Genomic DNA, 60,948 nt, shown 5'->3' on the forward strand with positions numbered 1-60,948 from the left:
CCACCTCACAGGGTGTCTGCCGTGGGGGAGGAAGGTAAAGGAGATTGTGAGCCGCTCTGAGACTCTGATTCAGAGAGAAGGGCGCAGTATAAATCTGCAGTCGTCTTCTTCTTCTAATAACCCTGTGAGGCAGGTCTCGAGGAGAGAGAATGTTGGACTTAGAATCACCCATGTCAGGAAAAAGGTCTCCCTGATCCCAATGTGACACCCCAACTACTAAACAGTTCTTGTCCTAGAGAGCCAGTTTGGTGTAGTGGTGAAGTGTGCAGATTCTTATCTGGGAGACCCAGGTTTGATTCCTCCCTCCTCCACTTGCAGCTGCTGGAATGGCCTTGGGTCAGCCATAGCTCGGGCAGAGCTGTCCTTGAAAGGGCAGCTTCAGGGAGAGCTCTCTCAGCCCCACCCACCTCACAGGGTGTCTATTGTGGGGGAGGAAGATAAAGGAGATTGTGAGCCGCTCTGAGTCTCTGATTCAGAGAGAAGGGAGGGGTATAAATCTGCAGTCTTCTTCTTCCATGGAGAAGGTGGCTTCCTTAGAGGATGAACTCCATGGCACTGAACTCTGCTGATGTCCCTCTCCCCTGCCCAGGTTCCACCCCCCCCCCCCCAAATCTGCAGATATTTCCCAAGCCAGAGATGGCAACCCTGTTTTCTCCAGACTTCCACCTTCCCCGTCCCCTGCCCTGTTCCAAGCAGATACATAAGAACATCCAAAGGCAGCTGAATTCCCTGGTGGAATCTTAGCTTTGAGTGGGAACGGGAGACAGCGCGTAAAGACCCAGGACGATAGCATTATTGGGATTTGGAAATACTGTTCCTCCCACCTCCAAGCAGAAAAGGCCAAAATCTGTGCGCTCGTAAACTCCGATTTACGATGGGGAGGGATGGTGGCTCAGTGGTAGAGCATCTGCTTGGTAAGCAGAAGGTCCCAGGTTCAATCCCCAGCATCTCCAACTAAAAAGGGTCCAGGCAAGTAGGCGTGAAAAACCTCAGCTTGGGTCCCTGGAGAGCCGCTGCCAGTCTGAGTAGACAAGACTGACTTTGATGGACCGAGGGTCTGATTCAGTAGAAGCCAGCTTCATATGTTCATATGTTCACCAGGAATGAAAGCAACTTTAAGGGAGGACCGGTGGCTCAGTGGTAGAGCATCTGCTTGGTAAGCAGAAGGTCCCAGATTCAATCCCCGGCATCTCTGACTAAAAAGGGTCCAGGCAAGTAGGCGTGAAAAACCTTAGCTTGAGACCCTGGAGAGCCACTGCCAGTCTGAGTAGACAAGACTGACTTTGATGGACCCAGGGTCTGATTCAGTATAAGGCAGCTTCATATGTTCATATGATTGTCCTGTGTGTGATGTTGCGTGCTCCTTTGCTGCTGTCATCCCGCCGAGTCTTATGTGTGATGTTGCTTTTGTCGCATTTCGGATTTGGAGCGTGAGCGTGGCTCGAGACAGCCCTTCAGATCTGGAGCGTGGCTTGCGATGCCCCTTCAGTGTGGTCCGGTGGTATCCCTTGCATTGCAGGCTGCAATTGAGGATGTGAATGGGTTTACACCAGCCCTGGTGTGCAGGCCACTGCTAATAGCCCCATTGAGCAGAATGGTGGAGTTTATGGCTATCGTAGGTACGATGGTCTCTGCACATTAGGGGGTGGGGTTAGGGTCTTACAACAACTGGAGTCCTAAGAACTGACATTTATGGACAAAATACTGGCTGCGAGATGCCCACTTGGTTGCGGGGGCTACCGCGCAGGTATTTGGTGATCTGCCTTTCCTTCGTAGCTCAGGGTGTTCAGCGCGCAGGTGTTTATCAAGGTGCAGGTGAAGAACTGCCAAACAGGATATGCAGACACGTTCAGGGAACTCGCTTCGCTCAGCAGGTCGGCGCGCCTACACCTGTAATCACGACCGTCATTTTGAAAACAGGTATAAAAACTGCAGAGAGCACACGGAACACTTCAGGCAAACCCTTTCAAAAGTTTCCAAAAAGAAGCGGAGCGTCTTGTCTCGTACCAGTTCTGCAATTTCATTTATATTTGCAATGATGTTGTCCGTTTGGGTGCATTGGGGCCCATGATGTATATTCTGTTTTATTTATGATATTAACTCCAGTTTGAGGTAGTGGTTAAGTGCGCGGACTCTTATCTGGGAGCACCGGGTTTGATTACCCAGTCCTCCACTTGCAGCTGCTGGAATGGCCTTAGGTCAGCCGTAGATCTCGCAGAGCTGTCCTTCAAAGGGCTCTCTCAGCCCCACTTGCCTCACAGGGTGTCTGTTGTGGCGGAGGAAGGGAAAGAAGATGGTAGGCCGAACTGAGACTCTGCCCTTGAAAGGGCATCTTCTGGGAGAGCTCTCTCAGCCCCACTTACCTCACAGGGTGTCTGTTGTGGGGGAGGAAGTAGATTGTGAGCCGCTCTGAGACTCTTCGGAGTGGGGGGCGGGATATAAATCCAATATCTTCATCTACCTCACAGGGTATCTGTTGTGGGGGAGGAAGGGAAAGGAGATTGTGAGCCGCTCTGAGACTCTTCGGAATGGGGGGCGGGATATAAATCCAATATCTTCATCTACCTCACAGGGTGTCTGTTGTGGGGGAGGAAGGCAAAGGAGATTGTGAGCTGCTCTGAGACTCTTCGGAGTGGAGGGAGGGATATAAATCCAATATCTTCATCTACCTCACAGGGTGTCTGTTGTGTGGGAGGAAGGTAAAAGAGATTGTGAACCGCTCTGAGATTCAGAGTGGAGGGCGGGATATAAATCCAATATCATCTTCTTCCTCACTGAGACTCAAGGCAGACTTCCATCACGTGTGTCAGTGCAAACAATAGGATAAAGATAAATCTAAGAAACAGGGTTATCAGCTCTGGGTTGGGAAATTTCTGGAGACTTGAGGGTGGTATGTGGGGAGCTCACTCGCTAGGCAATAATGCCATGGAGTCTACCGTGCACGAGTCTTCTTGTTCAGAGAGCAGCCGTAATTCTGAGAGATCTGCAGGCCCGGCTGTGAGGCTGGCAAAGCTACTACTAATGTGAGCTAAGGTAGCAGAAATAACGAAAGGAGGCGTGAACACAGTGGAAGCAAGATAAAAAAATGCGCATCGCTAATACATTCAGATGGAGAGCTGCCTCAGTCTGACGCGAGAGAACAAGTTTGAGTCCAGTGGCCTCTTGAAGGCCAACAAAGTTTAATTCTGAGCATAAGCTTTTGTGGGCACGCATACCCAGAACGAACCTTCGTTGATCTTCAAGGGGCCGCTGGACTCAAACTGTTCCGTCGATAATACGTGCTTAGTGTAGCCTGCCGTCCTCTTCCCTCTATTGAAGTGTCTCCCTGTATAATTTTGCTTTAACTTGTTCCTTCATAAAAACGCCCTTCGAAACAGTTCTTTTTTAAAACGGAGAACAAAGTTTGACTCCAGCGGCAGGCACCTTTAAGGCCAACTAAATTTTATTTAAGGTATAAGCTTTTGCGTGTATGCGCACTTCTGCGGAAAGCCAGAAGCGGGGGTGGGGGGAGGCATAGAGGTGCAATGGGGGGAGGCATAGAGGTGGAACCTGCAAACCTCTGGCTGAGGATGCGGTAAACAAAACGGTACAACATAAGTTGGATTGGGAATGCACCATTCGAAGGCACTGTTCCCTCTAAGCTGCAGAGTCTTGGGAGTAAAAATTCTACTTTGTGAGCGACTGGCATTGAAAGTTGTGATCTGCTGCCTCAATGAGTGTGCTCTGGGGCCATCCTTCCTGAGCGAAGACAAAAGCGTGTGAGCTGGAGGCTAAAAATCTGTGAGCTAGCTCACGCTAGCTCAGCTTAGAGGGAACCCTGGTGGAAGGTACCCTACACCTGGTGAGTTTTTGTTTGAAGAGGGGTAGCCATGTTAGTCTGTCTGTAGCAGTAACAACTCGGTGCTTTCACGGGGGGACTACCTTTACCTTTTAGCAGCAGAAAAAAGCAAAGAGACCAGGAACACCTTAAAGAGTACCCAAATTTGTGGCAGGGGAAGAATTTTCGTGAGTCACCGTGCCACAAATTCTATTAGTGTTTAGGGTGCTCCTAGACCTTTGCTCTTTTCTATTGTTCGGCTCGATTGGTTCTTTTAGCATACAACATAACCCATGCTGAGCAAAGACGTTGCACTCTCCCAGAGTCCCACACTGACTGAGTCTTTCTCCCCCCCCCCCCCGCCCCATCTCTGTGATTTCAGGCCTTGTTAGGAGACTGACGTGAAAGATGATTGGTGGTCACGTGAAGGACGTTGCATGATTGGCCGCCTTCAAGGAGAGAGAGGAGAGCCTCTAAGAGCGTCACTGGCCCAGTAAGTGTTAGCTAAGGCTGCGGTTTGCATGCAAAGGGAGGGGAGGGGTTAAGTCTGCCGAACATCAGAGCCGAGGTCCCGCCTCTGCTCTTCACACGAGGGGATTCCATTGGAGGAGAGCAAGCGGGGCCCTGCCCTGCGGGGGGTGGGGTCTGTGTTCATTGATGGGAGATGCACAGTGTATTAACTCCTTCCCCACTGCAGCTGATTGCAGTCAAAGAAATGGAAGGAGGAAATGATTCATTTGGCAAGGAAATTCACACCAGTTTTTTGTGGCAGAAGCTCAAAGGGTTAGGAAACCCAATGCTGCTTAGGAATTCTGGAAGCAAAAATACAGATTTGTGTTTTTTTAAAGAAGGAATTTGACATCATGGACATGGAACAACCACAATGGTTTTGAAAGATAACATGTCAGCTCTTGCTTCATGAAAATGCATTTCCATGTGATTTATTGCAAATGCAACGCTGCTTTTATAAGGATCGGGTCCAGAACGGATCCTTTTTTATTTTATGTTAAAAGTTGAAATGAATGAAAAAGAGACCTATTAAAAAGCACTTGTGTTGACTGCCATGTTTCCTAACATACTGGCGTTTCTGACTTGTGTATAACTTTTCTAGATTATTTGAGTTCCAGATAGATCGTGTCAGGATAAAGAGGGCTCCTTTGCCCCACCGTGACTTTGGACTGACTGGCTTGCTTTTTCCTTTCCCTCCCAGCATTGCTTGAGCCTGTGACCTGACAAGGGACTTATCCGACACCAGAGAAAACTCCAACTGGCGGGCGACTGGGTGGAAGCACCCATCGCTCCGATCCGGGGGGGTGGAGGGGGGGAACCAGGACGCATCCATCACGGGAGGAGCGGTAAGAATTGGGCCTGGGGGGGTCAGGAGGGGGAGAAGGGGGGTCAGGCGATGTCAGTGGGGCAGGGGATGGGAGGAGATAATTACGGAGGGGGGAGGGAAGTAATGTGGGAGAACAGAAGGGTTGCCAACTCCAGGTTGGGCAATTCCTGGAGATTTGGAGTTGGAATCTGGGAAGGGGCAGGGGACATAGAATCATAGAGTTGGAAGGGACCTCCAGGGTCATCTAGTCCAACCCCCTAGAGTAGGGGTTTGAGTAGGGGAGGTGACCTCAGTGGGGTAATAACGTCATAGAATCCACCTTCCAAAGCAGCTGTTTTCTCCAGGAGAGCTGATCTCTGTAGTCTGCAGTTGATCTCCAGGCCCCACCAGGAGGCTGGCAACCCTAGGGGAGAGGGGCAGGGAGCTGCATGGGGAGCTGGGGCCAGTTTGGGGGGGGTGTGTGACTTGAATAGAGGGGGGAGCCTTGAATGTGCCAGGCGGGAGGAGTGGTTAGTTTGTGGGGGAGGCGGGAGGGGGAGGAGTCCAAAGTGGAGGTGGGATTTTGAAGAAGCAAAGCGGATTGATTAGTTGGGAGCAGGGGTGGAATTCTAGCAGGAGCTCCTTTGCATATTAGGCCACACACCCCTGATGTAGCCAGTCCTCCAAGAGCTTACCAAAAAAAGAGCCTTGTAAGCTCTTGGAGGATTGGCTACGTCAGGGATGTGTGGCCTAATATGCAAAGAAGCCCTTCTAGAATTCCAAGCTCTTGGAGGATTGGCTACATGGGGGAGGGACGGCTCAGTGGTAGAGCATCTGCTTGGGAAGCAGAAGGTCCCAGGTTCAATCCCTGTTATCTCCAAAAAAGGGTCCAGGCAAATAGGTGTGAAAAACCTCAGCTTGAGACCTTGGAGAGCCGCTGCCAGTCTGAGAAGACAATACTGACTTTGATGGACCAAGCGTCGGATTCAGTATAAGGCTGCTTCATATGGTCATATGTACATCAGGAGGGTGTGGCCTAATATGCAAAGAAGCCCCTGCTAGAATTCCAAGCTCTTGGGAGGATTGGCTACATCAGGAGGGTGTGGCCTAATATGCAAAGAAGCCCCTGCTAGAATTCCAAGCTCTTGGGAGGATTGGCTACATCAGGAGGGTGTGGCCTAATATGCAAAGAAGCCCCTGCTAGAATTCCAAGCTCTTGGGAGGATTGGCTACATCAGGAGGGTGTGGCCTAATATGCAAAGAAGCCCCTGCTAGAATTCCAAGCTCTTGGGAGGATTGGCTACATGAGGAGGGTGTGGCCTAATATGCAAAGGAGCCCCTGCTAGAATTCCAAGCTCTTGGAGGATTGGCTACATCAGGGGTGTGTGGCCTAATATGCAAAGGAGCCCCTGCTAGAATTCCAAGCTTTTGGAGGATTGGCTACATCAGGGGTGTGTGGCCTAATATGCAAAGGAGCCCCTGCTAGAACTCCAAGCTCTTGGAGGATTGGCTACATCAGGAGGGTGTGGCCTAATATGCAAAGGAGCCCCTGCTAGAATTCCACCCCTGGTCAGGAGGGTATTTGAGAGCAGGAGATATACCTAAGAGTGGAGACAGTGGGGCAGGAGACAATGGGTCGGATCCAACCAGCTGTTCTGCTGGTGACAAAGAGAAGAAGCCCAAAAGACTACGTGGGGCATCACAAGACCTGCCTGAAATAAAGCCAAGTGGAATGGCGGCTGTTTTAAGAAGAACTGAGTGAGGCTGAGCGGAAAATCTGGCTGGATTCCACCCTGTCTGGTTTCTAAGATTATTATTATTATTATTACCGTCATCATCATTATTACCATTGCCGTTTATTACGCATCACAATAAAACGAGCATTTCTGTAGCGCTTTGCTTGCTCAGAGCGCTTTGTGCCTGCCTTCTCTTGTTGTCGTGACGTTCGCGAGATGCCCGCGGTGTTTCCCGGGGGCGTCACCTCTCTCTTTCTCTCTGTCCCTACTCCAGACTGGATGCATCGCACGGTGGAACAACTTGGGGGCCGTGTCGGACGGGATCCCTTTTCGGTCGGCAGTCTGAGCTGCAGCGGAGCTTGGAGTTCGTGCCACCCTCGCTCATGGCTCCCGGGCGGCAGGTGAGTTTGCAGTGCCTTATTCTCTGCCCCCCCCCCTGAACCCCGAGTGCGGCTTCTTTGACGTCACAGGGCAAGGGCAGCGGGGGATTTCTGCCAGCCGTCCTGCCCCCCTCGCCTGCATCTGCAAAGCGAGCTGGCGCTGGCGCTGTGCCCGCCGTGGCACGTGTGACTACCGCTTGGCCTGACCTGCTGGACTGCGGCCTGTCTCCACTGCACAGCTGCTGACCTGGAGGCAATCCACCATGCCTTGATTTCTGCTCGTTGCTCTTTGAGCTTCTCCCTTCCACCTCTGCGCACAGTTTTGTTTCCAAAACGTAGGTGAGGACTTCTGCTGCGCTGACCTGACGGGAGTAGACAGAGGCATGCTCTCTGCAAAGAATCCTGAGAAATGTAGTTTTGTGAAAGCCCTGGGGGAGTGTCGTTGAGAACCCGCTCCTGAAACTATCCGGGTTATGTGTAGGAAAGTCTTCCTCCCGTGGTGGCCGTTCTGTGGAATTCCAAAGGTTGCCTGAAGGCTCCAAAAGGTTGAGGTCCCCTAGATTAGACCAGATAACCTGAACAGAATGCCCTTTACCCCATGTGGGAGAAGAAACCACCACTGGCCTCCCCCGAGCCCGCAAGCTGGCTTGGTCCCTGTCCAGTCCTTCCGAGTCTCACCCCTGACCTTGTGCCTTCTCCGGTTTCTCCTTGCAGGTGCTCTGCCAGCGTTGGTCAACCTCAGCTGCCTGTGCACCTGCCGCCCAATCATGTCTCTAGCATGGGGCAACATGGGAAGGGCTATTTCCCCCCGGGGTAAGTGCTCCTCCTTCTGCTTGGGGCAATGGAGACCCAGCAGGCAGGGAAGTGCAAATCCTTGACTCCTGGTAAGCTCTCTGCCTCTTTCAGCAGCTCCATCCTGTCCGTTGTGATGGGGGACTAAGGGGGGTGTCAAGCGCTGGAGTTCCGGCTCCCTGTGGGTGGGTCCTGTTCTTCCCCGCAGAGCGCAAGAGCTCAGGTCGGTAGCTTTGCTTCCAGCCCACTCCTCCTTCGGGTCTTGTGCAAAAAGCACCACCACTTCGGGTCCCAAGATCGTAGCGCGGTGCCCCTCGTTTAAATTTATTTCAGCATCATCAGTCAAGTAACGAGTGGCTGGCTTAAAGGCAGATCAGCAGGCGCTCTTTTTGTTTCAGAAGGTAGCCCTGTTGATTTGTGGTGGGACAGTTGGAGTGGAGTCCACGAGTGTCTTAAGAGACCAACGAGGTTTTGGGGGAAATCGAGAATCGAAGCTCATATCTGACTCTAGAAAGCTTCCACCCCAAAATTCTCGTCAGTGGCTCAGGTGCTACCAGACTTGAACCTGCCTGAGACACCCCTTTAATCCGTTTGATAGTTCTACTTCAAGTGGATTTATTTTAATTGCTGTCTTGGCAGTTGATCTCGTCTGTAGGTTCAGGACACTGCTTTGTCCCTCACACATTGCAGAGATCCAAGATGCTGTGGTTCTCTCGCCTGAATCCGCTAGGCCTCTTTTCCGTCCCAGGGAGCACAGGTGTCCTGGGTATCTCTGCACCCTTTGCTACCTTGGCACGAGGGACACCTTGTGCCGCTGCAGACGCGTGACTCGTATCATTGACACCCATTCCCTCCCCCAGGAATCTGGCCCCGCGCCCCTTGCATGGGAAGCTGGAGGCCATCCACGGGTGTGTCCAAGCTCTGCTGCGAGACCAGGGACAGCCTCAGCTCTGGGAGCAACTGGGAGAGATCTACGAGTCAGAGCAGGACTGTGAGGAGGCGGTTCGTTGCTATCAGAATGCTGCTCGCTATCAGCGCGACTACGGGAGCTACGGCGAGATGCACGCTCGGATTGGACGCCTGCAGCAGGTGGGGTGGTGGTGGTGCAACTGAGCAGCACAACCTCAGAAGATGGGAAGGGCAGAGGGATATGGACAGATGATTTGGAGGTTGGAGAGGCGGTCAGAAAGGGGAGGATTTCATTAGAGCGATTCGAGGGTCCCTCACGCCACCCTAGGTTAATTGCAGCCTTCCTTCCTTCCTCCCTGCCCGTCTAGGCTCAGCTGTGGAACTTCCATTCGGGATCTTCTCATCATCGGCCGAAGGCATTACCCCCTCTGCAGCAAGTCTGGAACCTCTTGCACCTCGAGGTGAGCGGGGGGCAGCAGCAGAAAGCCCCGGGGGGCCAGAGGCAGGAACACAGAAGTTGCTTTGCTCTTTTGTCCTTCTGGTCTCGGGCCCTCTATCAGGTGCATTAAACGCCTCTTGTTTAGGAGCCTCCCTTCAAAATATGAAGCCATTTTTTTTAACCCTACCTTAAAATTCAGGTTTCCTTTGTTCCTTCTGGCCTTTCTGTAGGGAGTACTTTTTCTTGCCTTTTTCGGATGGGGTGGGGTAGCAGTTAGAATGTCGAACTGGGATCCAGGAGATCCCAGCCTGAATCCTCAGTCTGCCACAGAAGCGAGGATAAAATGAAGGTGAGGATAAAACGAAGGAGAGGAGACTGCTTTGGGTCCCCTTTGGGGAAAAAGCAGGGTATAAATGACACTACTACTACTACCAGGGTATAACTAGTAGTAGTAGTAGCAGACTACTAGTAGTACCACCAGCAGGGTATAAATGACATCACCGCTACTACTACAACACTATTACTAGTAGTAGTACCACCACTTCTACAAGCAGTATAAATGACACTACTACTACCACAACCACCATATTATTACTACTACTACTAGCAGGGTATAACTACTACTACTAGCAGGGTACTGCCACCACCACCACTACTACAAGCAGGGTATAAATGACCTACTACCACCACCACCATAATATTATTATTATTATTACTACTACTACTAGCAGAGTACTGCTACCACCACCACCACCACTACTACAAGCAGGGTATAAATGATACTACTACTACCACCACCACAATATTATTGTTATTGTTATTATTACTACTACCAGCAGGGTATAACTACTACTAGCAGGGTACTGTCAGCACCACTACTACTAGCAGGGTATAAATGACTCTACTACTACTATCACCTCAATATTACTACTACTACTACTACTACTAGCAGGGTATAACTACTACTACTAGCAGGGTACTACCACCACCACCACTATGAGAAGCAGGGTATAAATGATACTACTACTGCAAATACTCCTAGTAGTAGTAGTACTAGTAGTACCAACGCCAATGAAAATGAGTATGTTGCCACAGATAAACTGCTGGGGAAGCGTAGCCGGCCAGGGCATGAACAGCTGGGGAGCTGCTACCAATCCAAATCTTCCCTGGCAGGATATTTTAAGCCCTTAAACTTGTGTTGCCCCCACCCATTAACCGAGTCCATTACATAATCAGAGCTCAGCCGCTCCCCGGTTCGGGGGCCTCCAAGAAGACTAAAGCCTTAGTGGCCATCAAAATAGCCTTCAGGAGGAGGCAGAAAATTGGGGGATTGTCTCAAGGCTGAGTTTCCCCTCCCCACTCTCCTTCCCCTGCCTCCAGAAGCGGAATTTCTCAGCCAAGCGAAACCCCCAGCTGAAGAGGCCTGGCCCGCCACTGGAGCCCCCCGTGGTCCAGCCCATCCCCCCAGTCCAGCACCCACCCCATCCCGGGCACGGAGAGGAGATGCCAGCCCCCATGAAGAGGCGGAGAAGCACCAGCCCTGACCAGGTACAAGAGGGGGTCATGCAAGGTGGGTGGCCCTCGAGGGGAGCTCCCTTTGCCCTGGAGAACGCGGAGTTCAGAGGCCTCCCTGCTGGAAGTCCGGCTCCACTGCAGTGACCTTCCCTTGCCTGGCGTTTTATTTATTCCTTTGCTCGGGGATTTTGCTTTCGCTTTCTGGTGCCTTGCGATAAACAGTTCAGTATAGTGGTGTAGAGAGCCCGTTTGGTGTCGTGGTCCAGTGTGCGGACTCTTATCTGGGTGAACCGGTCCCTTCCAACTCTATGATTCAGACTGCTAGTTGCTGCGTTCTGGCTGAGCCCGTTTTTCAGCCAAAAAGGGTGAGGAAACCATCTCAGCCGCCTGTTTCCTTCCCTATTCCTCACTCTAAATGTCTTTCCCGGAACAGAATGGCGGTGGGATAGGACAGCACCCCCCGGGGCCTGGAATCTCTGGAAATCCTCATTACCAGCTGTCCAAATCGGGATTATGGAACCCCCTCCATGGAGAGACGTGGGGCCTCGAGCGCAAGAGTGTGGCTGCCCCAGAGAGACAAGTAAGCATTGGCCCCGAACATTCAGTTAGCTGTCCTAAGTCATGATGCTCCTTCCCCCCGCCCCCAGTACAATGCGTCAGAAATGTGGGAACGCCTTTTGTGGGGGGAGTACGGTGCAGGCCTGTTTGGTGTAATGGTTAAGTGTGCAGACTCTTATCTGGAAGAACCGGGTTTGATTCCCCACTCCTCCACTTGCAGCTGCTGGAATGGTCTTGGGTCAGCCATAGCTCTGGCAGAGGTTGTCCTTGAAAGGGCAGCTGCTGTGAGAGCCATCTCAGCCCCACCCACCTCACAGGGTGTCTGTTGTGGGGGAGGAAGGGAAAGGAGATTGTGAGCCGCTCTGAGACTCTTCGGAGTGGAGGGTGGGATATAAATCCAAAATCTTCATCTACCTCACAGGGTGTCTGTTGTGGGGGAGGAAGGAAAAGGAGATTGTGAGCTACTCTGAGACTCTTCAGAGTGGAGGGTGAGATATAAATCCAATATCATCATCTTCTTTTTCTAGCAGGAGCTCCTCTGCATATTAGGCCCCACCCACCCTGATGTAGCCAATCCTCCAAGAGCTTAGAGGGTTCTTAATACAGGACCCTACTGTAAGCTCCAGGAGGATTGGCTACATATTGGGGTCAAGAATCCCAGCTACAAATACAAGTTGATGGGGTTGTGAACTGGCAGAGACTGACCAAGAGAGAAATCTTGGGGTCATGGTAGATAACTCACTGAAAATGTCGAGACAGTGTGCAATTGCAATAAAAAAGGCCAACACCATGCTGGGAATTATTAGGAAGGGAATTGAAAACAAATCAGCCAGTATCATAATGCCCCTGTATAAATCGATGGTGCGGCCTCATTTGGAATACTGTGTGCAATTCTGGTCACCGCACCTCAAAAAGGATATTATAGCACTGGGAAAAGTGCAGGAAAGGGCAACTAGAATGATTAAAGATTTGAAACACTTTCCCTATGAAGAAAGGTTAAAACGCTTGGGGCTCTTTAGCTTGGAGAAACGTCGACTGCGGGGTGACATGAGAGAGGTTTACAAGATTATGCATGGGATGGAGAAAGTAGAGAAAGAAGTCCTTTTCTCCCTTTCTCACAATACAAGAACTTGCGGGCATTGAATGAAATTGCTGAGCAGTCAGGTTAAAATGGATAAAAGGAAGTACTTCTTCACCCAAAGGGTGATTAACATGTGGAATTCACTGCCACAGGAGGTGGTGGCGGCTACAAGTATAGCCAGCTTCAAGAGGGGATTGGATAAAAATATGGAGCAGAGGTCCATCAGTGGCTATTAGCCAAAGTATATATTTATATATGTGTGTGTATATGTGTGTGTGTGTTGCTCTGCTGTGCAATTGAGAGAGCCTGGCAAAGCAAGTTATTCCTCCCCCCTTCCTCCCCAAGGGAGGAGCCTCAGCCATTGGAGAAAATAGAGGCTTTGCTCTGTAGCTCCTGTGCGATTGAGCAAGCCTGGTAGAGCAAGCTCTCCCCCCCCTTCCTCCCCAAGGGAGGAGCCTCAGCCAATGGAGAAAATAGAGGCTTTGCTCTATAGCTCCTGTGCGATTGAGCAAGCCTAACAAAGCGAGCTGTGATGCAGAAGGAAGCAAGAGAGAGGGGGAAGGAAGCAGATTACAGCCAGCTGCTCGGGGGCCTGATAAGGAGTCCTCCAGGGGCCTGATTCGGCCCCCGAACTGCATGTTTGACACCCGTGCCGCAGAACCCACCTTTCTCAGCAGCCATTTTCTCCAGAAGAATTGATCTCAAGAGATCAGTTGCAATTCCAGGAGATCTCCAGACCCCCCAGCGGGAAGCTGGCGCCCCTCCTCGCAACATACGACTGGCAGGATTGTGCGTGGGCGCAGGAGGCCCCGTTGAGCAGTGGGAGTGACCCGCGCCGAGCCTGTGTTCTGGGCACCGCTGGGCTTCGCTCCAGGAAAGCTTTGACAGCACATGTGTGCTCTTTTTTGCAAGATCCACTCCCTTCTGTGACAAAAGGCATCCTTCCAAACGGTTGAGAGGCACAGGATAAATTATGTAAAAGTATGCAAGTTGGGTGTAGTGGTTAAGTGTGTGAACTCTTCTCTGGGAGAACCGGGGTTGATTCCCCACTCCTCCACTTGCAGCTGCAGGAATGGCCTTGGGTCAGCCAGAGCTCTCTTATCTGGGAGAACCGGGTTTTATTCCCCGTTCCTCCGCTTGCACCTGCTGGAATGGCCTTGGGTCAGCCAGAGCTCTCTTATCTGGGAGAACCGGGTTTGATTCCCCACTCCTCCGCTTGCACCTGCTGGAATGGCCTTGGGTCAGCCAGAGCTCTTGCTAAGTGGTTAAGTGCACAGATTCTTATCTGGGAGAACCGGGTTTGATTCCCCACTCCTCCACTTGGCAGCTGCTGGAATGGCCTTGGGTCAGCCATGGCTCTCGTAGGAGTTGTCCTTGAAAGGGCAGCTGCTGTGAGAGCCCACTCAGCCCCACCCACCTCACAGGGTGTCTGTTGTGGGGGAAGAAGATAAAAGGAGATTGTAAGCCGCTCTGAGACTCTGATTCAGAGAGAGGGAAAAGGAAAGGTCTCCTCTGCAAGCACAAGTCATTTCTGACTCTGGGGTGACGTCGCTTTCACAACGTTTTCACGGCAGACTTTTTATGGGGTGGTTTGCCATGGCCTTTCCCAGACATCTACGCTTTCCCCCCAGCAAGCTGGGGACTCATTTGACCGACCTCGGAAGGAGGGAAGGCTGAGTCAACCTCGAGCCGGCAACCTGAAAACCCAGCTTCGGCTGGGGATCAAACTCGGGTCGTGAGCAGAGCTTAGGACTGCAGTACTGCAGCTTTAACCCTCTGCGCCACGGGGCTCTTTTTCAGAGAGAAGGGCGGGGTATAAAACTGCGGTCTTCTTCTCTCTGTTTGAAGCATGGCTTCTCGCGAGTAGCAGGAGTGTGGTGAAGCCGCCATCTTGGCGGGAGTGTGGTGAAGCCGCCATCTTAGCTTCACTTTTCTTTCCTCTCCCTTCCAGGAGCAGAGAAACTCCGTGGCTCACCCCTTCCCCTACCCGTCCCCTGCCTACGGCTCGCATCCTCCCCCGCACCGCCTGCCGGCCATGGCCCCCAGCCCCCGCACACCGCCAGCACACCGACCCCCCTTCGAGAGCCATGGCTGCCTGGCCCGGCCCAACGGAAGTGACCTTAGAGACAGCCGAGTCCCCCGGGCACGTCCAGACTCCACGGCTACACCAGCAACCGTCGCCTGCGTGCCTTACGCCCCGCGCCCGAGCCCAGGAGGGCCTCCCGTCACCAGCAAGACCACCCCGCGGGGGCAGCCGAACCCTGATAGCCTTGTGAGTGAGGTCCCGTGGGCTCACGGGAGAAGTGGGGTTGGGCCATGGGCATGGCCCTGGGAGGGCGGGATTGGCGAATCCTCTTGCAACGAGGGTCTGGGATCCCCGGCTCTGGCACAGTGCCCAGAATGGCTGCGGGCAGCAAGGACGTTCTCTGAGAGCCAGTTCAGTGTAGTGGTTAAGCGCGCGGACTCTTATCTGGGCGAACCGGGATTGATTCCCCACTCCTCCACTTGCAGCTGCTGGAACAGCCTTGAGTCAGCCAGAGCTCTCGCAGGAGTTGTCCTTGAAAGCGCAGCTTCTGGGAGAGCTCTCAGGCCCACCCACCTCAGAGGGTGTCTGTTATGGGGGAGGAAGAGAAGGTGATTGTAAGAGAGCCTGTTTAGTGTAGTGGTTAAGCGCGCGGACTCTTATCTGGGAGAACCGGGTTTAATTCTCGGCTCCCCCACTTGTAGCTGTTGGAATGGCCTTGGGTGAGCCATAGCTTGAAAGGGCAGCTTCTGGGAGAGCGCTCTCAGCCCCACCCACCTCACAGGGTGTCTGTTGTGGGGGAGGAAGGGAAGGTGATTGTAAGAGAGCCTGTTTAGTGTAGTGGTTAAGTGCGCGGACTCTTATCTGGGAGAAACCAGGTTTGATTCCCCACTCCCCCTCTTGCAGCTGTTGGAATGGCCTTGAGTCAGCCATAGCTCTCGCAGAGTTGTCCTTGAAAGGGCAGCTGGTGTGAGACCCCTCTCAGCCCCACCCATCTCACAGGGTGCCTGTTGTGCGGGAAGAAGGGAAAGGAGATTGTAGGCTGCTCTGAGACTCTGTCTTTGAAAGGGCAGCTTCTTGGAGAGCCCTCTCAGCCCCACTCACCTCACAGGGTGTCTGTTGTGGGGGAGGAAGGGAAGGTGATTGTAAGAGAGCCTGTTTAGTGTAGTGGTTAAGTGCGCAGACTCTTATCTGGGAGAACCGGTTTAATTCCCCACTCCTCCACTTGTTCCTGCTGTAATGGCCTTGGGTCAGCCATAGCTCTGGCGGAGTTGTCCTTGAAAGGGCAGCTTCTGGAAGAGCTCTCCCAGGGCCACCCACCACACTGGGTGCCTGTTGTAGGGGAAGAAGGGAAAGGAGATTGTAGGCTGCTCTGAGTCTATCTTTGAAAGGGCAGCTGCTGCAAGAGCCCTCTCAGTTCCACCCACCTCACAGGGTGTCTGTTGTGGGGGGAGAAGATAAAGGAGATTGTGAGCCCCTCTGAGTCTATGATTCAGAGAGAAGGGCAGGGTATAAATCTGCAATTCTTCTTCTTCTGTTTCTCCACCTTTGGGTTGAATGCTGCTTTTGCTGGTCTCTGCAGGGGTCTGACCATTACCAAACATCGGCATTACAGCAATCCAGCCCCGCCCAGGAGAGCAGCTGCCGCAAACCGCCTCCGCCGCGTCCGGCGCCTTGCCTTGCTTCCCGCATGCCCCCTCCCCCGGCCATCACGAGGGGGGCTCCGCCAGCAGCGGCTCCCCCACCCGCCACCCCACCGTGCCCACCACCTCCGCCGCCTCCACCCCCTCCGTTGCCCTGGCTGAAAGGGCCAGCGTTCGGTAACAAAACGCCAGAGGGGAAAGCCAGCGTGGACCCCCTCGAGGAGATTTTGTACGGGTGCGGGGAACCCCATCGGGCAGAGCCCCCTCCCCTGGGGACTTGTGACTCCAGCTGTAGCTTCCAGGACACCAACGCCAGCAGTCCGAAAGGGGCCTTCTCTCACCCCGGGGAAGGGGGGGCGGACAAGCCGAGCCCACCGACTCCGGCCAGCCCTGAATGCTCCCCAGCCCCCGACTTCTGGATGTCGGAAAGTGGCACGGAGGAGAAAGGTTCTGGGGGCGCGAGAGCCCCGACCCCCACGATTACCTCAGGAACCTTCAGGTCACCCGAGAGCCCTCCTCAGCCGCCGACGCTGCCCCCACCCCCACCTCCACCTCCCCCACCGCCACCCCCACAGCAGCCCCGGGCTCCCTACCCAAAGACCCCGGAGCCCGCCACGGTGCCCCCGACCGCTGAGGCCGCACCGTCCCGCCTCTTCGACTTCGCCAGCCCCCCGCTGGAGGATCAGTTCGAGGAACCCCCTGAAATCTCTGCGGACGGTTTGGCGAACATCATGAAGATGTTGGACGAATCGATCCGGCGGGGAGAGGAGGAGCGGGAGGAGAGCTTCCCCCCTCCGCCGCCGCCTGCCCCGCTCCTCCCGAGCCCCCCGCCTTTGGCGAGACCAAAGCCACCAGCCCCACCCTCCGCCTCCTTCGATTACCCCAAGCCCCCCGGGCAGGATCCGCCAGAACCCCCCTGTTTGTACCGCTTTGGCAAGCGAGACGGGGAAGAGCGGCCCCCCGCGGCGGCGGTGGCGGCAGGAGGGGGAGGCAAATTCCCCCACCACAGCACTGCTTCTCTGCTCAAGTCTTTGGCCAACGTGTTGGAGGGGCAGAAACACTCCTATCGGCCCAAACCACTGGCCCCCCCTGGTGCTAAAATTGCTCCCCCAGCCAGCGCTAGCCAAAGTGCCGGCCCTCACTTCTCTACCTCAAGCCAAGTCTGGTCTGGGGGGGCAGGGGAGCAGGCAGCCACCCCTCCTCCGCCACCCGCAACCCGGCCCGTCAAGACAGAATCCGAGGTCCTTGAGGAAATTAGCCGGGCGTGTGAGACGCTGGTGGAGCGGGCGGGACGTGAGCAGAGCCCCCCTCCCCCTGCCACACCCCCTCCCGCCTCCCCTCCTCCTCCTCCTCCGCCGGCCTCCCCTCCCGCACTTCCGCCGCCTCCACCACCTGTCCCGACTCCCACGCCGCCACCCCCGGCCCCCCCACCCCCGCCACCCCCTTTGCGCCCCAAGGACGAGGCTCGCAAACGGGACCGGGAGCACCGGCGACACCGGCGCTCCAGCAAGGACGGTTCGAAGCGGCACCGAGAGAGGAAGAGCCACAAAGAGAAGAACCGGCAGATCCTGGGCAGTTTGGACGTGCAAAGCACCGAGAGCCAGGCCCGGGAAAACGGGGCCAAGCCGCCCCCTCTGGCCGCCCCCCAGCCGGAGAGGAGACCCCCCGTGAAGAAGGAAGAGGGGACTGTCAGCTCGGGGTCCACCGTGGTGTGCTCTGCCGACCTGCTCAAGCTGCGTTCGTTCACCGAAGGGCCCCCCAAGGAGCTGAAGATTCGGCTCATCAAGGTGGAGAGCGGGGACAAGGAAACCTTCATCGCCTCCGAGGTGGAGGAGCGGCGCATCCCGTTGAGCGAGGTCACCATCAAGCATCCGGCCGCAGAGGTGGTGCGCGCCAGCAAGTGAGTGTTCTGCCCTCCCCCGGCCCATTGCCCCCATTGCCATCTTCACTACCCAGAAACCATGCGCAGAAACAAGGCTTGCTGATGATACCAAATTGGGACGGGTTGCAAACACAGTAGAAGGCAGAAACGGGATACAGGATGACCTTGGCAGGCTGGAAAACTGGGCCGAAACCGATAACATGAATTTTAACAGGGATAAATGTAAAGTTCTGCGTTTCGGTTGGGAAAATCCCATGCGTGGTTATAGGACGGGGGAGGCTTGTCTTAGCATGTGCGAAAAGGATCTCGGGGTCTTAGTGGATCATATGCTGAACATGAGCCAACAGCGTGATGCAGTGGCTAAAAAGGCAAATGCAATTTGGGGCTGTGTCAACAGAAGTATAGCGTCCAGATCACGTGAAGTGATGGTATCGCTTTGCTCTGCTCTGGTAAGACCTCACCTGGAGTCTCGTGTTCAGTTTTGGGCACCACGTTTTAAGAAGGATATAGACAAGCTGGAACGGGACCAGAGGGGGGCAACGAAGATGGTGAGGGGTCTGGAGACCAAGTCCTCTGAGGAAAGGTTGAAGGAGCTGGGGATGTTTAGCCTGGAGAGGAGGTGGCTGAGAGGTGATAGGATCACCATCTTCAAGTACCTGAAGAGCTGACCTAGAGGGGATGGTGTGGAATTGTTTTCTGTGGCCCCAGAAGGCAGGACCAGAACCAACTGGTTGAAATTAAATCAAAAGAGTTTCTGGCTCAACATTAGGAAGAACTTCCTGACTGTTAGGGCAGTTCCTCAGTGGAACAGGCTTCCTCGGGAGGAGGTGGGTTCTCCTTCCTTGGAGGTTTTTCAACAGAGGCTAGATGGCCATCTGACAACAATGAAGATCCTGTGAATTTAGGGGGAGGTGTTTGTGAGTTTCCTGCATTGTGCAGGGGGTTGGGCTAGATGAACCTGGAGGTCCTTTCCAACTCTATGAATCTGTATTCTATTAGGAAGCACTTCCTGACCGTTCAAGCAGTTCCTCAGTGGAACAGGCTTCCTCCTTGGGAGGTGGTGGGCTCTCCTTCCTTGGAGGTTTTTCAGCAGAGGCTAGATGGCCACCTGACGGCATTGAAGATCCTGTGAATTTAGGGGGGAGGTGTTTCTGAGTTTCCTGCATTGTGGAAGGGGGTTGGACTAGATGACCCTGGAGGTCCCTTCCAACTCTCGGATTCTAAGGGAGCCACGCACGTATTTGCAGTCCAAGATGTTTTAAAGAGCGATCCTTACCAAGTGATAAAATGGGATCGATTGCTGTGTTGCAGGAGAGAAATCAGACGAGGCTCACCTCTAGGTGAAATTCCCCTGTACCAGGCTTACCGGGCTGCCGTGATACAGGAATGAGAGCTGAAACGGGGAGCCTCAAATAAAATTGTGATTCCTGAAATTATACCCATTCGGCCCTTCTCCTGCCTAGGTCTAGGGGCTATAGCCCCACATGGCCTTCTAATGACACTTCGTGTCCACAGTTTGTCTTTTGGGGTGTGAGTGTGCTAAAAGAAACCCAAAGCTGTGCACTAAGCAGCCAAACCCCGGGTTCTCTGACTCATGTACCTTCCTGCAAAACAAAGCTGCTGGGGAGGAGCAGACACTGTGAGATTTGCTGAAATGTGGGGTCTGTTGCTTTGTCCCTGGCAAGAAGAAATGCGGAGAAGGGAGGGTGGGTTGGGAAGACGACAGTAGAGAGTCTGTGAAAGGGGAAGGGCCTCGGAGCTGACCGGATTGCGTGCCTCTTTCAGATACATTTTGTTCTGGGAGATTTTGGCCTGTCCTCTTATTTGACTTCCCGATGTTTGGGCAGCATTGAGAGCGGGGCTGAGCCCAGATAAGGGAGACCTCGGGGCTAAAGTCCGGGAGCTGAGAGGCTAAGTGCGGACAGTGCCCTCGCTGAGATTCTCTGGGTCAAGAGGAGGGTGGAGCAGAGGGGAAAAAAAGGCTTTGGGCCTTAGCTACAGCAGGTCAAATCCTACAGAATCATAGAGTTGGAAGGCACCTCCAGGGTCGTCAAGTCCAACCCCCTGCATAATGCAGGAAACTCAGGAATAATAATAATAATATTTAATTTGTATCCCGCCCTCCCTGCCAAAGCAGTTTCACTCACAGCCCTATGAGGCTCCAGAAGATGAGTAGCAAAAGTCCCGTGCCTTTTGTAGTGCAGGGATTAAGATCTGTGATTCTGGGGTCCTGGGAGGAATACCTCTTCCCACCACACTCCCGGTGAACCCTGCTCCACACCCAGAAGATGGCAAACCCACCCACCGCCCAAAAAAACAACCCTCCTAGATCACTGGAGAAAAATTGTTTCCTTGCTTCCAAAGTAGTGACCAGCATTTCCCTGGGTGTGTAAGCCAGTTTGGTGTAGTGGTGAAGTGTGCGGACTCTTGTCTGGGAGAACCGGGTTTGATTCCCCACTCCTCCACTTGCACCTGCTAGCATGGCCTTGGGTCAGCCTTGGGTCAGCCAGAGCTCTGGCAGAGGTTGTCCTTGAAAGGGCAGCTGCTGTGAGAACCCTCTCAGCCCCACCCACCTCACGGGGTGTCTGTTGTGGGGGAGGAAGGGAAAGGAGTTTGTGAGCCGCTCTGAGACTCTTCGGAGTGGAGGGAGGGATAGAAATCCAATATCTTCATCTACCTCACAGGGTGTCTGTTGTGGGGGAGGAAGGTAAAGGAGATTGTGAGCCGCTCTGAGACTCTTCGGAGTGGACGGCGGGATATAAATCCAATATCATCTTCTTCTTCTTCTTGTCTGGGAGAACCGGGTTTGATTCCCCACTGCTTCCCTTGCAGCTACTGGAATGGCCTTGGGTCAGCCATAGCTCTGGCAGAGGTTGTCCTTGAAAGGGCAGCTTCTGGAAGAGCTCTCTCAGCCCCACCCACCTCACAGGGTGTCTGTTGTGGGGGGAGGAGATAAAGGAGATTGTAAGCCGCTCTGAGACGCTGATTCAGAGAGAAGGGCAGGGTATATATCTGCAGTCATCTTCGTCTAAGAAAGGGCCATGAGAACGAAGCACGGATGCAGCCCTTCCTGCCCTCCTTCTCATGATCATCTAAAGTTCACAGAATCAGCATCGCTATCAGATGGCCCTCTAGCCTCTGTTAGAAAACCTCCAAAGATCAAGTCGCAGGTGATGGGAAAGACCTCAGCCTGAGCCCTTGGAGAGCTGCCGCCGTTCTGAATAGACAACACTGATGTTTACAGACCAAAGGTCTGCCTCATGAGTCTTTGGAGGAAGGGGCTGTGGCTCAGTGGCTGCTTGGCCTGCAAGAGGTCCCAGGTTCAATCCCTGGTACCTCCAGCTAAAAGGGTCAGGTAGGAGGGGATGTGGAAGACCTATCTCTGCCTGAGACCCTAGAAAACCACTGCACGTCTTAGACAATACTGACATTAATGGACCAGTGGCTGGACTTAGTACCTAGAATCCTAGAGTTGGAAGGGACCTCCAGGGTCATCTAGCCCAACCCACTGCACAATGCAGGAAACTCACAAACCCCTCCCCCTAAATTCACAGGATCCTCATTGCTGTCAGATGGCCCTCTAGCCTCTGTTCAGAAACCTCCAAAGAAGGAGAGCCCACCACCTCCTGCCAGATGTCTGACCCTTGGTTCTACTATAATAAAAACAGTCATTGTTCTAAGGGCTTCACACTTGTTATCTTGTAAGTGTCACGGCAGCCCTGTAAGGTAGGCTAGCGCTGGCCTCCCCGTGTGGCAATAGGGGAGGGGCTGAGCCTGAGAGAGTGACTTGCCTATGGGGGCCTCCTTAGGACCTTGGGGGCAAAGGTGACATTCGAACCCAGGACCTCAGAATCACAGATCTTAATCCCTGCATTACAACAGGCATGGAACTTTTGCTACTCATCTTCTTGAACCTCATAGGGGTGTGCATTTGGGTCTCCCTGAACCGAAAATATATACCGGGAAAAAACACCTTATTGGTATTCTTTGGGTATACTTTGGCTCCCTCAGTGGATCCTGGATTTTTCAGGAGAACTGGGGGAGAAATCCCAGATGTATTCAGGAATTATCTACAAATCCAGGCTGCCCAGCAGGGTCTCAGCCAGTGATTGGCCCCTGGGTGGGCTCTGTTGGGAAGTCTGGTCTGCAGGACTGCCGACCAAAAGACTAGCTGCTTGGTGAACCCTTTGGGTCAATCTGGTTTAAAGAAACTTCCCGAAAGTGATTTCGCCCACCCCCAGTTGAACTACTGCTTAAGATGTTTTCAGTGGCTTCCTTGCTGCTAATTTATCTGTGTTTTTCGGTTCAAGTCTGTTGGACCCCCCCTAAAAATTCGGGATTTCTGAAAAACCCCAGTTCCGAATACTTTCTATACTTGCCGAATACTTGCTCTTTGGGCAATCCAGTTTAAAGGAACCACCCAAAAGAGCTGAATTGCCCCTTGGATGTTTTTAGCAGCTTCGTTGCCGCTTGTTTATCTGTGCTTTTCGGTTCGGGCCTGTTGGACCCCCCCAAAATTTGGGATTTCTGAAAGATCCCATTGGGATCTAGGGGTTTGGGGATTTTTTGAGAGAAAGAGTCCCTAATTTTTTCCAGGTCCAATCAACCCGAACTGAAAAATACCCAGAGAAAAAAATTGCATTTCCCTAGAGCTTCAGTCACATTGGTAGGCTAGCTGGTGAGAGGCGGTTGCTTTGCACATGCTCAGTGGTACCTGTGCAGAAGGAGACCTTGAATGGAAGGGAAGGCAGTTTCCAAAAGCAGATTGGGGACTCAGCGCTACCTGGATCGAACACCAGTTGCAACTGGGCAGAATAACTTCAGACCAATGTTCCCTGGAAGCTGCGGAGTCTTGTGAGCAGAAATCCTACTTTGTGAGCAGCTAGCATTAAGGTTATGAGCTACTGCGTAAATTAAAGCGGGCAGCCGTGTCGGTCTGGAGCGGTTGAACAAAGCAGGAGTCAAGTGGCACCTTTAAGACCAACCCATTTTTATTTAGAACGTCAGCTTTCGTGTGCTCTTAAGCACACAGTGAGCCGCGCTGTGCTGGATTCCTCGTCTGATGAAGCGTGCTTAAGAGCACACGAAAGCCGACGTTCTAAATTAAAATTGGTTGGTCCTAAAGGTGCATCTTGACTCCTGCATAAATTAAGTTTGCTCTCGGACCATTTTACAAAAATCCGTGAGCCAGAGGCTAAAAGGTGTGCCACCTCCCACTCATTCAGAGGGAACACTGCTTCAGACCCCCATGGCTAAAACAAGCCTTGTCTACCGAACCTGATAATCTTCTTGGCAACTGGATCCCCCCCACCCCCCGTCATGCTGTCTCATTGTCTCTTCCTTGTGTTCCTCCCCCCCCCCCCCCCCCTCGTTTCAGGCATCACAAGGTGAAGGGGAAATTTAAGGAGTCTTTCCTGTCGCCTGCCCTGTCCGTCAAACCTCAGATCAACTCAGATGAAAAGCTCCCACGGGACAAACTCAACCCCCCCACGCCGAGCATCTACGTGAGTGCCTCTTTGGGGCGGGTTGACCGGGGCGGGGGGTGTACGCTGTGCTTACAAGTAAACATGGATGAGATTCAGGAATTCCCCTCCCCCATTTTTTTTTTGCTTTCATGGATAGCAAAACAGATGTGTGATATACCAGCCCTTCTGGGGTGCACAAAAGGGGTGTGGATTTGTCAGGTAGAAACCTCAATAGGGTGGGAAAGACCTGACTTAAGATTTCTGGTAGTTTGGATTTGGGGGGGTGGGGGGTGGGGTGGTGGCTGTCATTTTGGGGGCCCCGGTGGCAATCAGAAGCTGGGTAAAGTAGGTGCCAAAAATTCAGCTTCGCTTTCTTTCCGGATAGTTAATTTCTGCATGGGCTCCAGCCAACCCAAGCTCTGATGAGTGGGGTCATTTTGGTTTATCTTAACTTTTCAAAAAAAGGGGGGGGGGGAAGCTCTTTCTTTGGGATTCAGCTGCAACACGCTGACTCTTAGATTTCAATTTCCTCTTCCCGGCGAGGGTCTTTTGGACTTTTTGACCCTTCTCTTTTAGATGATGCTGTTACTGCATCCAGGGGTCGTTTTGTAGAAAAAAGAATAGGTGGTGGAGCTCATTCAGGGATTGTTATGCAGCTGCTATTCCATGGACAAGGGAGGTAGGTGGGGGGGGTGGAGGGGGAACCCTCAGAACGGTTCAGGAGCTGTGCTCCTGTGAGTTCCTGTTGAATCTGAGGCCTGACGGCATCTCTTCCTACAAACTACCACGCCCAAACCCGCTCTTCCGAACACCCTCCTTGGGTTTTGCACGCCTTTCAGATGGCAGCGTTCTGCAGTCTTTCCCCCCCTTGGGTTTTTCTTTAATCTCCAAATTCTTGAAAATTCAAACAGCTTACGTAAAACCATAAAGCTTCGAAAGGGGATACGACGAAAAAGGAAAACGAAATAATTAGCGAAATGAATTCTTTTAAAAAAGGCGACCGCTTTCCCATTCCAGACTTATATGGAGGTGTGATAGCGCGCGACTGCACCTCATCAGTGATTTTATCAATAGTAAAATAATCCCAAACTTTGAGATACCAAGCCCGAATATTAGGAGACGGCACGTCTTTCCATTTACAGGCGATGACCGCTTTAGCTGCTGCAAGTCAATTCATTATAAGCTCTCTCTCTTGTTTCGAGGCAGAACCAGATTCCCACCTTTAGTTCCCCCCTCCAGGATCGGGGTCTTCCTCTGGAACTTTGGGATTCTCTTGCATAGCCTTGCCTTTGTTCGTTTGGAGAGAGGCGGCCCCTGACTCAGCGGCTCTGGGACTTTGTGTTCTGAGATAGCTGGGATAATTTGGCGCCGGTGTTTCTTGCTGTGTGTAAACTTGCTTTGACTCTGCCTCGTTGCCACAGCTGAAGACAAACAGGGAGTTGCGTTGGCTTTCTCGTTGGCTTTCTCATCTCACGATAAAAAAAGAAGAAGCTGTGTTTGGATTGTCGTAGCCCCTCAGCCCTGCCCGCAAGATCCAAGAAAGCAAAGGGGACTTTAAAACATTGCTGGGCGAGCTGAAAGATCAACATGGAAACACGTTAACCGAACAGGACAAAATAAAGAAAAGAAGGGAACAAATACACTGAAGAACTATACAGAAGAGAGGAAAGGATGACAGATTTCCTTCCAAGAAGAACCTTTTTGAAGAACCTCCATTTTTAGAAAGGGAAGTGAAAGCTGCGCTGAAAACAGTTGGAAGTGGCTGGGAAATCTAAGGAAGAAGCAAGAAAATATTGGTTGAAATTCTATACCTGGTTAGATCCTCAAGACTCTTAAGATTCTCTGGTGCGAACTTATATCTCCCTTTTCCTGTATTCTGTATTATAAGATTGCTTTTACTGGAAATGTCAAGTTCAATAGAGAGCCAGTTTGGTGTAGTGGTTAAGTGCGCGGACTCTTATCTGGGAGAACCGGGTTTGATTCCCCACTCCTCCACTTGCAGCTGCTGGGATGGCCTTGGGTCAGCCATAGCTCTTGCTAAGTGGTTAAGTGTGTGGACTCTTATCTGGGAGAACTGGGTTTGATTCCCCACTCCTCCACTTGCACCTGCTGGAATGGCCTTGGGTCAGCCAGAGCTCTGGCAGAGGTTGTCCTCGAAAGGGCAGCTGCTGTGAGAGCCCTCTCAGCCCCACCCACCTCACAGGGTGTCTGTTGTGGGGGAGGAAGGTAAAGGAGATTGTGAGCCGCTCTGAGACTCTTCGGAGTGGAGGGCAGGATATAAATCCAATATCTTCTAGTAGTTATTTTAACAAAAAGATTTATAGCACTAAACATTAAAATGCTGATGTTGCACAGTTTAGAGACAACAATATGTGACAATCTATGTATTTTAAGAAAGTGTTGCAGATGTAGACGTATTATTTGAAAGTACTCTCTATGCAGATTAAGACTGATTTGTAATCTTTATTTCTTTTTCCTTCTTATTCCCCATTCCCAACTTTTTGAAACTAATAAAACTTTTAAACTGAAAATAGATGGAAGAATCATATCACCAGGAGAGCTTTTTCCAAGCCACAGAAATAGTCAGAGAATCATAGAGTTGGAAGGGACCTCAAATTCCCCTCATACGCAGCTCCAGTGACCTTTGCTCCATGCCCAGAAGATGGCAAAAACCCTCCAGGATTCCTGGCCAAACTGGCCTTTAGAAAAATTGCTTCTGGATCAGCATTTCTGTAAGCGTGTAAGAAGGGGCCACGGAAATGCCCTGAGGCAGCCCTTCCTGCCTTCCCTCTCATGATCCGTCTAAGTTCACAGAAGCAGCTTTGCTGTCAGTTGGCCGCCTAGCAAGGTTGTGCCAACAAATATGGAAAACGAAACGATGGCTCACAGAAACAGTCTGTTCTGGGGAAAGGGAGACGTCAAAGACTGCAGCAACGATCAAAGCACTGTATTAATTTCTCACATGAGTGAAGTGATGCTTGAAATCTTACTGCAAGACTGTTCCTGTATGTAGAATTGAGACGTACCAAATACTCAAGATGGATTCAGAAAAGGACGAGGCACTGGAGATCATATTGCAAATTTATGTTGATTACTGGACCCACTCAAGAGGATTTCTGAAGAAAATCACTTTTTGTTTCATAGATTACAGCAAAGCTTTTGACCAGGGGTGGCCAAATTTGCTTAATGTAAGAGCCATGTAGAATAAACATCAGATGTTTGAGAGCTAGCAGGCGGGCAGGAAGGAAATAGATGGGGAGGAGAGGTAGAAAGAAAGCAACTTTAACTTTAAATGCATTTTCAAAGCCACAGAGTCGCTTGGCTTGGAGAAGTGATTTAAAGAGAGACACACGCCTTCTCCAAGCTGGCTGACGGGGCAGTGGGGGCTTGGAGAGCCCCAATTTGGCCACCCCTGCTTTTGACTGTCTGGATCGTAAAAAGCTGTGGCTGGTTTTAAAAGCAACGAGTTTGCCACCCCAGCTGATAGTTTTGAGACTCTGAGTGAAAGGCTGGGCATAAATCCACTCTCCTCCTCTTCTTCCTCCTCTTTCTCCTCTTCCTCCTCCTCCACTCTGATCAAGAGGCTATTGCTAGGGCAGAATCTGGAGAAACAGAATGGTTTCCAAATTGGCAAAGGCGTCAGACAAAGTTGCATTTTTGCCTCTCTCTCAATTCGATTTATATAAAGAACGTATCCTAAGGAAAGGTGGACTAGAGTTACGTGAGGGTTGGGGGTGAAAATTCGGCGAAAGGAACAGTCACACTTTGAGAGAGGCCGAAAATAGGGAAGAGATGAGGTGATCACTGATGACGGTTAAACCAGAAAGTGCTAAAACGGGATTAGAGGTTAACATCACGAAGACAAAAATAAGGACTGCGGAGGAATTACAGAATTTATTTAAGATGGACAATGAAGAAATTGAAGCTGAGAGGGAGAGCGTTTTCCTCTGAAACGTGGTGGAGGAGACTTTTTTTGATATTGTGGACCGCCAAGAAGTCAGATCAGTGGAGTCTGCATCAAATAAACCCAAACTCTCCCTAGAAGTTATAATGACTAAACCGGGGGGTGTCAAACATGCAGTTTGGGGATCAAATCAGGCCCCTGGAGGGCTCCCATCAGGCCCCCGAGCAACTGGCTGTCCTCTGCTTTCTTCTCCCTCTCTCTTGCTTCCTTCTGCATCGCGTCTTGCTTTGCCAGGCTTGCTCAATCGCACAGGAGCTACAGAGCAAAGCCTCTATTTCCTCCATTGGCTGAGGCTCCTCTCCCTCTTGGTCCCCTGGGGAAGGAAGGAAAGAGCCAGAGCTTCCGTTGCCCAGTTCCCTGGATCCCATGGGAGGAATACAAAGAAGGAACCTTTAAGACCAACGAGTGCTAATGTGTTAATTGTGTTTGTCTGTGTCTTTTATAAAGGTTGTATCTCCTCCTCTTCTTCTGCTTGAAGCTGCTGGATGTTCTCTGCGTGGTTCCATTGAGAACTTCCATCCCATTACTTCTGACCCAGAATTTTTGACCACCAACTTAGACTGGGCGCAGGCCAGCCCCTCCTTCGTCGTAGTGGAGAAAAGGCAGGAGAGGAGGCCCTTCCACCACACGCGCCAGAGGTGGACTTCCTGATGGCACCTGGGTTTTTTGGCCACCGTGTGACAGAGTGTGTTGGAATGAATGGGCCACTGGCCTGATCCAACACGGCTTCTCTTACATTCTTAGGAATGAGTTGGATCATTGTAATAAGCAGAAGAAAGCAGGAGTCGAGCGCACCTTTAAGGCCAACAAAGTTTTATTCAGAACGTATGCTTAAGCACACGTCATCAGACGTTCTGAATAAAACCGTGTTGGTCTTAAAGGTCCTACTTTGTTCTACAGCTTCAGACTAACACGGCTGCCCCCTTGGATCTATCCACATCGTAATAAGTGATTGTATTTCGCTTTGTCGCCAAGATAAGTTTTCAATTTGGTTAAACTGTCAAGCTGCGTTTCCTTTCTCTGTATTTCTTTCCCTTCCTTTTCTGTTTTGTTTCTGGTCTTTATATTTTCCCTTGCTCTTTTTAAATCCGCGCGTGAAAAAGTCTTAATTAAAAAACATTAAGAACTGGCCAAAGGCCTCAGTCTAGGGAAGAGAAAACCCAGTCTTTTGGAGGGGTTCTGGAGGCCTTCAGCAGCTGGCGGCGTTGGCTATTGAAAGAGCTCGTTAGCTTCATCCAAAGAAGGATTCCTGGTTGGAGAAGTGGGGTGTTGCGCTGAACTGGGGGCCACGGGAGGCGCTGAGCCCCCGGGGGATATCAAGCTGGAGTGGCGGGTGGGGCTTTCTCTATCTGGTGGTCTCAACTGGGGGCTCGTCGTAGCATCTGGCTGGTTCCAACAAGGAGCTTCCCACAGCCGGCTGTTTTGTGGGGATCCCCGGTGGTTTCTTGATCTCTCATGGGCTTTCCCCTCTTTTCTCCTCAGCTGGAAAGCAAACGGGACGCTTTCTCGCCGGTGCTTCTGCAGTTCTGCACTGACCCCAAGAACCCCATCACCGTCATCCGGGGCCTGGCCGGATCCCTCCGCCTCAGTGAGTCCCATGCCACAGAGGGATGGGGGGGGCTTGCATCGGGGTCCTTAGGGCGCCTGTGTTCAGAGGAGGGCTGAAGGAGGAGGTGGGGGCTTGTAGGGACCAGGAAGGGGGGTGGGGAAAGGACTTCTCTTAGGGTTGCCAACTCTGACTTCAGGAATTCCTGGAGATCTGGGGGGGGGTAGATTCTGGGGAAGGCAGGGTCACAGCAGAACTATGCTGCAGAACCTGCCCCCCAAAGCAGCCATTTTCACCAGGGAGACCCATCCTGCAGTCTGTAGGTCAGTTGTGATTAAGAACATCAGAAGAGCCCTGCTGGGCCAGACCAGGGAGGGCCCGTCTAGTCCAGCCTCCTGCCTTACACAGTGGCCAGCCAGTTCCTCTGGAGGGCCAACAACAGGGCAGAGAGGCTGAGGCCTTCCCCTGAGAAGAACCTCAGAAGAGCCCTGCTGGGTCAGACAGTGAGGGTCCCTCTAGTCCAGCCTCCTGTCTCACACAGTGGCCAGCCAGTTCCTCTGGAGGGCCAACAACAGGGCAGAGAGGCCAAGGCCTTCCCCTGAGAAGAACCTCAGAAGAGCCCTGCTGGGTCAGACAGTGAGGGTCCCTCTAGTCCAGCCTCCTGTCTCACACAGTGGCCAGCCAGTTCCTCTGGAGGGCCAACAACAGGGCAGAGAGGCCGAGGCCTTCCCCTGAGAAGAACCTCAGAAGAGCCCTGCTGGGTCAGACAGTGAGGGTCCCTCTAGTCCAGCCTCCTGTCTCACACAGTGGCCAGCCAGTTCCTCTGGAGGGCCAACAACAGGGCAGAGAGGCCGAGGCCTTCCCCTGAGAAGAACCTCAGAAGAGCCCTGCTGGGTCAGACAGTGAGGGTCCATCTAGTCCAGCCTCCTGCCTCACACAGTGGCCACCCAGTTCCTCTGGAGGGCCAACAACAGGGCAGAGAGGCCGAGGCCTTCCCCTGAGAAGAATATCAGAAAAGCCCTGCTGGGTCAGACCAGGGAGGGCCCGTCTAGTCCAGCCTCCTGTCTCACACAGTGGCCAGCCAGTTCCTCTGGAGGGCCAACAACAATGCAGAGAGGCCGAGGCCTTCCCCTGAGAAGAATATCAGAAGAGCCCTGCTGGGTCAGACCAGTAAGGGTCCATCCAGTCCAGCCTCCCGTCTCACACAGTGGCCACCCAGTTCCTCTGGAGGGCTAACAACAGGACAGAGAGGCCGAGGCCTTCCCCTGAGAAGAACCTCAGAAGAGCCCTGCTGGATCAGACCAGTGAGGGTCCCTCTAGTCCAGCCTCCTGTCTCACACAGTGGCCACCCAGTTCCTCTGGAGGGCCAACAACAGGGCAGAAAGGCCGAGGCCTTCCCCTGAGAAGAACCTCAGAAGAGCCCTGCTGGGTCAGACCAGTGAGGGGCCATCTAGTCCAGCCTCCTGTCTCACACAGAAGCCAACCAGTTCCTCTGGGGGGCCAAGAACAGGGCAGAGAGGCAGAGGCCTTCCCCTGAGAAGAACCTCAGAAGAGCCCTGCTGGGTCAGACCAGTGAGGGGCCATCTAGTCCAGCCTCCTGTCTCACACAGTGGCCACCCAGTTCCTCTGGAGGGCCAACAACAGGGCATAGAGACAAAGGCCTTCCCTCGATGTTGCCTGCTGGCTCTGGGATTCAGAGGAACAGACAGCTGTGTCGTGGATGGCCCGTGGCTTTTGGAGCCCTTCTAGACCTCTCCCCTTGTCTTCTCCTCAGACCTGGGCTTGTTCAGCACAAAGACACTGGTGGAAGCCAGTGGGGAACACGCCGTGGAGGTCCGCACGCAAGTGCAGCAGCCCTCAGACGAAAACTGGGACCTCCAGGGGACGAAGCAGGTGTGGCCATGTGAGAGCAGCCGATCCCACACCACCATCGCCAAGTACGCCCAGTACCAGGCCGCCTCCTTCCAGGAGTCTCTCCAGGTGAGGAGGAGAGAGTCCCCCGTCTTTCTGCCCTCCGCTCCCTCCTTCTTGGGGGCGAGGCTATCTGCAGTAGAAATGGCCACTGGGAGCCTTGCTCCAAATTGTGTGCGGGGGTCCCTCCATCTTTGACCTTTTCTTCTCTTGGGGCAGGAAGACAAAGAGAGCGACGAAGAGGAGGCCGAAGAGCCGGACAGCACCACGGAGACTCCCCCCAGGTAGGCTGCCCCTGCCCTGTCTCGGGGAGAAAGTGCCCTGCTGGGGTGGCAAAAGTAGGGGGGTGACAGTTTGGTGTAGTGGTTAAGTATGCAAACTCTTATCTGGGAGAACCGGGTTTGATTCCTCACTTCTCCACTTACAGCTGCTGGAACGGCCTTGGGTTAGCCATAGCTCTCACAGAGGTTGTCCTTGAAAGACCAGCTTCTGAGAGAGCTCTCTCAGCCCCACCCACCTCACAGGGTGTCTGTTGTGGGGAAAGAAGATAAAGGAGATTGTAAGCAGCTCTGAGATTCTGATTCAGAGAGAACAGTGGGGTATAAATCTACAGTCTTCTTATCTGGGAGAACCAGATTTGATTCCCCACTCCTCCACTTCCAGCTGCTGGAATGGCTTTGGGTCAGCCGTAGCTCTCGTAGGAGTTGTCCTTGAAAAGGCAGCTGCTGTGAGAGCCCTCTCAGCCCCACCCACCTCACAGGGTGTCTGTTGTGGGGGGAGAAGATAAAGGAGATTGTAAGCAGCTCTGAGATTCTGATTCAGAGAGAACAGTGGGGTATAAATCTACAGTCTTCTTATCTGGGAGAACCGGGTTTGATTCCCCACTCCTCCACTTGTACCTACTGGAATGGCCTTGGGTCAGCCATAGCTCTGGCAGAGGTTGTCCTTGAAAAGGCAGCTGCTGTGAGAGCCCTCTCCAGCCCCACCCACCTCACAGGATGTCTGTTGTGGGGGAGGAGTTGAGTTAAAAGGAACCTCCAGCGTCATCTAGTCCAACTCTCTGCACAATGCAGGAAACTCACAAGTCCCCCTCCCACAAACAGACACACACACCCACATTCCAAGTGACCCCTGCTGCACACCCAAATGGCAACAACCCTCCAAGATCCCTGGCCAAACTGGCCCTGAGGAAAATCGCTGTCTGACCCCAAGGTGGCTCTCTTCCTATGGTCTGCCTGAGTTCAGAGAAGCAGCCTTCCCGTCAGAGGGCCATCCAGCCTCTGTTTAAAAACCTCCAAGGAAGCAGAGCCCACCACCTCCCGAGGAGGAAGCCTGTTCCACTGAGGAACCGCTCTCACGGTCAGGAAGTTCTCCCTCACAGAATCCTAGAGTTGGAAGGGACCTCCAGGGTCATCTCGTCCAACCCCCTGCACAATGCAGGAAACCCACAAATACCTCCCCCTAAATTCACAGGAACTTCGTTGCTGTCAGATGGCCATCTAGCCTCTGTTTAAAAACCTCCAAGGAAGGAGAGCCCACCACCTCCCGAAGAATCATAGAGTTGGAAGGGACCTCCAGGGTCATTTAGTCCAACCCCCTGCACAATGCAGGAAACTCACATACACTTCCCCTTAAATTCACAGGATCTTCATTGCTGTCAGATGGCCCTCTAGCCTCTGTTGAAAAACCTCCAAGGAAGGAGAGCCCACCACCTCTCGAAGTATCCTAGAGTTGGAAGGGACCTCCAGGGTCATTTAGTCCAACCCCCTGCACAATGCAGGAAACTCACAAACCCCTCCCCCTAAATTCACAGGATCCTCATCGCTGTCAGATGGCCCTCTAGCCTCTGTTGAAAAACCTCCAAGGAAGGAGAGCCCACCACCTCTCGAAGTATCCTAGAGTTGGAAGGGACGTCCAGGGTCATTTAGTCCAACCCCCTGCACAATGCAGGAAACTCACAAACCCCTCTCCCTAAATTCACAGGATCTTCATTGCTGTCAGATGGCCCTCTAGCCTCTGCTTAAAAACCTCCAAGGACGGAGAGCCCATCCACCACCTCCCAAGGAGGAAGCCTGTTCCACTGAGGAACCGTGGAAGACGAGGCGTTTGGGAGATGGGATTCATTTGGGGGAGGAGGTGGTCAGGAAATGATTTTCTTAACATTTAAATGGTTGGAGCTTGGAAGGAGATGAGGTCGAAAGTGGGCAGTGCCAGGAGACGATCCCTCTCTTTGCCCTCCTCCCTTCCCTTGTGACTTTTTAGAAAAGAGTCAGAGTCCAGGGGCCCCTTAAAGACCAACAAAATATGTGGCAGGGGGAGGAGCTTTCGGGAGTCACGGCAGTTGCTCCTTGAGGTAAACGTTTCCCCTTCGGGTTGTAACTTTTTGTTTGGCTTTTCTTCCCAGCAGCAACCCCGACCAGAAACCTCACCAGATCATCAAGTTTGGGACCAATATCGACCTCTCAGATGCCAAACGGTGAGAAGGGCGGGGGACTCGCGCCAAAGCCCCTCCATGTTTTCTTCCTCTGCCGTCCCTGCATTCGGATGAGGGAGAGGCCGGACACCAGTCCCTTGACTAGGAAAAGAGTGTCTTGGCCCTTCAGCCTTTGGTCAGCCATGTTGGGAATGGAACAAAGTTAGAGTTATCAAAGATTTCAGGTTTTCACGGCTGGTAACATCATTAGGGTTTGTAGAATCTTTCGGGCTCAAGTGCCGTGTTCTACTGGAGAAAGTTTTCCTTCCAGACGTTTCGTTCTCAGCTGCGGAGAACATCCTCAGTGGCGTTGCAGCCGGACCAGGCGCTCAGACCTTCTTGGCTGCTGTGCATTGAGTGGAGCCAGGGCTGCTGGAGAGCTGCTATTTCTAGGCTGAAGGGCAGCACGATTTTAACAGAAAGGAAGAAGGCATTTTCATCCACCAATCTTGGTACCCAGCTCTGCAAAACACCCTACAGACTATAAATTGCAGAAAGTCTCAGAACAACCAGCAAATTCCACAGAACAATCAGCACAGTCAACAACCATCTTCCTTATCTTCACACCCCTTCCAACCCTCCCAGCAATTAACACGGAACAATGGTCACATTCAACAGCCAGTTTCCTTATCACTACCCTTCCAGGAAGCCCCACCAAACAATGGGCACATCCACAAACCAATTGCCCTTTCACCACACCCCCTCCAGCCTAGAAATAGCAGCTCTCCAGCAGCCCTGGCCTCACTCAATGCACAGCAGCCAAGAAGGTCTGAGCGTCTGCTCCGGCTGCAATGCCACTGAGGATGTTCTCCGCAGCTGAGAACAAAACGTCTGGAAGGAAAACTTTCTCCAGTAGAACACGGCACTTGATCCCGAAAGATTCTACAAACCCTAATAAAGTTAGAGTTCCAGGGGCACCTTTAAGACCAACAAAGTTTAATTCTGGGCGTAAGTTTTGGTGTGTGTGCATAATAGCTTACACCCACACAAAAGCGCACAGAAACTGATACCTGTAATAAAACTTCGTTGGTCTTAAAGGTGCCCCTGGAACTCAACGTTTGTGCTGTTGCTTTAGACTGACACGGCTGCCCACCTGAATGTCTGGAATACTGGGTGTTCTCCTCCTCTTTGATGTCCTGCCTTTTTGACATGAAGAGACTTGCCCTTCCGTTTCTCTGCACCCCTAAGAGAGAGAGGTGGGGCCTTTGAGAACTGCACCTGAGAAATCTAGGGCAGCTAAGATTGCCAGCCTTCGGGGAGCGACGATAAAGCCGAGAGTTCCACAATGCAGAATGAAATAACGACAGAAAACGTGGGGAAATAACGAAAAGATCCTGAAATTACTGAACAATTCAACAGTATATATTCAATAGAAATTCAGCACAGTTACAATACAGTTTGTTACGCTTCTACAAAAGCTCATTCTATTCCACAAAAATCCATGCAATGTGGAAAGACAGAATTAAAAGTTCATAAAAAGACGCTCCGCTTGGGTGCGTCGATTTCTTGACTTTAAAGCTCTCGTAGACATTCACCCGAAGAATAAAGCGCTAGTGCGGTCCGAATTTCGAATGCAGATGATTTAAGTGCTGGAAATTCTTTCTTCAGTCTTGCAGATGTTAAATTGAAACTTTCATCGATTAGGAAATAGTTGAAAACAGTGGGTCAAAATAAGTCTCAATAGTAAAGCTGCTTGTAATACTGTTACAGATTCCTTTCTCTTAAGAGACTCTTCCCACATTCCTTTGTACCAACCGTTATGTCTTGGACGATGCCGTCCATTGCATACGAAGGCAGCCCGAAGGGAACGGAGTGGAGGCGCTGGAATAGCATCACAATCGATCTTGTCTTTGTGCATTGCATGCATTTTTGTAGAACAGAATGAACTTTTGTTAGAAGTGTAATGAATTGCATTGTAACAGCGCTGAATTTCTATCGAATATATATTGCTGAATGGTTGAGTAATTTCAGGATCCTTTTGTTATTTTACCACATTTTTTGGTTGTTATTTCAGCCTTCGGGGAACAGCTGGAGATCTGCTATTACAGTTCTCCAGACCAGGGGACATTTAGTCGAAAAAGAGGTGCCGGAGCTCAGTATAACAACTCATTTGCAGATTCCACGCACCCCTGACTTCACTGGAAGGTGGACTCAATTATACCCCTTCAGTGTCTATCTTCAAATGCTTCCTGAATTCTAATTGTCGTCATAAAACCTTCCTCCCATCGCACTTTAAATGGCTTTCTCCTATGCGGCCACAGTGAAGATTTCCATCTGCGTGCTTTATATATATTTGGGTTATTATCCCATTTTTTGGTGGTGGTGGTCGGGGGGGTGGAATATTAGAAAGTTTGTAAAATCTTAAGAGCTCAGCAAAATTCTCACAAGTGGTTTGAACGATGGAGCCCAGAAGCAAGTATTGCAGGGGGGTGGGAGGTTAAGAAAGAAAGAGCACAAAAATTTTTTAGAAGTTCTGGAGCTCCGTTCCCGCCCCAAATGAGCACTGCTCCAGACAACCTTTGTTGGTCTCCAGACCACCTTTGTTGGCCCTGGTGGAAATGACCGCTTTGGAGGGTGGACTTTGGATATTGGACCCTTCTGAGGGCCTTCCCCAAACTCCGCCCTCTCCAAACCTCCACATTTTCAGATGTTTCCTAACCCAGAGCCGGCTGCCCTGTTGACAGGATTCACGCCAGCTCCTCTCTCCTTCCTCCCCTGTAATAATTTTCCCTATTTAAAAATGTGGAATATGAGTTCCTGTTCATTGCGTCTGTGGAAGCGAGCGCAGACTCACAAAAAGCACATGCTGGAATGAAGGTCGTTCGATCTTTCAGGGAGAAAAGGGTTTTTATTAGTCCCTGCCAGATCCTGACAAACTAGAGTCGAACCCATGTTATGCCTTTTCACTGTTATCGCCCAAGTTAGCACAAAACCCCCTGGAAGCTTCTGAGCTCCCCAGAGTTCTTCATCGGGCTGGATGTCACAAAACTGTGAAAGGTATTTTTATTTATTTGACAAGAGTGTATTGATCCTGCCTTTCTGCTGTCACAAGAGAGAATCCTCAGGCTGCCTTTCTACCTTTCTGTCTTTTAAAACTTTGTAATATCCAGCCTGATGAAGCTGCCTTATACTGAATCAGACCATTGTTTTATCAAAGTCAGTATTGCCGGTTTGGTGTAGTGGTGAAGTGCGCGGGCTCTTATCTGGGAGAACTGGGTTTGATTCCCCACTCCTCCACTTGCACCTGCTGGAATGGCCTTGGGTCAGCCAGAGCTCTGGCAGAACTGTCCTTGAAAGGGCAGCTGCTGTGAGAGCCCTCTCAGCCCCACCCACCTCACAGGGAGTCTGTTGTGGGGGAGGAAGGGAAGGTGATTGTAAGAGAGCCTGTTTAGTGTAGTGGTTAAGTGTGCGGACTCTTATCTGGGAGAACCAGCTTTGATTTCCCATTCCTCCACTTGCAGCTGCTGGAATGGCCTTGGGTCAGCCATAGCTGTCTCGCAGAGGTTGTCCTTGAAAGGGCAGCTGCTCTGAGAGCGCTCTCCAGCCCCACCTGCCTAACAGGGTGTCTGTTGTGAAGAAGGAAGATAAAGGAGATGGTGAGAGCCATTTTGGTGTAGTGGTTAAGTGCACGGACTCTTATCTGGGAGAACCGGGTTTGATTCCCCACTCCTCCACTTGCAGCTGCTGGAATGGCTTTGGGTCAGCCATAGCTCTCAGGAGACCCAGTGTGATGGAGAGGCAGTTTGGTGTAGTGGCTAAGTGCCCGGGGCTCTTCTCTGGGAGAACCGGTTTTGATTCCCCACTCCTCCACTTGCAGCCGCTGGGATGGCCTTGGGGCAGCCATAGCTCTTGTGTGGGTCGTCCTTGAAAGGGCAGCTTCTGGGAGAGCTCTCAGCCCCACCTACCTCACAGGATGTCTGTTGTGGGGGAGGAAGATAAAGGAGATTGTAAGCCACTCAGAGAGAAGGGCAGGGTATAAATCCTTCTAGTAATTCATCTCATGAAGAGCTCTGGTGAGCTTTATAGCTTGCAGGGCGTTTTGTGTTAATTTGGTTGGCCCAATAAAAGGTTCAGCATGGATTTTGTTCTTGGTATTTTAGTTTTTTTAAAATGCTCCTGGAGCTCTGTAGTCTATAGATCCCAGTGGGCAGCCGTGTTGGTCTGAAGCAATAGAACAAAGCTGTAGACAAATGCACCTTGAAGACCAACTTAGTTTTATTTAGAATGTAAGCTTTCGTATGCTCTTAAGCAGACTTCCATCAGACAAAAAGATGAAGTCTGCTTAAAAAGATGGAGTTTGTCTGATGAAGTCTGCTTAAGAGCATACGAAAGCTTGCATTCGAAATAATAATAATTATTTTTTATTATTACTTTGCATTTATATCCCGCCCTCTCCGCAAGCGGACTCAGGGCGGCTTACAGTATCATAAAAACAATCAATTCCATAAAACATATAAAACCATAATACATTTATCAGTTTAAAACTATTACGCTATCTCAATCCAGTCTGGCGGTATTGGGTTCTGACTATGACCACCAGCTTCTGTAGGATGTCCGGTGGCAGCCCATTTTCAGTCAACCAGAAAAGCCTGTCTAAACAGTTCGGTCTTACAGGCCCTGCGGCACGCCGACAGATCCCGCAGGGCCCTTATAGCTTCTGGGAGGGTGTTCCAGAGTTCTGGTGCTGCCACCGAGAAGGCCCTAGATCTTGTTGCGCATAGCCTGGCTTCTTTTGGGCCAGGGGCAGACAGCAGATTTTTTGTCCCTGATCGCAGTGCTCTCTGGGGGATATATGGGGAAAGGCGGTCCCGTAGATAGGCAGGTCCCTGACCATAAAGGGCTTTAAAGGTTAATACCAACACCTTGAAGCGAACTCGGAACACAACAGGCAACCAGTGCAGCTCTCTCAGCACTGGCCGAATGTGCTCCCGTCGTGGTAGCCCCATTAACAGCCGTGCCGCAGCGTTCTGCACTAGTTGTAGTCTCCGGGTTAGCGTCAGGGGTAGCCCCAAGTAGAGAGCATAAAACTTAGTTGGTCTTAAAGGTGCACTTGTGTACTGCTTTGTTCAATAGTCTATAGTTTTTAGCCTTTGCTGCCCCCCTGTGGCTATAATTTGTTACTGCAATGGAGGGCTGCTCCTTGAGCTTTACGGCTCTTCTGTGTTCCTGCCAGGAGCTCAGAAAACTCTCTGCTGCCTCCCAGTGGCTATATTGGGCAACAGCCTCCTGCCCTTGCTCTGTCTGTGCTGTGTCTGGGGCGGCCATCTGTGGCCATGGCAAGAGAGTAAAGTAATGGTTCTATGCCGCCCCCCTGTGGCTGAGCTTTGTTATTGCTGTATAAAGAGTTTTCCTTGCTGCCCTCTAGTGGTCATAAGGGTTCATTGCTGGCAGTCTTTCTTTAAGGTTCTGCTAAATCGCTTTGTTTTTAACTGTTTTGTTGCTTTTTCTTTTTTTTTTTGGAAAGCTTTATTGTAAAATAATGGTTCTTTACAGCTTACAATCAAAAGAATATAACAGAGACTCAAGTTCTATAACATTATAATTTTAAAACACAAGCAGTGGTCGTATACTGACCAGAAATAAGAAAGAAAAGGTAAACACGTGCAGCAAATAGGGTTGCCAAGTCCAATTCATGAAATATCTGGGGACTTTGGGGGTGGAGCCAGGAGACATTGGGGGCGGAGCCAGGAGCAAAGGTGTGACAAGCATAATTGAACTCCAAAGGGAGTTCTGGCCATCACATTTCAAGGGACAGCACACCTTTTAAATGCCTTCCTTCCATAGGAAATAATGAAGGATAGGGGCACCGTCTTTGCGGGCTCATAGAATTGGACCCCCTGGTCCAATCTCTTTGAAACTTAGGGAGTATATTGGGGAGAGTCACTGGATGCTATACTGAAAATCTTTTGCCACTACCTCAAAAAACAGGGCCCCCAGAGCCTCAGATACCTGCTGATCAATTCTCCATTATTTTCTATGGGAATAAGCCTCCATAGGGAATCAGGAGTTCCCAGCAGACATTTCCCTCCCCCCTCCCCCGCTTTCTGAAGCAGGGGGAGGGCCTCCAAACTGGGGGATCCCCTGTCTCCACCTGGGGATTGGCAACCCTAGCAGCGAACGTTTATGCCTGGAGATAGTTTGCTGAGTCTCAATAATACTGTATAAAGGGCATAAAACGACTAACAGTTGGCCTAAATAGAAGAGAATAGATTGGATTTACACCCCACCCTTCGCTACCCGGAGTCTCAGAGTGGCTCACAATCTCCTTTCCCTTCCCCTCCCCACAACAGACACCCTGTGAGGTAGGTGGAGCTGAGAGAGCTCTGACAGAAACTGCTCTTGAGAGGAACAGGTCTGCAAGAACTTGTGGCTGTCTCAAGGTCACTCCTGCGGGCGCAGGGTGAGGAGTGGGGAATCAAACCTGGTTCTCCCAGATGAGAGTCCATTGTATAAAAATCCCAGCTTTGTTAGTACGAGGCTGAAACAGGTGGAGATTTATCATTTTTCCTTGATGCTATCTGCTTGCTTTTCAGTGCTCATCCAGTGGGGTTTTGGTTTAGGGGTGAAGCTGCTGTAAGAGCTCTCTCAGCCCCACCTACCTCACAGGGTGTCTGTTGTGGCTGGGGGAAAAGAAGGGAAAGGAGATTGTAGGTCGTTCTGAGACTCTGAGATTCAGAGTATAGGGCGGGGTATGAATCCAATCTCTTCTTCTTTAGTAGCTTTTAAAGATGAACATCTCAGTTCAAGCCAGGAGCAGCTGAGAAAGCAAGTAGATTTTCAAGGTGGGCGCTTTCGAGACTCAAAGTTCCCAGGGGTTTTTTTGTAGCAGGAACTCCTTTGCATATTAGGCCACACCCTCCCTGATGTAGTCAATTTTCCTGAAGCTTACTGGAGAGCTAGTTTGGTGTAGTGGTTAAGTGTGTGGACTCTTATCTGGAAGAACCAGGTTTGATTCCCCACTCCTCCTCTTGCTGCTGCTGGAATGGCCTTGGGTTAGCCATAGCTCTCGCAGGAGTTGTCCTTGAAAGGGTAGCTGCTTTGAGAGCCCTCTCAGCCCCACCCATCTCACAGGATGTCTGTTGTGGTGGAGGAAGGTAAAGGAGATTGTAAGCCACTCTGAGACTCTGTCCTTGAAAGGGCAACTGCTGTGAGACCCCTCTCAGCCCCACCCACCTCACAGGGTGTCTGTTGTAGGGGAGGAAGGTAAAGGAGATTGTAGGCCGCTCTAAGACTCTGTCCTTGAAAGGGCAGCTGCTGTGAGAGCCCTCTCAGCCCCACCCACCTCACAGGGTGTCTGTTGTAGGGGAGGAAGGTAAAGGAGATTGTAGGCCGCTCTAAGACTCTGTCCTTGAAAGGGCAGCTGCTGTGAGAGCCCTCTCAGCCCCACCCACCTCACAGGGTGTCTGTTGTAGGGGAGGAAGGTAAAGGAGATTGTAGGCCGCTCTAAGACTCTGTCCTTGAAAGGGCAGCTGCTGTGAGAGCCCTCTCAGCCCCACCCATCTCACAGGGTGTCTGTTGTGGGGGGAGGAAGATAAAGGAGATTGTGAGCCGCTCCGAGACGCTGAGATTCACAGTGGAGGGCAGGATATAAGGCCAATATCATCATCACCTTACAGTAGGCCCTGTACTAAGAGCCCTGTAAGCTCTTGGAGGATTGGCTACATCGGGTGTGTGGCTTAATAGGCCAAGGAGTTCCTGCTAAAGGGAAAAGCCCTGAAAGTTTCCATTGTCGGCTCATTCATACTCTGAAAATCTTGGTCTCAAAGGTGCTTGTGACATCGCAGCGAGATGTTCTGCTGTAGACCGACATGAACCTCTGAATCTGTCTTTTAAGGTGCCCTTTTTCATTGTTCGGTGCTCTGCAGGTGGAAGCCGCAGCTACAGGAGCTGTTGAAGCTCCCAGCCTTCATGCGAGTCACCTCCACGGGGAACATGCTGAGCCACGTGGGGCACACCATCCTGGGCATGAACACGGTACAGCTGTACATGAAAGTACCGGGAAGCCGCACGCCAGGTAAGGGGCGCAGGAGGGGCCTGTGCGTTGGTGCCAGTCCGATGCCTCCCACAGAGGAAACCGTGCCGCTGGAAACAAACACAAAGGCTCACGGTCACAAGGCTGAAAATGCAGGGAAAAAATCTATTGACAGTAATAAAGAGCGATGCGAAACTTTTCACCCTGTTGACAGTGGGTTACCATAAAACTCCCATTATACAGATAGTTTGTGTTTCATTCGATTTATACCCCGCCCACTCCGCCAAGGTGGGCTCAGGGCGGCTTGCATCGAAGTCATAGCGTGCTATGATCGCAGGCATCAAACGACTTAAATATATAAGTTAAAACGCATCGATTAAAACCGTGTACAAGATTCCTTGCAGACTCGACAAAATTCATCAAGGCATATATTGGCCACTGTGTGACAGAGAGTGTTCGACTGATGGGCCATTGGCCTGATCCAACATGGCTTCTCTTATGTGACACAGAGTGTAGGACTGGAGGGGCCATTGGCCTGATCCAACAGGGCTTCTCTTATGTTCTTATGTGACACAGAGTGTTGGACTGGATGGGCCACTGGCCTGATCCAACATGGCTTCTCTTATGTTCTTATATAATTGTTTTGGCCACTGTGTGACACAGAGTGTTGGACTGGTTGGGCCACTGGCCTGATCCAACATGGCTTCTCTTATGTTCTTATGTGACACAGTATGTTGGACTGGTTGGGCCTTTGGCCTGATCCAACATGGCTTCTCTTCTGTTCTTATGTGACACAGAGTGTTGGACTGGAGGGGCCATTGGCCTGATCCAACATGGCTTCTCTTATGTTCTTATGTGACACAGAGTGTTGGACTGGATGGGCCACTGGCCTGATCCAACATGGCTCCTCTTATGTTCTTATGTGACACAGAGTGTTGGACTGGATGGGCCATTGGCCTGATCCAACATGGCTTCTCTTATGTTCTTATGTGACACAGAGTGTTGGACTGGATGGGCCACTGGCCTGATCCAACATGGCTCCTCTTATGTTCTTATGTGACACAGAGTGTTGGACTGGATGGGCCATTGGCCTGATCCAACAGGGCTTCTCTTATGTTCTTATGTGACACAGAGTGTTGGACTGGATGGGCCATTGGCCTGATCCAACAGGGCTTCTCTTATGTTCTTATGTGACACAGAGTGTTGGACTGGATGGGCCATTGGCCTGATCCAACATGGCTTCTCTTATGTTCTTATGTGACACAGAGTGTTGGACTGGATGGGCCACTGGCCTGATCCAACATGGCTCCTCTTATGTTCTTATGTGACACAGAGTGTTGGACTGGATGGGCCATTGGCCTGATCCAACATGGCTTCTCTTATGTTCTTATGTGACACAGAGTGTTGGACTGGATGGGCCACTGGCCTGATCCAACATGGCTCCTCTTATGTTCTTATGTGACACAGAGTGTTGGACTGGATGGGCCATTGGCCTGATCCAACAGGGCTTCTCTTATGTTCTTATATGACACAGAGTGTTGGACTGGATGGGCCATTGGCCTGATCCAACAGGGCTTCTCTTATGTTCTTATGTGACACAGAGTGTTGGACTGGATGGGCCATTGGCCTGATCCAACATGGCTTCTCTTCTGTTCTTATGTGACACAGAGTGTTGGATTGGATGAGCCATTGGCCTGATCTAACATGGCTTCTCTTATGTGACACAGAGTGTAAGACTGGCTGGGCCTTTGCCCTGATCCAACATGGCTTCTCTTATGTTCTTAAGGCAACAGTGCCCTTATAGCAGACTTTTCCTGTTTTAGGGAACTCCTGTCCCTTTTTCAAATGCTGAGATAAAGACGATGAGCTGACTTCAACGATCCCCACGCACAGGAGCTAGCAAACCAAGCCATTTCCCAGATAGGCTTCTTCAGGCACGCAAACTTTCGGGATGCATTTCTTCAAATTACAGCCACTTCGAGTCACGCAGATTGCCACATGACTCGAAGCGGCTGAAATTTGAAGAAATGCGTCCCAGAAATTTTGTATTGCTCTCTATTACTGTCAATAGATTTTTTTTATTTTTACATTTTCAGCCTTGTGACCGTGAGCAGTTTGTGCTTTGTTCTTGCAGTCTGATACCTCCACCATGGTCAACCTCTTCCCACTTTAGATAGATCCAGGTGGGCAGCAGTGCTGGTCTGAAGCGACAAGCCAAAGTAAGGGGTCCGGTAGCCCATTTAAGACCAACAAAGGTGCATTCAGATTGTAAACTTTTGTGCACGTGCAGACTTCTTCAGACAATGGAGTGTGGTGTACAGCGAGCAGAGCTACACCTAGCTGGTGAGCAGTGGTTAAGAGTGCAAAGTGTGGATCCAGTGGCCAGAGAGTGAAATTTACAAATTGAAAGAACAATTTGGTCTGGATAGCATTTGCGTGGGAAGCCTATAAAGCAGTCACATGTCCGAATGGGAGAACGATGGTGGGAGTGTCATAAGGCAATAAAAGGAGTCTGTTAATTGCTCTATTGCTTGGAAGTTTGGGTTAAACCAAGAACATGTCTTTCCCAGAGGTTTCTAGTTTAGATATAGTTTTGCCAGCTTCTGGCTTGTTTCTTCGCCAACTTCATGGTGCTTATTTTAACCTTCAGAGTTCTGGATGTCCCCTCCCCCCCCAAGGACATTTCTTCCCAAATGTCTCCTGATTTGTATTCTTGAAAAGCCGTCCTGTTTTGCATTCTATCCTTTAGGGAGGCAAGCTCCAGTTCTGCTAGAAGCACTCCCGCATTGTGCAGGGGGTTGGACTAGATGACCCTGGAGGTCCTTTCCAACTGTATGATTCTTAGCAGGGCCTTTTTAGCTGCCGCTCCAGAGCTCGTGTTATTTCATTTTTCAGGAAGTTCCTTTGGCTCCTTTCCTGTTGCTTGTTTTTTTTTCCCAGTTTGATGTAGTGGTTAAGTGTGCGGACTCTTATCTGGGAGAACCTGGTTTGATTCCCCCACTCCTCCACTTGCACCTGCTGGAATGGCCTTGGGTTAGCCATAGCTGTCACAGGAGTTGTCCTTGCAAGGGCAGCTGCTGTGAGAGCCCTCTCAGCCCTACCCACCTCACAGGGTGTCTGTTGTGGGGGAGAAGATATAGGAGATTGTGAGCTGCTCTGAGATTCTGATTCAGAGAGAAGGGTGGAGTATAAATCTACAATCTTCTTATCCGGGAGAACCGGGTTTGCTTCCCCACTCCTCCACTTGCACCTGCTGGAATGGCCTTGGGTCAGCCAGAGCTCTGGCAGAGGTTGTCCTTGAAAGGGCAGCTGCTGTAAGAGCCCTCTCAGCCCCACCCACCTCATAGGGTGTCTGTTTTGGGGGGGAAAGATACAGGAAATTGTAAGCCGCTCTGAGTCTCTGATTCGGAGAGAAGGGTGGGGTATAAATCTGCATTCGTCTTCTTCCTCCTCCTCCAAAGGCACCTGAGAAGACTTGGTTTAGTTTGCCTTTTCGTCAATTAATGGGGGTTTTATTCCATGTTTTTTTTTTAAAAGCGTTTATCTACCGACTTTTAATCCCCCTAAACCAGTTTGTGAATTACCTTTAGTGAAAAGTGGCATGAAAGTCTGTGACGCTTAGCGCTGGATATTGTGCCTTCTCCAAGCCTTCTCTGAATCCCCTCAGAGAGAGGGCTTGAAGCAGGGCTGCTTTCTGGGGTCCTCAAGCGCGTTCTTCTCTTCCAGGCCATCAGGAGAACAACAACTTCTGTTCTGTGAACATCAACATCGGGCCTGGCGACTGCGAATGGTTTGCTGTCCACGAGCATTACTGGCAAAGCATCAGTGCCTTCTGTGACAGGTGGGCGGTGAGAGGACTGGGGGAGGAGGCGGCCTTGGCCGGCTCGCGGCGGGGGCGGCTCCCCACCTGGGGAAGCGCTAGACTTTGTCTGCTCACATCCCAGACGGAGAGCTTGTGGGCACGTCGGCGTCTGGCAGAGGGGGGCGCCAAGCTGTGCCGTCTGCAGAAAGATGGTCCGGGGCGTTCCCGCCTCACCGGGCTGTGTTTGTTCTCTCAGGCACAATGTGGATTACCTGACCGGCTCGTGGTGGCCCATCCTAGAAGACCTCTACCAGTCCAACATCCCCGTGTATCGCTTCATCCAGCGGCCGGGAGACCTCGTGTGGATCAACGCCGGGACCGTCCACTGGGTTCAGGCGACGGGCTGGTGCAACAACATCGCTTGGAACGTCGGCCCGTTGACAGGTGAGGGGCGGGGACCGGATCCCTCTGAGGACGGGAGGGAGCTCTTATGGCTCTCGTCTGGATTAGAACTGCTCAGCCCCCAGCCTCTCTAGTTGTGGGGCTGGGAGAGACTGGGCCAGGCAGATCCAAGTTAGAGGACGGTGCAGAGCTGTTTTCTGCGGCCCCAGAAGGTCGGACCAGAACCAACGAGTTGAAATTAAAGCAGAAGAGTTTTCAACTAAACATGAGGAAGAACTTCCTGATAGTTCGAGCTGTTCCTCAATGGAACAAGCTTCCCCCTCGGGAGGTGGTGGGCTCTCCTTTCTTGGAGGTTTTCAAAGACAGGCTAGAGGGCTCTCTGACAGATCCTGTGAATTGAGGGGGAGGTGTTTGTGAGTTTCCTGCATTGTGCAGGGGGTTGGACTAGATGACCCTGGAGATCCCTTCCAACTCTAGGATTCTATGATACCTGAAGGGCTATCCTATAGAGGAGGGTGTGGACTTGTTTTCTGTGGCCCCAGAAGGTAGTACCATAACCAACGGGTTGAAATTAAATCAAAAGAGTTTCCGGCTCAACATTAGGAAGAACTTCCTGACCGTTCAAGCAATTCCTCAGTGGAACAGGCTTCCTCCTTGGGAGGTGGTGGGCTCTCCTTCCTTGGAGGTTTTCAAACAGAGGCTAGATGGTTCTCTGACGGCAATGAAGATCCTGTGAATTTAGGGGGAGGGGTTTGTGAGTTTCCTGCATTGTGCAGGGGGTTGGACTAGATGACCCTGGAGATCCCTTCCAACACTAGAATTCTATGGTTAGAGCGGTTCCTCAGTGGAACAGGCTTCCTCCTTGGGAGGTGGTGGGCTCTCCTTCCTTGGAGGTTTTCAAAGAGAGGCTAGAGGGCCCTCTGACAGCAATGAAGATCCTGTGAATTTAGGGGGAAGTGTTTGTGAGTTTCCTGCATTGTGCAGGGGGTTGGACTAGATTACCCTGGAGGTCCCTTCCAACTCTAGGATTCTATGTTTTAACTGGGCTCTCCTTCCTTGGAGGTTTTTAAACGGAGGCTAGAGGGCCATCTAACAGCAATGAAGATCCTGTGAATTTAGGGGGAGGCGTTTGTGAGTTTCCTGCATTGTGCAGGGGGTTGGACTAGATGACCCTGGAGGTCCCTTCCAACTCTATGATTCTATGAGGGAGAACTTCCTGACCGTTAGAGCAGTTTCTGAGTGAAACAGGCTTCCTCCTCGGGAGGTGGTGAGTTCTCCTTCCTTGGAGGTTTTTCAACAGAGGCTAGATGGCCCTCTGACAGCGATGAAGATGCTGTGAACTTGGGCAGATCATGAGAAGGAGGGTGGGAAGGGTCACCTCAGTGCTTAGTTCTTGGTGCCCTTTACTACAAGCCCAAGGAATGGTGCTCACCACTTTGGGGTCAGGCAGCAATTTTTCTCCGGGCCAGTTTGGGCAGGGATCCTGGAGGGTTTGGTCATCTTCTGGCCATGGAACGGAAGCCACTGGGTGTGAGTTGGGAGGGGGGGAGGTGTTTGTGAATTCCCGGCATGGTGCCCAGGGGTTGGACTAGATGACCCCGGAGATCCCTTCCAACTCCGTGATTCTATGACTCATACAACTTCCATCTTCTTGTGAAATTGGGAGCCTCCTGAAACAAACGGGAAAGAGGGCTTGTCCAGGGTAGGATGCAGTTGGCACGGGTAGCTCCGTCTTCCCCTTTTGCGTTTGTGGCTGCTTTTCAGAATCCCAGGGCTGCAGGGGGAACTTAAGGAAACATAAGAGTAGCCTTCTGGTAGAAAACCAGTTTGGTGTCGTGGTGAAGTGTGCGGACTCTTATCTGGGAGAACCGGGTTCCCATTCCCCGCTCCTCCACTTGCACCTGCTGGAATGGCTTGGGTAAGCCGTAGCTCTGGCAGAGGTTGTCCTTGAAAGGGCAGGTGCTGTAAGAGCTCTCTCAGCCATACCCACCTCACAGGGTGTCTGTTGTGGGGGAGGAAGGGAAAGGAGATTGTGGGCCACTCTGAGACAATGTCCTTGAAAGGGCAGCTGCTGTGAGAGCCCTCTCAGCCCCCCCGCCCTCACAGGGTGTCTGTTGTGGGGGAGGAAGGTAAAGGAGATTGTGAGCCGCTCTGAGACTCTTCAGAGTGGAGGGCGGGATATAAATCCAATATCTTCATCTACCTCACAGGGTGTCTGTTGTGGGGGAGGAAGGGAAAAGAGATTGTGAGTCGCTCTGAGACTCTTCGGAGTGGAGGGCGGGATATAAATCCAGTATCTTCATCTACCTCACAGGGTGTCTGTTGTGGGGGACGAAGGGAAAGGAGATTGTGAGCCGCTCTGAGACTCTTCGGAGTGGAGGGCGGGATATAAATCCAATATCTTCATCTACCTCACAGGGTGTCTGTCGTGGGGGAGGAAGGGAAAGGAGATTGTGAGCCGCTCTGAGACTCTTCGGAGTGGAGGGCGGGATATAAATCCAATATCTTCATCTACCTCACAGGGTGTCTGTCGTGGGGGAGGAAGGGAAAGGAGATTTTGAGCCACTCTGAGACTCTTCGGAGTGGAGGGCGGGATATAAATCCAACATCTTCATCTACCTCACAGGGTGTCTGTTGTGGGGGAGGAAGGGAAAGGAGGTTGTGAGCCGCTCTTGAGACTCTTCGGAGTGGAGGGCGGGATATAAATCCAACATCTTCATCTACCTCACAGGGTGTCTGTTGTGGGGGAGGAAGGGAAAGGAGGTTGTGAGCCGCTCTTGAGACTCTTCGGAGTGGAGGGCAGGATATAAATCCAATATCTTCATCTACCTCACAGGGTGTCTGTTGTGGGGGAGGAAGGGAAAGGAGATTGTGAGCCGCTCTGAGACTCTTCAGAGTAGAGGGCGGGATATAAATCCAATATCATCTTCTTCTTCCCCTACTGCAAGGGAGTCTGTAGCCCAGCTGGGCATTTGAAGGCCAATTTTGAAGCCTTATGAAGCTCAAGGCAGCTTACCAACATAGATGAAACAAGTTGAAGAAAATACATCAGAAGCATAAAACCTGAATTTAAAATTGCCCCTCAAGACTGCTGCTCAACATAGTCAGATGCGTCCTCTACTGCTTCCTAAAGACTGGAAGCGGGGATGCCGGGCGACCTTCCCCGGGGAGGCGGTTTTGAAACGGTGGGGCTGCCACCAAAAAGGCCCTGTCTTGTGTGCCCACCAAACGAGCTTTTTCGATCGATGGGTCTCCCCTCCATCCTAACCGGCCCCCGTTCTGTCCCGCAGCCTACCAGTATCAGCTGGCCCTGGAGCGCTACGAGTGGAACGAGGTGAAGAACGTCAAGTCCATCGTCCCCATGATCCACGTCTCCTGGAATGTCGCCCGCACTGTCAAGATCAGCGACTCCGACTTGTACAAAATGATCAAGTGAGGACTTAGCGGCCTCCCCCGGGGATCTGCAGGCCAAAGTCTCTTGACTGCTGGGCACTGGTTCGCCAGCTGTCCCCCTTACCCTGCCCCAAAGTCCCTTTCTTGGGGAGAGGGTTCTCCCCGGAGGCAAGAGAGATTCTGGGAAGGGGACTGCCCTTGTGGGGCTATGAGGCTGTCTCCCCTGGGTGCATTCTGCACCCTGTCCTGCAGGAGGAGTATAGCAAAACTACGAATAATCTGAGTAGCACAAAACCATCAAAATTGTATCGTATTCTTAAAGTCGCAGTAACATACAAAATTTCAAGGTACAGATCCACACAAGTCCAATGGGAAAAGTCTCTCTCTCAAAGTCACTGTTAGTGTGCCCAAAGTTAACGTTAGCCATCAGTGTAGCAGTCAGTCAATGGAGACCGGTTTCGGCAACGCCTTCCTCCAGCTGTAGACCTTTACCTTGGAGAGCCAGTTTGGTGTAGTGGTTAAGTGTGCGGACTCTTATCTGGGAGAACCGGGTTTGATTCCCCACTCCTCCACTTGCACCTGCTGGAATGGCCTTGGGTCAGCCGGAGCTCTGGCAGAGGTTGTCCTTGAAAGGGCAGCTGCTGTGAGAGCCCTCTCCAGCCCCACCCACCTCACAGGGTGTCTGTTGTGGGGGAGGAAGGGAAAGGAGATTGTGAGCCGCTCTGAGACTCTTCGGAGTGGAGGGCGGGATATAAATCCAATATCTTCATCTACCTCACAGGGTGTCTGTTGGGGGGAGGAAGGGAAAGGAGATTGTGAGCCCCTCTGAGACTCTTCGGAGTGGAGGGCGGGATATAAATCCAATATCTTCTTCTACCTCACAGGGTGTCTGTTGTGGGGGAGGACGGGAAAGGAGATTGTGAGCTGCTCTGAGACTCTCCAGAGTGGAGGGCGGGATATAAATCCAATATCTTCATCTACCTCACAGGATGTCTGTTGTGGGGGAGGAAGGGAAAGGAGATTGTGAGCCGCTCTGAGACTCTCCGGAGTGGAGGGCGGGATATAAATCCAGTATCTTCATCTACCTCACAGGGTGTCTGTTGTGGGGGGGAGGAAGGGAAAGGAGATGGTGAGCCGCTCTGAGACTCTTCGGAGTGGAGGGCGGGATATAAATCCAGTATCTTCATCTACCTCACAGGGTGTCTGTTGTGGGGGAGGAAGGGAAAAGAGATGGTGAGCCGCTCTGAGACTCTTCGGAGTGGAGGGTGGGATATAAATCCAATATCTTCATCTACCTCACAGGGTGTCTGTTGTGGGGGAGGAAGGGAAAGGAGATTGTGAGCCGCTCTGAGACTCTTCGGAGTGGAGGGCGGGATATAAATCCGATATCTTCTTCTTACGCCATTCAGTGGGTCACGGTTTTCCCAATAGTAACGACAATTTCTTCTAAGCGGGGACTCCAGTGCAAAATTCTGTAACAGGCAAAGCCTACTAATATTCCTTATTGCTTAGGGATTTTTCAAGAAGTTGTCATTACTCTTGGGAAAACCATGACCCGTTGGATGGTGTAAAGGCCTACAGCTGGAGAAAGGCGTTGCCGAAACCGGTCTCCGTTAACTAATTTTCAAGTCTAGTCAAGGTAGCCTTTATTGGCATAAAATGTATAGATATATATATATATATCAGAGCAAATTGGTTGGGAAAAAGAAAGATAAAATGGAACGATTGCATACATATACATCAGGAAAAGCAAAAGCATAAACTATTTCTATGCGATCCTCTGGCGTGCCTTTGGAACAGAATAAAGAAACTTTGCCACTTTTCTCCGGGACGCTAGACGAAGTATCGTTCCAAAGGCTACAGGCCTGAAGTGCATCAGAACAATCAACCATGCTAGCTAAAAGAGGATGCAAATACTTGTGACGAAGATCTGTATACAAATTGCAATAAAGAAGAATACGAGTAACTGACCCCACGCATGTTTGCTTACAGAGACAGTAGCTGACTGAGCAGGCTGTCTTGTTAAAATCTGCCGTAAAGAATAAAAACCATGAAAACTAATCGACTACTGCACTGATGGCTGTTCTCCCTGGGTTCACGTCGTAAGATGGCCAACATTAACTTCCGACACACTAACAGTGACTTTGAGAGAGAGACTTTCCCCATTGGGCTTGTGTGGATTTGTACCTTGAAATTTTGGGTTACTGCGACTTTTAAGAATACGATAAAATCTCGATCGTTTTGGGCTACTCAGTTTATTCTTAGTTTTGCTATAGCTCTGCTGAGTATCCTCCGCGTTTAGAGACAGAGTAGGCCTTTGAGAGCTGGAATAGCGGGAGTTCAAGAGCTGATATTTCACCATCATTTGGAGTGATGGGGCACACATGCTTCCATGGGGTGCTGGGTGAGTCGCTATACCAAGCATGTTCCTCCGGCCTTGAAGGCAAGACAGGGTAGTGTGTGCACGGATCTGCTCCATCCTTCCCTTCCCCTCTCCCCCATGGCCTGGTTCCGGGGCTCCTGCTGTCTCCCCGTTTCGGTTGTGGCTTTTGGGTCTGCGGCTCCGCGTGTCCTCCCGGCTTCAGGTCCTCGCCCCTCTCTTTCCCTCAGGTATTGTCTGATGCAGTCGATCAAACACTGTCAGATCCAGCGGGAGAGCCTGGTGCGGACAGGAAAGAAGATCGCCTACCAGGGACGGGTGAAGGACGAGCCAGCCTACTATTGCAACGAGTGCGACGTAAGTCTCCAAACCCCTCCTAGCGCCATCACTAAGGGGGGAGCGTGCACCAGGGGGGCCTCTAAGCTGCGGGCATGAGCAGCCGCTCATTAACTCCGGCAGCCCCGCTCAGCAGCAGACTGGAGCGCCCCGCACGTTTACGATAGCAGCAAAGAGACGGAGGGCTCCACGGGACAGTGTAGCTACCGTGTAAGATACTGAATGTCGTGCTGTCTTAAATCGTGAGAATTTGTTGCATGTATTCAGTGCTTGTGTTTGCTCCTCTTATGGTACACGCCTTTAACTGTTGCATAAGAACATAAGAGAAGCCATGTTAGATCAGGCCAATGGCCCATCCAGTCCAACATTCTGTGTCACACAGCAGCCAAATATATATATATATATATATATACACACACACACACACACTGTGGCTAATAGCTGCTGATGGACCTCTGCTCCATATTTTTATCTAACCTCCTCTTGAAGGTGGCTATGCTTGTGGCCGCCGCCACCTCCTGTGGCAGTGAATTCCACATGTTAATCACCCTTTGGGTGAAGAAGTACTTCCTTTTCTGCAGCGTTAGCAGGTTTATAGGACTGCTTTGTTGCTGACCACTGTTAATTCTTGATACTTATTTAGTGAAATTTATACACACCATAGATTTATTATACACAGGAGGATATTATTGTGGTTAGAAGAAGATGATATTGGATTTATACCCTGCCTTTCACTCTGAATCTCGGAGTCTTAAGAGAGGCTCACAATCTCTTTTACTTTCCTCCCCCATAACAGACATCCTGTGGGGTGGGTAGGGCTGAGATTAACATGTGGAATTCACTGCCACAGGAGGTGGTGGCGGCAACAAGCATAGCCAGCTTCAAGAGGGGGTTAGATAAAAATATGGAGCAGAGGTTCATCAGTGGCTATTAGCCACAGTGTGTGTGTGTGTGTGTATTTGGTCACTGTGTGACACAGAATGTTGGACTGGATGGGCCATTGGCCTGATCCAACAATGCTTCTCTTATGTTCTTATGAGAGGGCTCTCCCAGAAGCTGCCCTTTCAAAGACAACTCCTGCGAGAGCTATGACTGACCCAAGGCCATTCTGGCAGCTCCAAGTGGAGGAGTGGGGAATCCAACCTGGTTCTCCCAGATAAGAGTCCACGCGCTTAACCGCTACACCAAACTGGCTCTTTCAAGGACAACTCCTGCGAGAGCTCTGGCTAACCCAAGGCCATTCCAGCAGCTGCAAGCGGAGGAGTGGGAAATCAAACCCGGTTCTCCCAGATAAGACCTAATCACCATACCAAACTGGCTCTCCACTGGGTAGTGAAGGGCAGCGTATAAATCCGGACTCCTCCTCCTCTTCTTCTTATATACATTCCAATTAAATTAAGATGCCCTTTGGGTAGAAGATGTAAGCCCCATGGGGCAAAGTGGTAAAGCTGCAGAACTGCAGTCCTAGCTCTCTGCTCATGACCTGAGATTGATCCCAGTGGAAGCTGGGTTCAGGTAGCCGACTCAAGGTTGACTCAGCCTTCCATCCTTCCGAGGTTGGGAAAAGAAGTAGAAGACTGCAGATTTATACCCCGCCCTTCTCTCTGAATCAGAGACTCACAGCGGCTTACAATCTCCTAGATCTTCTCCCCCCACAACAGACACCCTGTGAGGCGGGTGGGGCTGAGAGAGCTGTCACAGCAGCTGCCCTTTCAAGGATAACTCCTGTGATAGCTCTGTCTAACCCAAGGCCATTCCAGCAGCTGCAAGGGGAGGAGTGGGGACTCAAACCCCGTTCTCCCAGATAAGAGCCCGCACACTTAACCACCACTACACCAAAGTGGCTCTCACAATCTCCTTTACCTTCCTCCCCCTCAACAGACACCCTGTGAAGTGGGTGGGGCTGAGAGGGCTCTCACAGCAGCTGCCCTTTCAAGGACAACCTCTGCCAGAGCAATGGCTGACCCAAGGCCATTCTAGTAGCTGCAAGAGGAGGAGTGGGGAATCCATCTTGGTTCTCCCATATAAGAGTCCGCACACTTCACCACTACACCAAACTGGCTCTCAAGAGACAAAGAAGATTTCTGGGGTCTCGAGACTCCAAGCTCCCTTTGTTGGATACAAGCAGGGACATCCCCCCACCATCCTTCTCTCCCAGTCAGAAAGTGGGAGGGGGTGTTGCAAATGCATGGGATAGAGAAAGCAGAGAAAGAACTTTTCTTCCTTTCTCACAATGCAAGAACTCGTGGGCACTCCATGAAATTAACGAGGAGTCGGGTTAGAATAGAGAAAAGAAAATATTTCTTCACCAAAAGAGTAACGAAAGTGTGGAATTCACTGCCACAGGAAGTGGCAGCAGCTACAGGCATACAGACAGCTTCAAGATGGGATTGGAGAGACATATTGGAGAGAGCCAGTTTGGTGTAGTGGTTAAGTGTGTGGACTCCTATCTGGGAGAACTGGGTCTGACTCCCCACTCCTCCACTTGCGCCTGCTGGAATGGCTCTGAGACTCTCCGGAGTTGAGGGCGGGATATAAATACAGTATCTTTATCTACCTCATAGGGTGTCTGTTGTGGGTGCGGGGGCAAGGTAAAGGAGATTGTGAGCTGCTCTGAGACTCTTCAGAGTGGAGGGCGGGATATAAATCCAATATCTTCATCTACCTCACAGGGTGTCTGTTGTGGGGGAGGAAGGGAAAGGAGATTGTGAGCCGCTCTGAGACTCTTCGGAGTGGAGGGCGGGATATAAATCCAGTATCTTCATTTACCTCACAGGGTGTCTGTTGTGGAGGTGGGGGGGAAGGTAAAGGAGATTGTGAGCCCCTCTGAGACTCTTCGGAGTGGAGGGCGGGATATAAATCCAATATCTTCTTCATATACAGCAGAGGTCCATCAGTGGCTATCAGCCACAAGGTATAGATGGAACTCTCTCTCTGGGGCAGGTGATGCTCTGTATTCTTGGTGCTTGGGGCGGCACAGTGGGAGGGCTACTAGTGTCTTGGTCCCACCGGTGGACCTCCTGATGGCACCTGGGTTTTTTTGCCACTGTGCCAGAGATTGTTGGACTGGATGGGTCATTGGCCTGGCCCAAAATGGCTTCTCTTACATTCTTATGTCCAAACCGAGCGATCACCTGCCCCCCAACTGGGGATTAGCAGTCCTAGTGTCTGTGGACATTGTGTTTGGCCTGGTCGGGGATAAATGTCTACCCCTTCGCACGCAGGGCCTTTATAAATCTGCTCAGCCAGTCTACCTCTACCAAATTAATGATTTGGAGTTGGGAGTAAGCAGTGAAGTGGCCAAGTTTGCAGATGACCCTAAATTGTTCAGGGTGGTGAGAAGCAGAAAGGATTGTGTGGCACTCCAAAGGGATCTGTCGAGGCTGGGTGAGTGGGCGTCAATGTGGCAGATGAGGTTCAACGTGGCCAAGTGCAAAGTAATGCACATTGGGGCCAAGAATCCCAGCTGCAAATACAAGTTGATGGGGTGTGAACTGGCAGAGACTGACCAAGAAAGAGATCTTGGGGTTGTGGTAGATAACTCACTGAAAATGTCAAGACAGTGTGCGGTTGCGATAAAAAAGGCCAACGCCATGCTGGAAATTATTAGGAAGGGAATTGAAAACAAATCAGCCAGTATCATAATGCCCCTGTATAAATCGATGGTGCGGTCTCATTTGGAATACTGTGTACAATTCTGGTCACCGCACCTCAAAAAGGATATGATAGCATTGGAAAAAGTGTAGAAAAGGGCAACTAGAATGATTAAAGGGTTGGAACACTTTCCTTATGCAGAAAGCTTAAAACGCTTGGGGCTCTTTAGCTAGGAGAAATGTCGACTGCGGGGTGACATGATAGAGGTTTACAAGATTATGCATGGGATGGAGAAAGCAGAGAAAGAAGTCCTTTTCTCCCTTTCTCACAATACAAGAACTCGTGGGCATTCAATGAAATTGCTGAGCAGTCAGGTTAAAACGGAGAAAAGGAAGTCCTCCTTCACCCAAAGGGTGATTAACATGTGGAATTCACTGCCACAGGAGGTGGCGGCGGCTACAAGCATAGCCAGCTTCAAGAGGGGATTGGATAAAAATATGGAGCAGAGGTCCATCAGTGGCTATTAGCCACAGTGTATATATATATGTGTGTGTGTATGTGTGTGTGCGCGTATATGTATGTATGTATATGTGTGTATACACACGCACACATATATATTGGCTATTGTATGACACGAGTGTTGGAGTGGATGGGCCATTGGCCTGATCCAACATGGCTTCTCTTATGTTCTTATGCTCTTACCTCTGAGTTTCCAGTGTGAGAGTTTCCCATGTGCCTCCGGGACCATTTTTCCTGTTGTTTTGCATTCCGCCGACCTCTCGCAAACCCGGTTTCCTTTGAGGAAACAGCAGTTGCTGACTCCAGAGAAGTCGAAACGGGTCGGGGTGTGGAAAGCGCAGCCGGCAGCCAGCCCGTAATCGTAGCTGCTGGAAACGGGTCGCTGGTGGGCGGCCCTGCTGTGTCTGTACACATCATCTGAGTTCTTGGGGGGGGTGGAACGTGTCAAGGCAAGAAAGGGTCCCTAGCTGGCATCATCCCGTTGATACCTCACCAAAATCCCTGCGGAGACTTCTCACTTGGGTGTGAGGTTGGGCGTTTGCTAAAAAAAGATTGCAGGACTTTCGTGTAAGGGAGTGGGGAGGCGAGCTTCAGGGTCTATATTTCCGGAGATCCATTATGCAAGATTTGTGGGGGGTGGGAATTTTTTTGCAGAAGCCATAATAGGAGCTCAGGAAGGGGAAACGGCTTTACGGTCTAAATCAGGGGTGGCCGAGGGTAGCTCTCCAGATTTTATTTTTTTTTTGTGTACAACTCCCATCAGCCCCAGTCAGCATGGCCAATGGCTGGGGCTGATGGGAGTTGTAGGCAAAAAAAAATCTGGAGAGCTACCCTCGGCCACCCCTGGTCTAAATTTAAAAATGGAGAGGAACGGGAGGGTTTCCTCCACGCTGAGTTAGCGTGAGCTAGCGGAGAGATTTTTAGCCTCCGGCTCGCGCCTTTTTGTCTTAGCTCAGGAAGGATGACCCCCAGAGGACAATAATTTGTGCAGTCGCTCACAACTTGAATGCTGGTAGCTCACGAAGTAGATTTTTTGCTCACAAGACTCTGCAGCTGAGAGGGAACATTGGGGGCTATGCATCCAAGCTATGCTAAAATGTTACCTGAGATTTATAAAGGAGCTGGAGGAGGGGATTGGCTTCGCAATGGGGGCTATGGGGAAATCTGGATTTCGGAACCAGCGAGTGGCTTCTTGGGGGAAGCAAAGGTCAGGCTCGTAGTTGGAGGGGGGGCGGGGAGGGGGAGGTGTCTGCCTTCATTTTTACACCTTGTGGGTTAACTCTGCCAGGAGTATAATTTTATATTAGGAAATCTGCAAAACGTAACTTGTTAGGAGGTGGTTGTGAAAGTTTGTAAATGATTCCACCTCCCCAAACATAGATTTTTTTTTTTCTGGTTTTCAATTTTCATAATCTGCCGAGTTGTCTTGAGAAAGACAGATTGGAAATGCAGTTAAGCGAATTAATGAATGTGTGTTGCTCAGACTAATGCCCAGTCGGGTTCTCTTACCCGACCCAGGGACTGATGAGGAGGGTTCCCAAATCTAGGCTGGGACATTCCTGGAGATTTGGGGATAGAGCCTGGGGGAAGCAGGGTCTGGGGACAGGAGGGACCTCCAGGGGGCGTCATGCCCCCTAAAGCCCACCCTTCAAAGCCACCATTTTCTCCAGGGGAACTGATCTTTGCAACCTGGAGAGAATATGCAATCTGAGGAGATCTCCAGGCCCCACCTGGAGGTTGCAACCAAATAAAACAACCCATTCTGTGAAAAATACTGTTACAAAATATAATTCATACAAGGAAAAAAGTGCATTTCAGCAACCTCATATTTTACATACTCTACATGCATAATTATGCACATATATACAATACTGTGCAGATAGTCCAAATCATGAATAAGTCCAAATCATAAGTCCAAAAAGAGCTCCAACGGACTGCTGGCAGAGTAAAGTCGGAACGCTGCTGCCTCCATCTGGTCAGCAAGTTAACTGTATCCCCACCTGGAGGTTGGCAGCCCTGCCAGTGAGGGACAGGCCCTCTCCCCCACAGAAGAGAGGGTCATAGGCTTGTATCTCTCCCTGTTCCCCCCACAGGTGGAAGTTTTCAACATCCTTTTTGTGACCAGCGAGAACGGCAGCAAGAACAGCTACCTGGTGCACTGCGAAGCATGCGCCCGCAAGCGCAGCTCCTCCCTCCACGGCGTCGTGGTCCTCGAGCAGTACAAGACAGAGGAACTCATCCACATCTATGACAGCTTCACTCTGGTGAGCGTGGGGTGGAGGGGAGCTGGGCTATAGAGCTGGAAGGGGATCTTTGGAGTCATCTAGTCCAACCCCCAGCACAATGCAAGAAATTCACAAATACCTCCCGCTCACTCACACACCCAGTGACCCCTGCTCCAGGCCCAGGAGATGGCAAAAACCCTCTAGGATCCCTGGCCAAACCAGGCTGGGGAAAAATTGCTTTCTGACCCCAGTGTGGCAAGCAGCATTTCCCTGGGTATCTTAACAAACTGCCACGAGAGCTAAGCACCGATGCGACCCTTCCTGCCCTCCTTCTCCCGATCTGCCTTATTCGCAGAATCAGCATTGCTGTCAGATGGCCCTCTAGCCTCTGCTTAAAAACCTCCGTCTAGCCAGAGCACGTGGGTCCCAGGGGACTGCTGCTTTCCCGTTCTGTTTTAGCATGCTCTGCTCCCCCTGGCCGGAGGTTGCTCTTCCTTTCCCGGTGAAGAAAGCTTAAAACGCTTGGGGCTCTTTAGCTTGGAGAAACGTCGACTGCGGGGTGACATGATAGAGGTTTACAAGATAATGCATGGGATGGAGAAAGCAGAGAAAAGAAGTCCTTTTCTCCCTTTCTCACAATACAAGAACTCGAAGGCATTCGATGAAATTGCTGAGCACTCAGGTTAAAACGGAGAAAAGGAAGTCCTTCTTCACCCAAAGGGTGATTAACATGTGGCATTCACTGCCACAGGAGGTGGTGGCGGCTACAAGTATAGCCAGCTTCAAGAGGGGATGGGATAAAAATATGGAGCAGAGGTCCATCAGTGGCTATTAGCCACAGTATATATATGTGTTTGTGTGTATACACACACACACATATATAATGGCCACTGTGTGACACAGAGTGTTGGACTGGATGGGCCATTGGCCTGATCCAACATGGTTTCTCTTATGTGACACAGAGTGTTGGACTGGATGGGCCATTGGCCTGATCCAACATGGCTTCTCTTATGTTCTTATGTGACACAGAGTGTTGGACTGGAGGGGCCACCGGCCTGATCCAACATGGTTTCTCTTATGTGACACAGAGTGTTGGACTGGATGGGCCATTGGCCTGATCCAACATGGCTTCTCTTATGTCCTTATGTGACACAGAGTGTTGGACTGGATGGGCCGTTGGCCTGATCCAACATGGCTTCCCTTATGTGACACAGAGTGTTGGACTGGATGGGCCTTTGGCCTGATCCAACATGGCTCCTCTTATGTCCTTATGTGACACAGAGTGTTGGACTGGATGGGCCAATGGCCTGATCCAACATGGCTTCTCTTATGTCCTTATGTGACACAGAGTGTTGGACTGGGTGGGCCATTGGCCTGATCCAACATGGCTTCCCTTATGTGACACAGAGTGTTGGACTGGATGGGCCTTTGGCCTGATCCAACATGGCTCCTCTTATGTCCTTATGTGACACAGAGTGTTGGACTGGATGGGCCAATGGCCTGATCCAACATGGCTTCTCTTATGTCCTTATGTGACACAGAGTGTTGGACTGGATGGGCCATTGGCCTGATCCAACATGGCTTCCCTTATGTGACACAGAGTGTTGGACTGGATGGGCCTTTGGCCTGATCCAACATGGCTCCTCTTATGTCCTTATGTGACACAGAGTGTTGGACTGGATGGGCCATTGGCCTGATCCAACATGGCTTCTCTTATGTTCTCTTAAAGGAGTTTCTGCTCCAAAAAAAGCCCTGTGGAGTGCATGTAGTTGGAGGGGGGTAAAGAGGTAATGTCTATGGCCCTTTTGCTTGCTAGCCCGGATGATAGTCCTCTGTTAACTCTTTCCTTTCCTCAACAGGCTGCGTCGCCTAGTTCAAGATGAGCCATACCACACCTGGACGTGGACCTCTGGGTTGTGTCTCCGAGCTGGCCTCGCCCCCTCGCCTCCGTGCGATTGGTGGAGGGGGTTGTTCTCACTTGGCCCCCTCTCCTCCTCCTCCACAGCATCTGAGCCTCTGATCCACTCACTTGTCCAGCGCCGAGCGGGACAGAACCGGCAGACGGACACGTTTGTCCCCTTCATCCCACCCACCCCCACCTCCCCCCCCCCCCAAGAACATGCAATGGATCCTTTTTAATTTATTCTGCAAAAATGAACCTTTTTCTTTTCTGGGTGGTGCTGATTTTGTATTAAAAGAAGAGAAGAAAAAAATACTGGATTTCAGGAAAAAAAATGAAAACAGAAGGGCAGAGGAAATGGGTCGCCACGGTGTCCCACGGCCGGCCTCTCTGGTGGGAGAGATAGCATGGACCGATGTTCCCGTCCTGTGTCAAAATACGCCGTGCCCAAGCGCTTCAAGGGTCCGGGGTCTTCGGTCTAGAGGAGAGAAAAGGACTTTTTCCTTCACGAGAGCATTACCGTTCGGCCGTCCCGATGGGACGGAACAGAGAGATGGCTTCTAATTTGGAGCGCGTGGTTTGTGTTGGTTTTTCTTTTTTTAAAAAACAAACAAACACACAGTTCTTTTCTCTTGTCGGGAGTTCTAAAGGAAAAAAGAGAGAGAAAACAAAACGCAAGCAAGCAAAAAAAATTTTTTTAATACGGGTTTCTTAACGCAGAACTTTTTCGGGGTGGGGCGGGGTTCCGTTTTCTCTCTGGTTGAACTCACTGAGGGGGGGGGAGAGAAGTGTACATGGATTTCTATATATTGGCGGGGTGGGCGGGGCAGTTTTGCGCGTGTGGTTTTTAACAACGATGATGGATATTGATTTCTTACATCCTTTTATATATTATATATATAAAAATATAAGGAGGAAAAAAAAATCCTGGTTTGTATTAGAAACTGCTTTTAAAAAATACAAAACATAAAAAAAC

General features: G+C 51.1%; 1 protein-coding gene across 1 annotated transcript; it reads left to right on the forward strand.

The window, feature by feature from the left end:
- Positions 1-5,074: 5,074 nt before the first annotated feature.
- Positions 5,075-60,307, forward strand: KDM6B (lysine demethylase 6B). The gene is made up of 21 exons (XM_060256837.1): positions 5,075-5,172; positions 7,143-7,269; positions 7,963-8,061; positions 8,901-9,129; positions 9,318-9,410; positions 10,769-10,936; positions 11,337-11,483; positions 14,494-14,814; positions 16,148-18,108; positions 23,468-23,594; positions 29,002-29,107; positions 30,840-31,045; positions 31,196-31,260; positions 33,384-33,452; positions 41,315-41,463; positions 45,148-45,262; positions 45,480-45,667; positions 48,916-49,057; positions 51,629-51,755; positions 57,941-58,111; positions 59,932-60,307. The coding sequence occupies exons 2-21, from the start codon at positions 7,148-7,150 to the stop codon at positions 59,953-59,955; spliced, it is 4,629 nt and encodes a 1,542-aa protein (XP_060112820.1). The 5' UTR covers positions 5,075-5,172; positions 7,143-7,147; the 3' UTR covers positions 59,956-60,307.
- Positions 60,308-60,948: the final 641 nt, after the last annotated feature.

This window comes from Heteronotia binoei, chromosome 15 (genome assembly GCF_032191835.1).
Source record: "Heteronotia binoei isolate CCM8104 ecotype False Entrance Well chromosome 15, APGP_CSIRO_Hbin_v1, whole genome shotgun sequence".
NCBI lineage: Eukaryota > Metazoa > Chordata > Lepidosauria > Squamata > Gekkonidae > Heteronotia > Heteronotia binoei.

What these genes read in the sequence shown, in the direction of transcription:
- KDM6B (XM_060256837.1), top strand. Translation starts at nt 7,148, where the DNA reads ATGCATCGCACGGTGGAACAACTTGGGGGCCGTGTCGGACGGGATCCC. An exon ending in ACCACGGAGACTCCCCCCAG is followed by an intron (nt 31,261 to 33,383) that starts GTAGGCTGCCCC and finishes TCTTCCCAGCAG; the next exon opens with CAACCCCGACCAGAAACCTC. An exon ending in GACCTCTCAGATGCCAAACG is followed by an intron (nt 33,453 to 41,314) that starts GTGAGAAGGGCG and finishes GGTGCTCTGCAG; the next exon opens with GTGGAAGCCGCAGCTACAGG.